This window comes from Lutra lutra, chromosome 4, assembly GCF_902655055.1.
Source record: "Lutra lutra chromosome 4, mLutLut1.2, whole genome shotgun sequence".
NCBI classification, from domain to species: Eukaryota; Metazoa; Chordata; class Mammalia; order Carnivora; family Mustelidae; genus Lutra; species Lutra lutra.
This window is the reverse complement of record NC_062281.1, coordinates 127009838-127081926: the sequence shown is the minus strand read 5'-3', so window position 1 is coordinate 127081926 and position 72089 is coordinate 127009838. Positions and strand designations below refer to the sequence as shown.

Sequence of the window (72089 nt, the reverse complement as noted above, 5' to 3'; positions counted from 1 at the left end):
TGACGTTCATGCTGAGTATGGGATTATTGGCAGTAACATCCAGGTTTCGCCATAACTGATCATCTTCCCATCAACACTTTCAGTTGTCAGTGAAGCTTTCTCTGAGGTGTGGGCCTGAACCCTGTCAGAGGAGTGTAATTGCTAGCACCTACCGCCAACAAACCAAAGTCTCTAGCAGACCATTTATCAGTTCCGACCGTTCCTGCAGCCGACAAGTAAAGAAAGACGTTTCTAAATGAGTGATGCAGTTATACATGTCTTTCCACACGTTGTACTTTGAGAAGTCTATTTTGGTAGGGTTCCTGTGGCATTTGATGGCCTTAAAACCACAAACACCTGAAGTACCCTTCTTTGAAATAATTTCGGCGCTCTTTTCCTGGCAGGCTATGGAAATAACAATTACAAAATATTCCTAAGGGATTGATCCTTCTAGGCATATAAAAATGACTATTTCTCCATAAAATCACCTTTTCCGCATACTCCATCCAGCCTTGACAAACAGTGCTCCAGGCTACTGTAATCATTAGGATCTCAAGGCCTTATTTTTCTCGACTTGCTTACCCACCCCTAGAGTTCCCCTATAATACTTCAGCTTAGTTCCTTTCTCTCATTTAGAATCCTTCTTGAGCTGTTAGAATCAAGTACACATTCCAGAATGTGGCCTCAGGAGTGTGTGATCTGACTTATGCCTATTTCTCTCCATGGCCAGCTAAACTCTGCCATGCTGACCTCATTCCAGGATCTCAGGCTACCCACAGCATCTCCTGCCACCAGGCTCTCACACACGCTATCTCCACTGCCTAGACAGAACTTCCTTAAACCATCCTTGGCCATCTTTGAACTTATTCTTGAGATAAGAAAATCACTTCTTACAGAATTTTCCTGACTCCTAAGTAAGTCAGACTCCTTCCTTGAATTCTCCCCAGGTAACTCTATTTCTGCTCTGATAGCATTCAATACACTTAACCTTCTTCCACTAGAAAGAAATTCCTTGAGGATAAGAAATGTGCATGTTGTGTTCAATGCTGTTCTCTTAGCATTTAACTCACTGCCTGGCACATGATAGGTCCTGTAGCAGTGTACTCAGGTTTCCACAGCAAAATATCATAGGGTGGGTGGCTTAAGCAATAGAAATGTATTTTCTCATAGTTCTAGAGGCTAGAAGTCCAAGATTCAGTTGCTGTCAGTGTTGGTTTCTGGTGAGGCTTTTCTTCCTTGCTTCTCTCTGTGTCCTCTTAGTCTTTTCTTTATGTATGCATGGGGAGAGAGAGTTCTCTGGTGTCTCTTCCTCCTCCTACAAGGACACCAGTTCTGTTGAATAAGAGCCTCACTCTTAGGACCTCATTTAACCTGAATTACCTTCCCAGAGTCTCTATCTCCAAATACTATCATGTTAGAAGTTGGAGATTCAGCATATGAATTTGGGAAGGACACAGTTCTGTCTGTAACAGGTCCCCAATACATATTTGTTGAGTGAATGGTTAAACAAATGAATGATTTCTTATTCCAAGTTCATTTCTTCCTCAAGAGATCGTTGGCTCATGAAGACATGAGCCATGACTTTCTTTTCCCCCTGCATCCATCATGGTCCCTGGCACACAGCATATATTCAGTACATGAATTGAGTTTAGGTTCAACCTTCAAGACAAAGGTGACCTTTGAAAATAGAGGTGTGTGTGAATGTATATATGTTGGTATGTATGTTTTCATCACAAATGAAAGTTACTTAATGACTTTCTATGATCATATAGAAAGCTAGTTCTAAACTTCTAGCCAGAAAGTGAGCAAGTAAGTGAACTCCAGCTCAAAAATCAATTAAGGAACAGAAGCAAATGAGCAGCTTGAAAATGCAGTACTGCTTAATTCCTTACCTCCTTATAATGACAGTGCTTTCTCTGTGAAGTAATTTTCTTTTGATAAAAGGAAACCAGGTTCCCTGACCCCAGAAAAAAATGAATTAGTGATTTCTCTGCCTAAGAGTTGACAAACAACCCTTACATCTTGTTCTGTGATATCCAGCAGTGAAACAAATAGACTCTGAAAATAATCTTTTTTTTAGAGACATTGGAAAACCATACAATTCCTGTAGAGTCACCTCTGGGTAATTCTTCATTTTATTTTCCTTTATGGGGACATCAGTGCCCTGTTGTCCACACATACCTCATAACCACAGCCTCAGACACAGGACTGGGTCGGCTAGCAATGCCAGTCTCAGCAGCAAAGTGAGCACCTCATCTCCAGAGCCCCCCCTCACCATGGCATCTTTTCTGTTCCCCGCAATTGTCATCAATAGTCACAGTATTTAACAGGCCTGGGAGAATTCTTCTCAAATTTGCTATCTCTGACTCTAACTCTGCAAGCAGTTAGACATCATGAGAAGATATTTCCTTTTGTCTGATCTGAATATACCTCTTTCTATACTCGGAGAGTGAATGAAGGATAAACCCATGTGACTATTAAATTGCCCAAATCCAAAATTTCAGTTCTGCTCTCCCCCTGTCCCATGTTTCTTCAATGGGTTCTTTTGATAAGATTAGGTCTTGGGGACCTGGGTGGCACAGTTTATTAAGCACCTGACTCTTGATTTTGGCTCAGGTCATGATCTCAGACTGTGAGATCAAGCCCTGTGCTGGGTGTGAAGCCTGCCTAGGACTCTCCTTCTCCCTCTGCCTCTCTCTCTCAATCTCTCTCTAAAAAAAAAAAAAAAAAAAAAAAAAAAAAGAAAAGAAAAAATAGTTTTGCAGATGACATTAAATAAACTTCCAGTGTGTTTGGTAACAATGTCAGATTTATTGGATTCTTTCTCTTGAGTACCTAGGTAGATTTGCCCTTGCTGTGAGCTTGTTATTTATTTTTCTCAAGAAAATGTGCATCAAAGAATTGTGATTAACATATAATTGTTGAATATCTGACTGAATGAATGGAAAAATGGATCATAATATAAATCATGATAACAATACAAATAACTTTTTAAGCAAAAAAAGTTATATAATGTGACCGTTTTTATATAACAGCTCTAAGATTGAGTATTTATGAAAGCCACATAATCTATGTGACTTGTTAACAAGAATAGTAAGGGCCTAGTTTAACTTTGTGTGTGGGGGGGATCTATGCACATTTACAGAAGGAGCTTCATTGCACATCCGCAAACCCCTGACATCATAACCTTATCAGAAAACCTAGGGCACAAAAACAGGAGTCTATTACATTGTATTTCACATCTGTCAACCTTATCTCTAATTTCCACTGTAGCCACAGTAGATGAATAAAATTAAACCAAATTTCATCCATTCACTAGGCCCTTGGGTAAAGCTATAAAGTTCAGTCCATTCTCACCAACTTTTTCCTCCTGCATTTAGTAATAGACTATCTCTAAAGGAGAAGGCTGGTGGAGAACTTTTTCATGCCGAAGTCCATTATCAAATGATGAAATAATCAGCTCGGGAAGTGTATTGGTTTCCTATCAGTGCTGTAACCAATTGCCACATAGTTAGTAGTCTAAAACTACACAAATTCATTATAATCTTATAGTTTGAGATCTCAGAAATCTCAAATGGGTTTCGCAAGGCTAATATCAAGGTGTTGGTAGGCCTGGTACCCTCTGGAGGCTCTTGGAGAGAAGCCATTCCTTGCCTTTTCCAGTTTCCATAGGCCACCTGCATTCTTTGGTTTGTAGCTCCTTCCTCCACATTCAGAGCCAGCAACACAGCATCTTAAAATCTTCCCCGGACTCTCGATACCTACTCTCCTTCCTACTCCTCTGCTACTTAGAAGGACCCTTATGGTTAGATTGGGCCTTCCCAGATATTCTAGGATAATCTCTTATCTCAAGATCCTTAACCACATCCCATTCACGATGTAAGATAACAGTATTCACGGGTTCCAGGAATTAGATGTGAAGGTCTTGGGGAGTGAGAGGGTATTAGTCAGCCTACAATTGGATGTAAATGGTTGATAATGTGTTTTCAGTGTGTTCTTTTAAATGTTTCTAATGTCATTATTTGTCATGGACCCACTCCACCTACCAGGCCCCATGGTGCTAAGGCTTATGCAAGGGGGAGAAGGACTCCAGAGTCAGCTCAGGAGAGTATGTGAAGAGGGAGGACTGGCCAGGGAGGAAAGCATGGAAGAAGACATAAACTTACATCATTACTCCTAAATCCCTCTCCAGGAAGATTTTTGCTACTTAGGCATTACCCATAAGACACCTGCAACATCCCTTTCCACTTTGCACATGGAAAAAGAAATGATAAAAGAGCTTAAAAAGCTCGGCTGAGGTCACAGCACTTCCATGGCTAAGAAGGAAAATTCCTCCAGCCCATCCGTGCTCCCATTTGTAACATCATCAATGCACATTTGCTCCTGTGATGGCTTGGTGCTTAAGTTGTTGGAATTTATCCAGACCCTGTAATGATGGATTCAGAACACAGTCCCACATTAAGAAAAAATACAAGTTTCACTTTAATTAAAATGAGCTTAGAGTAACTATTATAATTTTCTCCCTAGTATTTATGAGTCACTTAATAAAAACTTGCTAGACTCTCAGTAGTACTATGCCTTGCTCCAGGCCCCTCACTCTACCATTTCATCATTTCATGGCCGGGAAAGATCTTGAAACAGATCATTATAGTCAAAATATCTGGGAAGTTTAAAAAAAAAAAAAAACCCTTTTGCATGTCTGTATTGTTGCCAGAATATATACAAAATATGTGAGTTTTCTGAGACTTCGATGAAAACAGCTCTTCTCACTTTATTTTTTTTACTTCCTTAAGCTCTTTTTCCCTCTTGCTCTCATTCCTAGCAGAGCACACGAAGTTCTCCTTACTATTAGAAGCTAAGAGAACTGCTGGATCTGTATTTCCCCTTCCTGTGGCATCCACAGACTCATTTCCATAAACCTGGGCCCGCCCCTGCACCTGCTGCTGCTTCTCCAATCTCGGAGTCGAAGTTTTGTAGTGAAGCAAACATCTCAGTGTGAAGTACCCCCTGAGGTGGAGCTAGGATTCAGAAGAATGAAGGTGTCATTCTGTACATTTTGAGAGGAAATAATGTCAATGCTACATCAATTAGGCACTTGTTTCCATCATGCAGAGAATCAAGAGGTAGAGCAAATCAGCTAACTTTCAAGAGTGTGGTGTTCTTCTGAAAACCCGTTCAGACATTTACTTTCTTTGCTTTTCAGTTTGTTATAATGTTTGTCCAACTGGAAGGCGAGCTCTAAAAACACAGCTGAGTTGAAACAAGTAAAATGGCTTTTGTGGTCCCTCTCCTGGTTCTCTGTGGGGAGCTGGGACAGCTACAAGGTGATCAAATGTACCGGATGCCAGAGAAAGGACATGCTTAAGACTGAAAGGATTCTGTTGACAAAAGAGAAAAACATGTCAACCAACTTCTCTTTTAAAAAGATGAGATAATTGATGTCTACCCCACACCCCTTTGGGACCAGAAAGAAATAGGACAGGAAATGTCATAGAAGGAGGGGAACAAAAGACTACTTGAGTTTGTTAGAGGTCAGGGTCTGAGCATTATTCTTCTTGGAAATTATTCTTCTAGCATTATTATTCTAGTCAAGTGACTACAGTGTTGCCAATTATGAGTAAATGTTAGTTTAATGGGACTGACTTAAATTGTGTGGAATTACAGAGGTTGGAACAAGAGGCGGTTCTACATGTAATGGCACTGTCGTGATATAATTTGTTTGAGTATAAACTTGTATGTCTGGTCCATATTGAACTCCGGTGTTCATCTCCACCATTGTTGAACTCCACGAGAGCAATTACCTTTAAAAACAAATCATCGATTTCATTAAAGTTTATAAAAATATCAAATTACACAAGAAACAAAATTTGAAAGTGTATTGCAAAACCATGAAGTAAATATGAATGTCCATGATTAATATTTTCTAAATTCAAGTAGAGATAAAACACAAATGAGCCAGACTGTGACCATCTGCAGAACAGGAAGTGCGTCACAGCCCCTGTCACACCTCCAGCATGCAACACAGTTTCTGGCACAAAGTAGGCACTTACAACTATTTGATGAGAGATATAAGTGAACAAGAACTGGAGAGGAAGAAGGTGATGGCAGGATAAAGAAGAAGGAAGGAGGAAAGGGAAGTACTGGTGGAAAAATTAAGCAAAGGTGGTTTGGAAGTAATAAAATGTGTGCCAGGGGTGGGCGATGAACAGGCATGCCCAGAGCAAATGGGCAGATTGAAGAGAAATGAAAGATGAAATTTTTTAAATTGTGGGAATAGGAACAAGGATGATGGGGGGGGTGTTAGTTGATAAAGATCTATAGGGCCCAAGGGAAGTGTTGTCCATCATCTAATGGACTAGTTGTCTAGGGAGATGAACAGGAAAAAATGAATCTTTTGTGGACCCCATGATCAATCAGAGGCAATTATTCAAGTTACTTATTGGCCAGGAGGAGGTGGCTTCAAGCTCTAAGGAGGGCAGTTGATGCTGATTTAAGGACATCCAAGTGGGCTTTCATGAAGAAGGTTGCTCCTGAGCAGAAGATTGATGCACATTAGTCCCAGGTAGAGGTTGATACCAGAAGTGTGGATAATGTGGAGTCAGGGGAGATATAGTGAGTTTGGTTTTAAAACAATAAGGTTTTGGTCAGGGAGCCTGGGTGGCTCAGTGGGTTAAAGCCTCTGCCCTTGGCTCAGGTCATAATCCCAGGGTCCTGGGATCAAGCCCCGCATCGGGCTCTCTGCTCAGCAGGGAGCCTGCTTCCCCCTCTCTCTCTGCCTACTTGTGATCTCTGTCTGTCAAATAAATAAATAAAATCTTTAAAAACAAACAATAAAGTTTTGGATCAGGGAAATTGTTCAACTCCACTTGCACTTCATTCACCAAAACTTGTACAGTTTGGCCCACGTTAAACTCTTCCTCAAGGCGCCTACATCACACAAAAGCGCATGTGATTGGATGCTCTTTGCTCTCTATCACTGCGTGCTTCCATTTGTTTCAGCCTTATCTGCCACGAGCAGGGAGTAATTTTTTTTGAGAGCCCTTCCTTTACGCCTCTAAACCATGGCTGCCACAAACTCCTTTTATGACGGCAGGAAGCGCCTCATCATCCATACAGTGAACCTCTCCCTGCCACAGCAATGTCCCCAGACTCTCCATTCTCATTCTTAACCTGCTGCCAGTTGGAGCCATCCCTGTCTGGTCCCACCTCTTAGCTCTGTCTTACCTCTCCATCTTTTTTCTTCCCCCTTGAGGTTCACACTGCATGTGGACCTGTTGGTCCCTGACCTTTGGCTTCTGCCCCAAGACTTTGGTTTAGGTCCCCCGACCTGTCATTCCTGCTTAGGGCTATCCTGGGTAGTTATCCACTCCTACGTACCGTCTCACACGACCCACCTCCTAGCCCTGACCTGCCCACTACCTAATCTGAGAGAAAGAGTAAATCGGTCAGTACCTAATATAGCACCAGGCCCTAGAGTAGATCCTTAATAAATATTTTAACTCATAAATGAATGAATTTTTAAAATGTCTGGCAGTTTTTTCTTCTGGCAGCTATGTGAAGTTTCTACAGATTTCTAAGTTTCTATAGCATAGCTACAAGCAGTCTTGGGCATAGACAACACCGCCCCCCCCTTACTGAGACCCACCTCCCAGATTCAAAGAACAATTCCTTTGACCTCTGTAGAGGCAGCTTACTTTGAGGGGCCCATGCACCAAGGGTAGGACTATAGACATGTGAACTGCATCTTAAGCATAGTGCATGGTGAAAACTCTGTGTAACTTCCCTGTAAGTTAGACAAGTACTTATAATGAAAGGTTTGTGAGTTCAGAAAGCCCCCGGGTATTCGAAAAGACAGTTCACGCTTCCTATCTGGGAAGAAAATGACAGTTCTCCGCACTGGGATTAAGCTTCAGATATTCAAGAGGAAAAAAAGAAACTTCTGAGTAACGCATTGGACCCGCTGCAGGAAATTTGGTGCCTCATGAGCATCACCCCTGCGGGATCATACACGTAATGTATTGACAGTGCACAGGGGTGGTGGGCATCAAGAACGATGCCTTTCTTACTCCCAGAACTGCCCAAGAGGCTCTACCTCCACCCACTAGTGGACAGATGACAGGACGCCCAATCCACTCACGTTCCACAAGCAAGCGTATTTCCTAAAGATTTCTCAAACTGGTCTCTTTCTTTCCATCTCTACTACCTCCCCTCAAATCTCAGCCATTCTCACACCTTGTTCGGGTAGCTGCAGCACTTCCAGACTTGTTTTCCTGCCCTGAAACTCACTTCCCTCAAATGTGTTCTCCTCACATCCCAGAAAGTGACTGGAAACTCAAATCTGTTTCCTCCTCTGCTAAAAGTCTTTCAACAGCTCCCCGTTGCCTGAGAACAAAGACCAAGCCACTTAGCATGTCCGAAAGTTTTCTGTGAGCTGACTTCTGCCCACCTCCAGAGCCATGTCTCCCCACGCCAACCCAACCCCCTCCTCCTGCCTTCTTCTGTTCACTCCAGCGATGTTGAATTATTTGTAATTCCGACTACACAATATTTGAAGTCACCAAACTTGTACTTACTGCTATTTTCCCTGCATGCTTTATTTTTCCATTCCTTCTTCACTTGGAGAAACCCATTTTTTTCCTTCAAGATTTAGCTTGGATAGCAGATCCTCCAGGAAAAGCCCCCCGAACCTCAGCAAGCATGGTTGGAAACCCCATCTCTCTGTGTCTCCCCACCACTCTGTGCCCTTGACTATCGGAATGCTCCCCTGTTTCCATGCTTATTTTCGCCAGTTCACAGGTAGTTTCTTGGTCACTTTCTGCTTTCAGTCCCTGACTCATGGCAGAACACTTAAGGCAGAGCAGAGCCTCATGCGTGTAGGCAGGCTGATAAGATCCTCTAGAAGTCCTATCATTCTAACCTATTAGGCATGAGAGTGGTCCCATATAAACATTTCTTGAATAAATGAATGCGACTATGCTTACCAAACATTTGCAGGCAATGAATAAAAAGACATGAAGCATAACCAAATGCTGGCGATCAAGGAAGGCAGGGTTAATGACTAAAACAAACAGAAAATAAAGACAACTTAGATGCTAAAACAAAAATAACCAGGAGGAAAAATTGGGACAATACTTTGAAAGTGAGTATTTGATGCTTTAAAGGGCTAAAGAACTGTAATTTAAAACTTTTGGAAAAATAGTATCATCTTCGGATTTCTGAGAGATAACTTCAACATCTTCTACGAACCTTCAGAATACTGATTTATTGTATTATTGACTGGTAAAGGGAAGATTGACCTGGAGGAATGATTTAATGATAGAGAGTCTCCAAGGAGTCACAAAAGTATCACTTGCCTATAAAAATGGGGGTTTGAAAGGGAAAAAAGAAGATGTAGATATAAATTATGTAATTTTTGGTGCTTTTGATATTATGTCTCACAAAAGGCTAATGTAAGTAAAAATAGAACAGAGAAGCTTTTTTATTAAATAACAAAACTCGATTAATATTTAAGGGAGAGTGTATTTATGAGGGTGGGCACCTAAAAGGGAGAGAAATGACTAGAAGAAATACTTAAGGTTCAGCATTAACAGTGATTTAGTTCCATTTGTTTAGTAAGGTCAGTGGTAAGAAATGCAATAAGGCATATGAGACCAGCCTCTCCCTCCCCATACTTAAGCCACTCCTAAGTTGTAAACTGTCACTTCCAAGATCTGCATTTAATTATTCTAATAGATCCACTTACTTAGAATCACCCTTTTCCTAGAATGAATAGCATTGCAATGCAATGCAAGGCAATGAATAGATATATAATTTACAGTTTAGAAAGATAGGACATACATAAGAGAGTGCCGGGAACACCTAGAACGGACTGAATACAAGATCTGCCAAGTAGGTGGCCCTCAAAGTCTCTGTATTGGTGTCTATGCTGCACCACTCCTGATAGTCCCTGTGAAGGACAGGCAGAAATGATAGCCAGGTGGAGCAAAAAAGGCCCTTTCCAGTATATATCCTTACTTCAAATCAGTACTTTGTTTGATGGAGAAATATTCCAGGTCCTGACCAGCTTATCAGCACAGAGCCGTCATAGGAAGTCAGAAATTGTCCCATGAGGCTTGGAAGAAATGTATCATGCAACCTTCCAAGTAAAGCAACATGACTGAAAAGATGAACTTATGCATTCACTTCGTGTGAATGTATCAATCTCCTATTGGGTGCAATGTGCCAAGTGTTCTGAGATCACAGATGAAGAGAGCACAACTATTTAGGAGGAAGTCCAGAAGGGCTTCACAGGGGAAATGATCTTTAGAATGAGCCTTGAAGGATGAATGATGGGCAGACAAGCAAAGCGAGGCATCCCAGGTAGGTAGACTGATCAACACCGTAGAAATCCAAAGAAGCAAGAAAAAGCAAGATCAATTTGGGACACACAAAAAAGTCCAATATGGCTATACAGAGAAAACAGTATAACTTGAAGGGAAGAACATGTGATATGAATCAGATACTACCTATATGACATCGAGCAATTCATCTCCTTGAAAAAATACTTTTTAAGAAAAATGGTAATATGATATCTACTTTCAAGGGTTGCTAGAAGGATTAAAGGGGGAAAAACTACAGTATATGGAAGTGAATAGTGCAGAGAATGCTCTCAATAATTTATTTTTGTTATTATTAATGCAAATAGCTGACATGATTTCAAAGAAAAATGAAACTGTAGTGTTGCCAAAAATAGACCTGATCTAGTCTTGTCCTACATTATTAATTGCGTAACCAGTGTTGTGGTGCCTAACCCAGAAGTCCCATTTAGGACTGAGGCACTCATTCCCACAGCTATTAGGTGCATTGCCTATTGATGGCTAATTCCTGCATCCAAATCCAAGAATTGCCCTCTGCCAAAGGGAGCCCCCCTGTCCAAGGTTAAGTTCTCTCCCCAGTGCATCCAATTATTGATTAATGGAAAAGTACAAAATCCTGCCATCTTGCCTCAATTTGGAAAAACTCTTGAAGGACCATTCCAGATCCAGGGATCCCCATGGGTTGGGCTAAGCTATTGCAACTGTACCTCAGTTCAACTTCTCCTCCCACCCACCCATTCCTACTCTCCTCAATTTCTGATTCATGCTGTTCCTAAGTGTAAACCTGCTGTATACAAATCTCTGTCTGAGGGTCTGTTTCTAAGAAACTCAAACTAAGGCAGTCACACTCTGTTAATTCGCTGCAACGCTAAGAAACTCAATGTAGTTCAGCTCTATGAGACAGATTCATTCATAAAAACCCCTTAAAACTTATTGATGAGGGCCTAAGGCACAACTACCTTGCCCTGGGCTGAATTCCACTGTCAAGAAGCATTGTCAGTGGCCTCTGTGTACTCTCAGTAGTATTTCTACTAAAGAGCTGACATAGAGGGCATAGACTCCAAGCCTTAGAGATTCACACAAGAAACAACATTTGACCATTCCCTGCCTTCCAAATCTATTAGATGCTGACAAACAAAGGCAGAAGAAAACAGATGTCACGGTACGCTAAAGTATGCATTCTCTACACCTTCAGCATCGTGAGGAAACTTCTTATCCTGAGTCGTTTCTGGGCTAGTGTAAATGCTTACCCCAAAGTAACTTAACACAGTAGTAAAACTAAATAAAAGCACAAATGTCAATTACACAGAGGATTTCTTTCTTAGGGATTGGATGCCACATTTGGAACTTTTGGTCCTCTAGACAAAATGTACTAAAAATGAGAAGTGAGAAAGCCTAGAGAAGCATCTATTCCTTTCTAAGTGAGAGGCAAGGTAAAAGCATGACAGCTGTCAGGAATCCTGGCTGGCCTCTTTAGACCCCCTGTTTTCAAATCTATCATATGCTGAAGACTTCTCTTTGCTCAAAAGGGATGAAAGTGCTTCTGATGGCAACTGCTGCACCCCATTCCACCGGCCAAACCAAACCGAAAACGGCTGCTTGAATGCTCACACTCCCAAAACAGATTTGTACTGATAAAGTAACCAAAGCTGTACTTGGTTATGTTTCTTGATTCTGTAAACAGACAGAGACAAATGCCCAGGAATGAGAATAACTCTCTTACATACTTTACCATTTTTTACACTTTGTTGAGAAGTCAGCAGAGAACTTCACACTTCATTGAAAATCCATTAAAACAATTACTAGGTCATTAGCACGGACTTTTAAGCACTAGCTTTCAAACTCCACTTATAAAGAAAGCTCTTTGATAGACCCTCAACTCCCTTAGCAAGCACAATCCTAGGGAGCTTTAGTAGACAACCAAAACAAAGCCATATTAAGAAAAGGAAGAGTGGGAGGAAGGAAGGGAGGGAGGGAGAAAGAGAGGGAGAGAGGGAGGAAGAAAGGATAAAAAGTTGCACTTACTGAAAAAAAAAAGAAAGTATCATGCACAAATCACTTATATAACAATATATGTTACATATTATAGCCATTATCTATCACTCCTCAATTATGCCTGGGTAAATTATAATAGATGGTCAGTAAATGTTAGATGATTCAGGAATGATCTTCCTAAGGCAATCACCAATACCTCTTGAGTACCTACCAAGGCTTTAAATATTATTTGGTCAATAACTCCCACATTTTATCTTCAGACCACACCTCACCCTTTAACTTCAAACTTACATTTTCTCCTGCCTATTTGGATCTCACTTAGATGTCTAACAAATTCTCAAATAGAACTTACACAAAACAGAACTCTTAATCTTTTTCTAAAGCTGTTCTTTCCATAGGCTCCTCCATCTCAGACATATGGTATGTACTCATTCTTCTGTTTGCTTTTAATCCATACAATTAATTTGAGATTCATTTGTGCCTTTGCATTTATCACTAGTTCATTTTTTTAGCTGAGTAGTATTCCATTGTATGTATATGTATATGTATATGTGTGTGTATATATATATATGGATTTGTCTGTCCCTTCATTATTAATGGACGTTTGAGTTGTTTCTTGTTTTTGTAACTGAACCAAAGGACACCCTGTCCACATGATGCCAGAAAGCCAATAAAAACTGACATTGAGCTTTTGCCGTGAAGATAGGTGATTTGTTGGTGTGCCACCCAGGAGAAAGGGAGGCTAATGCTCAAAAGTTCAAAACTCTTTGATGGCTTGCAAGTGAAGGTTTTTAAGGGCAAAATTTGGGGCAAGGCCTCCTGAAAAGAATAACGCCATTGATCAGAAACCCTTGAGGTCATGCTTAGCAAATGTTGGTGCCACTTCGTCTGTTCCGCTAGAGGTTTTGTCCATCTCAGGAGACTTGGATTCTGAAAAAAATATATTTGTTCTTTATGTTAGAGAATTCATTAGGTACAGCTGGTGATTATATCGCTAGGGTGGTGCTTATTAACTTCTTTTCCTATAGTTTCCTTTGAATGGTAAGCTAGCGTTCTTATCCCTTGAGTCAATTCCTTGGCTGTGCCTGGGATTGATATGACCTCTAGTGTTCATTCTTCCATCTGAACTGACAAGATGGACGCCAGCTTCATTTTGAACTACAACAAATATAACTGATATAAATTTAAAGAAGCTACAGGGTAGCTATATGTTTAAATTTCTAAGAGACTGCCAAACAATTTTTCAAAGTGATTGTGCCTTTTTACACTCCCACCAGGGATGTATGAGGGTTCTAGTCACTCTACATTCTTAACAATAATTGGTATAATTATTCTAGTTGATTTTGGTCATTCTAGTAAGTGTGTACTGGTATCTCATTGTGAATTTAATTTGAAGTTCCTTGATGAATAATGACGTTGAATATCTTTTCAAATGCTAATTTGCCACTCATACTTTTTTTTTGGTGGAGTCTCTATTCAAATATCTTGCCTATTTTTAAAATGCAGTTGTTTGATTATTTTTTATTACTGAGGTTTGAGATTTCTTTATATATTCTGGATATAAGTCTTTCATCCAGATACTTGCAAACATTTCCCTCTAGTGTGTGGCTTGCCTTTCCATTTTCTTAATAATTTCTTTTGAAGAGCAGAGGTTTTTAACATTGGCGAAGTCCAGTTTACTAATTTGTTCTTTTATGAATCATGCCTTTGATCCCATATCTAAGAATATTTTCCTAATCTAAGGTCAGAAATAGTCTCTTAAGTTTTAGGATACACATTTAGGTTCATGACCCATTTACCCATTTTGAGTTAATATCTGTATAGTACAAGGTATTCGCAATATGGATGAAAGTTTTTCTTTCTTTCTGTTTGTCTGTCTGTCTGTCTTTCTCTCTTTCTTTTTTCTATGGCATATGGCTAATCAATTGTCTGCACAGCTTTGGTTGAAAAGACTTTTTATCCATTGAATTGCTTTTGTGCTTTTGTCAAAAATTGGTCATCTATGTATTTGTGAGTCTATATTTGCATTTTCTATTATGATCCATTTCATTATACTTATGCTGATACCATAGTACTTTGATTGATATAGCTTTATTATAAATCTTGATATTAGGTAGTGTTAGTCTTCCAACTTTGCTTTTGTTTCCAATGTTGCTCATGTTTTTGCATTTCCTTATGAATTTTAATTTTTTTTTTTAAGATTTTATTTATTTATTTATTTGACAGAGAGAGATCACAAGTAGACGGAGAGGCAGGCAGAGAGAGAGAGAGAGGGAAGCAGGCTTCTTGCTGAGCAGAGAGCCCGACGTGGGACTCGATCCCAGGACCCTGGGATCATGACCTGAGCCGAAGGCAGCAGCTTAACCCACTGAGCCACCCAGGCGCCCCTCCTTATGAATTTTAAAATAAGCATGTCAATTTCTACAAAAGAGCCTACTGAGATTTTTATTTAAATCACTTTGAATTTAAAAATAAATCAGTAAGTAAGTAAGTAAATAAATCACATTGAATTTATAGATCAAATTTTGGACAACTAACATTAACAACAGTGAGTCTTCAAACTTGTGAACAAGGCATGTATCTCTATCTCATTTAAGTCTTTTAAAATTTCTCTCAGCAATGGTTTGCAGTTTTCAGAGTATAGGTTTTGTATATTTTTGTCAGATTTATCACTAAGGGTTGCCAACTTTTGATGCTATTATGAATGATACATTTTTTAATTTTAATTTCTGATTGCTTATTGCTACAATATAGAAGCAAAAATAGTTTTGTATATTGATGTTATATCTTGTAAACTTGTTAAACTTTATTTTCAATTCAAATAGGTTTTTTGAAGATTTCATTTGATATTCTACACAAATGATTATGTTGTCTTCAAAGTAAGTCAGTTTTGCTTCTTCTCTTTCAATATGACTATTTCTCTTTCTCACCTTAAATCACCGGCCAATTCTGGCACGATATTAAGTGGGCATAGTGATTGCAGCCATTCTTATCTTATTCCTGATCTTAAGGGAAAACATTCAGTCTTCAACCATTAAGTATGATGTAACCCATAGGTTCTTGATAAATGTCTTTTAATCAGTTTAGGGAAGTTCCCTTTTGTTCCTAGTTTCCTGAGAACTTTTATCAGGAATTGATTGTCAAATGCTTTTCTGTATCTACTTAAATTGTATCTTTTTCTCTTTCTCAGTTTGTTAATGTGGTGAGCTGCATTAATTGAGTTTCTATTGTTAAATCAATGTTGCATGCTTCAGATAAATCTACTTAGTCATGATGTATTATTCTTTATTATTGGAATCAGTTTGCTTAAATCTTGTTCAGAATTTTAGCACCTATGTTTATAAAAGATATTGGTTTTTATTTTTCTTTTTTATGATGTCTTTATTTGGTTTGGTATCGAGATAATGCTGGCCTCAGAATTAATTTAGAAGTAATGTCTCCAATTTTCTGAAAATTTTGGGTAGTACTGGTATAAATTATTTCTTAAATAATGTGTAGAATTCACTACTAAAGCTTATCTCTTTGGACTTTTACTTGTGGAAAGGTTTTTAGCTATAAATTCAATTTTTAAATTGATATAGAGCTATTTAGATCATTTCATTCTTCCTCAGTTAGCTTTGATAGTTTATGCTTTTTAAGAATGTTGTCACTTTCCTCTCAATTGTGGTATTTACTGGCATAAAATTGGTCATTATGTTTCTTTATAATAATTTTAATATCTATAGAACCTTTAATGATGTCCCCTATCTCATTTGTGATATTATAATTTAAGAATACATTTTTTTTCTTTGTTTGTTTGGGAAAAGGTTTATCAGTTTTATTGTTTTTTTCTCTAAGAGTAACTTTTGGTTTCAGTGAATATTTTTGTTTTTTAATTTTTTGTTTGTTTTTTTTCTCTGACAATTACTTTTTTTTTAAGATTTTATTTACTTACTTGACAGATAGATAGCACAAGTAAGCAGAGCAGCAGGCAGAGGGAGAGGGAGAAGCAGGGTCTCTGCTGAGCAAGGACCTCCTTGCGGGGCTCAATCCCAGGAGTCTGGGATCATGACCTGAGCCAAAGGCAATCACTTAACTGACTGAGCCACCCACGTGCCCCTGATAATTATTTTCTTTCTTCTGCTTGCTTTTAGTGTATTTATTTATTTACTTATTTTCTTTTTCTAGTTCTTAAGGTGGGAATTGAAATAATGGGTTTGAGACCACTTTTATTTTCTAATGTATTCCATGTTATCAATTTCTCTCTCCAAATACTCTTCTAGTGGCATTCCACAAATTCTGACATGCTGTGCTTTTATTTTCACCTAGTTTAAATAGTTTCTAATTTCTATTTTGATTTCTTCTCTTTTTGACCATGAAAAGTTGTTATTCAATTGTTATAAAGTTTCAGTTATGCAAAATGAATAAGTTCTAGAGATCTGTTATACAGGGTTATGCCTACAGTTAACAATACTGTATTCTGTACTTAAAATTTTGTTAAGAGGGTAGATTTCATGTTAGCATTCTTGCATGATATAATTAATCAATTTAAAAGAAATATATTCATAAGATCTAAAAACTAAAAAGTACCAATAAGATTAAACATAAACATTAAACACAACACAAATTACAACACAAAATTATGCATAGAAAAACAACTGAAAGTAAAAATGTCATAACATTCCTAATTCCTTTTGTTTTTCTTTTTGAATTTTCTTTGAAATTTATAAACTATAAAATGAAAATCATGTAGTATATCATATATTATATTTGAAGATAATTATAATTTAGCTCTGCTTTTCATTAAAATACTGATTTTCTTTAGGAAAAGTCAATGATCTTTTAAAATATTTAAATAATGAACAGATGCCATTTATTTATTCATATAGTTACCATTTTTGGTGGTTTTTATTGCTTTGTGTCAATCCATATTTCCACCTGTTGTCAATTTTCCTTCTGCTCGAAGGAGTTCCTCAACATTTCTTATAGTGTGAGTCTGCTGACAAAGCATTCCTTCAGGTTTTTATTTGTTTATTTGTTTTTTACCATCTTAAGTTTATAGTTCAGTACTGATAAATGTATTTCCATTGTTGTGCAACAGATCTCCATCTTTTTCATCTTGCAAATCTGAAACTCTATACTGGTTGAATAACATCTCCCGATTTCCTCAGCCCCTGTTCTATCTGCATCTATGAGTTTGACTACTTTAGGTACCCCATATTAGTGAAATGCTAATATATATATATTATTTTTGTGACAGGCTTATTTTACTTAACATAATGTCCCCAAGGTTAGTCCATGTGGTAAGATATGGCAAGATTTTTTTTACTTTTTAATGCTGAATAATATTCCATTGTATTTATATACCATATTTTAAAAATTATTTTATCCATTGATGAGCATTCAGTTGTTTCTCCCTCTTGGCTATTGTAGATACTACTACAAAGACCATGGGTGTGTAATATCTCTTAGATTTCCTGATTTTGATTCCTTAGATATATGCCCAGAAATGGGGTTGTTAGATCCTTTGGTAGCTTTATTTTTAATTTTTTGAGAAACTTTCATATTGTTTACCACAGTGGTTGCACCATTCTGCATTCCACCAATGGAATGAAAGGGTTACAATTTCTCCACATTCTCCCAACACTTGTTATTTTTACATTTTTATAATGACCATCCTAATGGATGTGATGTTGTATCTCATTGTGGTTTTTGATTTGCATTTCTCTAACGATTAGAGATGTTAAGTGTCTTTTCACTTGCTTGTTAATCATTTGTACAACTTTTTTGGAAAAATACCTAGTCAAGTCCTTTGCCCACTTTTAAATAAAGTTACTTGACTTTTGTTGTTGTCATTGAGTTGTAAAAGTTCTTTATAAATTCTGGATATTAACTCCTTTTTAGACATATGGTTTGCAAATATTTTCTCCCATTCAATAGGTTGCCTTTCTACTCTACTGATTATTTTTTTTGCTGCACAAATAGTTTTAAGTTTGATGTGTTCCATTTGTCTATTTTTGCCTTTGGTATATATAGTTTAGATACCATATCCAGGAAATTATTGCCAAATCCAGTATCATGAAGTATTTCTTCTATGCTTTCTTTTAGGCGTTTTGTAGTTTTAGGCCTTTTGTATTGCTTGTTAGTACATTTTGAGTTAATCTTTACATATGGCTAAAAGTAAGGGTTATATGCTGACATCTTCCCCCAAAATTCATATATTGAAGTCAGGACCCACAATTTGACTATATATGAAGATAGGGCCTTTAGGACAGTAATTGAAGTTAAATGAAGTCATAAGGGTGAGGCCCTAATCCAGTAAGACTGGCATCCATATTAAAAAAAGAAGAGACATCAGGATGCACAAGCACAGAAAAAGGGCTGTGGAAGAACACAGTGAAAAGGCCACCATCACAAATGAATGAGAAAGCCCTCAGGATAAATCAAATCTGCCCACACCTTAATCTTGGACTTCTAGCCACCAGAACTATGAGAAAAATATTTCTATCATTTGAGCCACCCAGTCTGTGATATTTTATTATGATAGCACTAATACAATAGGGTTGAACTTCATTCTTTTGTACTGGATACCCAGCTTTCCCAATACCATTTGATAAAGAGACTTTTCAATTGTTATATATATGAAAAAAAATTTATTTTACTTTCTTTTTTAAAAAGATATTTTCACTGGATGTATTAACTTAAATTCATAGACTTTTTTTTTCTTTCAGTGTTCTTTAAATGTTGCTCCACTGCCTTCTTGCTGCATTGTTCCAATGAGAAATCAGCTGTCATATTTATCTTTGTCCCTCTGTTTTTAACATGCCTCCTCCGCACAACTGCTAGAAAGGTCTGTTTTATCTTTTGTCTTGAGCAATTTGATCATGATGTCTCTTTGTGTAGTTTTCTTCATGTTTCCTTTACTTGGGATTTAAGAAGCTTCTTTGATCTTTGGGTTTACAATTTTCCTTAAATGTGGAAAATTTCAACATGATTTCTTCCAACATTTTTTTCTGTCTCCCTTTTTCCTCATGTCTTTTGAGGACTTCAGTTACATATACACTATGTCACTTGAAGTTTTCCCATAGCTCACTGATGTCCTTTGCATTTTTTAAAAAAAACTCTTTCTCTCTGTGTATTTCATTTTGGATAGTTTCTGCTGCTATGTCTTCAATTTCATTCATCTTTCCATTTGCAATATTGAATCCATGCATTTTCAATAGAGGGGCTGTCTCCCCAAGAAGGAAAAATTTACCTCTTGGGAAGCAAAACCATCTTTTACACTATGTGTGTGGTTATACATTTCATCAGAAATGGAGATTATTAGGAAAAAAAATCAAAAAAAGTTTCCTGGAGAGTGTTAATAAGAAAGGTTGAGAAAGTTAGTATAATCTGCTATTAATATCATACAGTGTATTTTTCATCTCTAGATAAGACATTGTAGGTTTTTTTTCTCTTGACATTAGATTTAGGTCAATTTCGTATCTTCCATGTTTCTATTTAACTTTCTGAACAAATGGGATGCAAGTGTAATAGGTGCTCTAGTGTCCTTGTCTGTAATTCTAACCCCTGTGTCAGTTTTGGGTGAGTTTTGATTGATTGAGTTTTGTCCTCATTAAAAGGTCATACTTCTCCACTTCTTTCATGTTTGGTAATCTTTGATTAATGTCCAAAATATAATTTTACTTTGTTTTTGATTTCTATAAATATTCTTAAGCCTTATTCTATAATACAGTTAATTTACTTGAAAGAGTTTAATACCTTTACGTCTTGCTTTTAAGATTTGTTAAGTGAAACCAGAGTAGCATTTAATTGAGGGCTAATTATTCCCAAATACTCAGGCAAGACTTTTGGGCTCTACCCAATACCCCATGAATTATGACATTTTTCAGGCTGGCTGCTCTTAGCCTTCTGTAAACACTGGATACTACTGCCTCTGGTCCCTTTGGAACATTCTTTCCCCAGCCTCAGGTAGTTTCTTCACATGCATGCATGCATGTTCTAATCAATTTTCTGATGAGTAATCAAGAGGAACGCTCTGCAGTTCTCCAGCTAACTCTCTCTCTTCTTCCTTATCTCTCTATTGTTCTCTCTTCTGCATTACTCTATCCCACAAACCCCAGCCATCTTGGTCCCCCCAGACTCCCAGGTCCTTCTCAGCTAAATAAGTTTTCTGGGATCATCCTGGGTTCTCCCTCCACGCCCCACAGACTAAAAAGTAAGGCAATAAACTTGAGCAACAATTGGGATCACCTCACATCTTCCTTCTTTCACAGATCACTGTCCTTTATTGCCTGATATATCCAGTGTCTTGAAAATTGTTGTTTCATATATTTCATAGTCTTCCCTTTGATTGTTTTATATAGGAATATAAACCTGGTCTTTTATTCCACCTTGTTCAGAAATGGAAGTTCAGAAGCCAGAATATTAACATATTTTTTTTCTTTTGCTTCCACAACCAATCCATCAGAGATTATTATTGGATTTACCATTAAAACATATTCAGAATCTAACCATTGTTCACCATCTCTATGGCTACCGAATCATGACACGGACAAGCCACCATGATCTTTCACAGATTATTTCAGTAGTCTTTTCATTGATCTCCCTTGTTCCCCTTGTAATCTTTTTTTTTTAAAGATTTTATTTATTTAATTGACAGAGAGAGAGAGGGAAAGAGAGCACAAGCAGAGGGGGAAGCAGACAGAACTGGCAGAGGGAGAAGCAAGCTCCCTGCCGAGCAAGGAGCCTGATGCAGGACTCCATCCCAGGGTCCTGGTATCTTGACCTGAGCCTAAGGCAGCCACTTATCCAACTGAGTCACCCAGGAATCCCTAGAAATGGCAATCTTATGAAAAATTGAGGAGGAGATGCAAACAGTTACGGGAAGGGTTGCAATTTTAAATCAAATAGTAACAAAATTCCACATAAAGAAAGTGACATTTGAGTAAAGTTGAAAAGAATTAGAGAGAAAGAGCACCTTGCAGTGTGTTTCTGAGAGGAAATAGCTAAGGCTAAGACTTTCCTGTCACAGTTGATGAATAACAAGGAGACCAGAGTAGCTGGATGGAACCTGGTAAGAGATGGAAGAGAACACAGATAAGTAGGAAGGATCATGTAGGACCTTGAAAGCCAGCATAAGACTGTGGCTTTTACTCTGAGTGGTGTAGGAAGTTCTTGGAAGATTTTGAGCAAAAAGGTAATCTTCTGAATTTTGATAAAACAGATCAGAGAGAGTTGAGAAGAGACTAAAGGAAATCAGAGTTGGAATTGGGGAGTCCAGCCAGGAAGTGATTGTAAGAGGTTACAGTGGTTCAGACCAGAATGGTAGAAGCAGGTTGGTGAGAAGCAGTTTAATTCTAGATCAATTCTAACAGTTGAACTAACAATATTTGCTGATGGATTTGATAGTGATTCACATGTTCAATGTAGAGTTTCACCTTGAGAGTCATTAAAAGCCATCCTTGATATGAACCTCATGGCTGTGCTTAACATGAAGAACTACCAGTGAATTCTTTTTTTTTTTTAAAGATTTTATTTATTTATTTATTTGATAGACAGAGATTACAAGTAATCAGAGAGACAGGCAGAGAGAGAGGAGGAAGCAGGTTCCCTGCTGAGCAGAGAGCCCGATGTGGGGCTCGATCCCAGGACCCTGAGACCGTGACCTAAGCCAAAAGCAGAGGTTTTAACCCACTGAGCCACCCAGGTGCCCCCTACCAGTGAATCCTAAGCTTAGAAACACATCTTTCCAGAAAAATGAAAAATTCAAATCACTCTTTCAAAATGTGGTCATATATTCTTTTCTAATAGGTGAGGAGGTAGGGAGCCTAAGGTTTGATAATATTAGTCCTTATAGGCTTCCTTTAAAAGGCTTCAAATTTATCTCAATAGTAAGGTATCATTTTACCTAAAGCATAATATATAATTGAGATGCTGAATATAATGTTTTTAGTTTGGAGGTAGGTAGGGGTGATTAAGGAAAAAAAGATATCAAGATGTGGTTTATGCACTACTCACTAATTCCTTCATTCTTTTAACATCACCATACAAATCTTGACTTTTAAAGAATTCTTATTTATTCTGGTGGAAGTGTCCCTTGGTTCCCCATACCAGCCTTGCCGTAAAATCAACTCCATGTCTGGGAGGTCCACATTCCACACAGCAGCCCTCCCTCAATCCTAGAAATGAAGGAGCAGTGAAACTCTTTTACTCAAGCTGCAGTTCATTCTGAATTTCTTTCAACTGCTCGGTTTTGGAAACTAAATATGCCTCAGGTAGGAGTGGGGACTGAGATTCCTGCCTATTTCCTTCCTCAACATGCACCTTATCTTTGTCTCAGTTTTGAGAAAATCAAATATCATTAGGTTTCCAAAAATATTTATCTTGGAGCTTTGGGAGAATTCCTAGTTGGTGAGAAAGTGCTATTTCAAAGAAGGCAGGAAATAAATCTCTTGATGATACAGACCTCCCGAGCAATTGCCTTACTCCAGTTGCTAGAGGCAGACTCGAACCTTCCGTGGCCTCCCTGTTTAGTTGGGGCCCTTCAGGAAAAGATCTTACTTGGCAGTGTTCCAAGAGGAAGCTGATTAAAGTCTAGGGGAGCTGCAATGCCCTAATTTCAATTACCAATCAAATCCACACTCAGTGGCCATGACAGAAGACCTGGAGAAGTGCCAAATTAATATTTATTCCCATGAAATATATAAAGATGTCCTCACTCTGAAAAGAACATCTGAAACCTGGTGATCGATAAGTAAATAGGAGAGTCAGCTTTTAGCTTAACTTCCCTACCCCTATCCTTTGCTTGTGGCCACCCAGAGAACAAGGAATTCTGAGGTCATTGGGACTGGAAAGATCCAAATTGCAGGCTCCAACTCCTAGTCTGAAAACATCTAAAGGTATTTCTTAGACTTAGAAATGTGTTGGGTATTTCTTTCTTTTCTTCTCCTTTGTCTGATATTGCAGGGAGTTTCCCTAAATTTGCTGTCACGAGAAAGTCAGTGGCCTTCTTATCTACTAGATTTTGGAAGCCAAACCAAAGGCCAAATGTATCTCTAACTCTACTTGCTACAACATAAACCTGAGTGATATGAATTGTAAGTATTGGAGCTCCAAGTGTTTAGTTATGGTTAATTTATAACTAAACACACTAGTATTTAGTGGAACAAAAAAGGTCATTAGTGTCTTACTAGGAAGCAATTAAATTAACAGCTCACAGCCATTCATCAAATCACAAAACAGATGCTAAACTTTTCTGTAGGAAATTAGATTCTATAATGCAGGAAAAGAACTAAATTCAAACCCAGAAAAACACACTCATCTCTGTCAGCTTCTCTCAAAACAAAAATCCACCTCTTTCATCTGTGGCCAGAGTCCCAGAGCTCTTTACTTTTCAGAGACCCAGAAAAAAAAAAAAAAAAAAAAAAAAAAAACACCTGAAGAATTCAACCAGAACAACTCCCCAGGCTTCTTGTGAAGTCATCCTCCTCTTTCCCTACCACCCACCAACAGCATTCCTTCATCAATTGTGTGCTATTTTTTGGCAGTCAATAAGTTATAATATTATTATCATATAGTAAAAAAATATGTTCAAATTACGTGAAATGTAATATAGATTAAGTAGTAGACACCTCCCCAAAAATAACCTTTAAATTTAAATTATATTTGTTTGAGATTTTATACGAATTGAGTATATGCTGTGTACTTGGAAGGAAGTGAGAATACACACTAAGATTGATAAAACCTGGGCCTGCCCTTGAGAAATATGATCTAGGTCATGATGTAGAAGCACATCAATGACCGTGGACTTCGGAGCCAGAAAAACCAGATTCTGGTCTTGACATTGTCAATTAAAGGTACATTGACTTTGGGAAATCAGCTAACTTGCCTAGTACATTCATATGTTAAATGGAAATGATACTTAACTCCTGGAATTATTGTAAAGATCAAATGGGGAGATGATGAATCAGCAAGAATTAAAGGGCACATTCAGATTAAGATAATTTGAGAAACATTGAACAAAGGGATTCTATAAAAGTGGGAACAAAAAATTAGGAGACCGCAAGAGACAATGCCGTACCCGTGGCTAGTAGGTGACAGGCAAAGAAGTGAGGGCAGTTGCCAGAACCCCAAAGTACTGAGGGCAACACGGAGAGGGAAGTCTGACAGAAGTTAAAAGGCTCTTGGTGGGCTTCCAGTGAGCTCACGGTGGGAACTCACTTGCTCCAATCCCCTCCCCGGCTCCCCATCAGCTGGACCCAAGGTTGTTTATTGAAGTGGCACATGGGGCTCTTTCTCCAAGTGCACAAAGGGCTGGAGAAAGCTGGTACAAGAACTAGAAGGTGCAACAGATAATACTCAGTCCAAATGATTTGTAAAATGTAGGGTACCTATGGGGACCCTAGGTGGTTCATTTATTAAGCATCTGCCCTCAGCTTAGGTCATGATCCCAGGGTCCAGGGATCTAGCCCTGCCTTGGGCTCTCTGCTCAAGGGGAAGCCTGCTTCTCCTTCCCCCACTCCCCCTGCTATGTTCCCTCTCTCCCTTTGTCTTTGTCAAATAAATAAATAAAATCTTTAAAAAAATAAAAATAAAATAAAATCTAAGGTACCTAATATGTAAGTTATCCTAATACTATTGAGTGCTGGCTGTATTTGTACTATGCTAAATACCATGCATGCCTTTATCATTTAATCCTATAAGAAAAATATGGTTATTATCTTCAGACTGTATATGGTGAGAGATCCAAGGCAAAGCAATGTTAAATAACTTAAACGGGCTAAATAAAGTAGGAATCCACACCCACATCTGACTGGAGTTTACATCTCCTACTCAGTAGATGAGTACTGATTAACTAATGTCGTTAAGATTTTTCACAGCATTTAATCTGTATTCTTAACTTCACTGCAGCCCCTGGCTTCTCTTGCAATCTATCCCAAGTTCATCACCTTCCAAATCCGGGCAGCCCCTCACTCTCCTGAAAAAGTACTTAAAGAGGAAATTAGCTCAGACCATTCATACTGTGAATGCCCTTTTAAAAAGCAATATGAGAAGATAAGACTTATGTTATTGTTACAGGTCTACTATTATATTAAGACTGCTGCATTCCCCACTCTGCTATTAACTCCCTATGACTATGGACAAGTCATCCAGACCTTCATCTTGTTTCCTCACTAGTAAATGGGCAAATCTGGGGAAAGAGGGCAAGTTGGGAGAGTGATCTTTAAGGTCCCCACTCTAAGATTCTGTCTATTTATTATGTTTACAAGGTGTGAAACACTCCTAATGTATCTATATGCATTTAATGATTTCTTGTAGTTGGCTTCCCGTATCAGTGTGGTCAGAATAGTGTTCAATGTTGTTAAGATTATGGCTGATTTTTTTTTCTACTGCATCCTTTCACCAAGTCAAGCCTATCCCAATGTCAATGATACATGTAATCAGAAATAAAGCAGAGACTTTCTACCCCCCAAAACAAAAAGGCAGTATGAAAAATGTAACCCCAAAACAAAAAGACAGTATGAAAAATGAGAATAGTTAACTTTTATTGAGCATCTACTATGTGCCGGACATTGTACTAAGGGCTACACAGGTTTTGTGTAATTTAATAAAGCAATAATTAAGTTAAGAGTTAGAATATGGCTCCCAGTAGTTCTCACTAACCAAGCTATGTTTGAAGACAATTCCCCAGAGATCTCTAACATTTCTTCACGTCTTATGAGCAGTAGTATGACCTCTCTTTATCTTTTCAAGTATGTTTTACAACATTGAATGATAGAGATAGTGACTCTTCTGGAACAAAGGTCAGCTTTGCTTACTGCTGATTTTGAAATATGCAAATCCTTAAGCTCAGGGCTCCTTAACTATGACACAAACCCACTGTGTGTTCATATACATACATTGCGTAACCTCCACATTGCTCCCATGAGGCTGGTGAATAGACGGAGAGAACAAGAAGAAATGGTGCAAATATAATGTCCATGAAGTTTGCTGGGCCGTGAGAATAAAGTCCTTTGTTTTTGACCCAGAAGTGTCATGTCTTTACCAGCGTCCATGACAGTATGGAAGGCTAACTTGCTACCTTGCCAGTAGCATAAAACCTCAGACTTCCCACTTCTTGACAGCTATGTGACCTTGAACTATTCATTTTTTCTCCTGGAGCTTCATTTTCATTATCTGTGAAAAGACCTCTCATGTCTTATGCTCCCTGGTTCTTTGCGTATGAATTTATGAAAACATTTCAAATGGATTTTTCTGAATTCCAAAGTGTGCATAAGCACTCGATTAAAAACAAACAACAAATGGACAGAGTGTGTAACTGAAGTGTAGGATAGGGGTTCAACAAGAACCAGGAGCAGCAGATAGGTACTGGGCACCGACTCTGAGCCTAGCACTATTCTATGTGGGTGTGTAGGTTGGGGTAGAGACAGAAAATAAATAAGCTGACAACAAATGAACATATAATAAACTGAAGTAGTAATAAAATCAAGAAGAAAAAATAAACAGGGACAACAGTGGAGCGGCGGGAGTTGCTACTTTTGCCAGGATTGCCAACTCCTCAGGGGATTCTTTGGAGAGAGGGGTTTGGGTGGAGGTCTGACGGAAGCAGGGTCTGGGCCATGTGGCTGTCAGACAGGAGATCATCCCAGCCAAGGAGGAGAGTGAGTGCTAACATCTGACATGGCAACAAGCTTCGTGTTGATGTATTACTATCATCGTGAGGGTTCGTGTTTCTCTTGAAACTCCCAAACAGACCTCCCACTGCACACATACATCCTAAACCTCCCAATATTTTAGGTGTTTTTCCTCTCTGTGCCTGCAGTAATTTTCAGAGAAAAGGTAGCTGTAAAACTCCTTGTACTTCTCTGACTTGTGCACCATGTTTAATTTCTGGCAGTTCCATTTATGGCAGATTCTTAATTAGTAGCCTTCATCTTCCTTCTTCTCTTTAAGACTCATCCAAAGGGTAGTTCTCTACAAAGTGATAGAAACTGAAAATTTGAAGAATCAGGTCTTGCTCTGAGTTTACTGTTTATAGCTTGGCAACTTACTTTTGTCTTGACTTAAAGAAGCCTAAGTAAGAATGTGTTTTTTACTGTTCAGGCATTTTGGCAGACTTAAAGATACAGTTTTGATAAGCTTGGAATCTATTTAAAGCTCCCGGATCTAAATATATTTACTCTGGAGAAAATAACAGTGGCTGTTAATGTATAGCAGAAAAATCTTTAGCATACCTAAAGTCCAACAAAACCATTCAGAAATAAATATCCCACCTATATATAAAATAGTTTTGATTGATCTGGGACAAATGATTAAACTATGTGTCAGTTAATGACGTTCAGAAACATTTGGGCTATAAAGAGCAAAGGGAAGAAAGTCCTGGTAGAACACAAACAGTAGAAAGATCTCTGGAGACATCCGGCTCACCTCCCATCTGGTTGAATCTGCCCTTCCTTATGCAATGTGAGGGTTCTTCATAACATAATAAATTGGATTTTGTGAGTATTTAAGCCGAGATAACAAACATCCTGATATATGCAGCGAGTGCCTCCCTTGTGCAAAGTATATCAGACACTAAGCTAAGAAAACTCAGCATTTTAGTCCTGAGAAATGCCTGTGTGTTTAAGAAGCACATCATTCTGTTGGACGACTGGTTCAAAATAACCTAACCATTATCCTCTCTCAACGTTGTTTCCTATGAAATTGTGCTTCTCTAAGACTCCTCAGATTCAGCTTTCTGCAAGAAGCCAGGGTACAAACTCTGTCAAGCATTAATCACAATCTTAGTAATTTTGAAGAGAAGAAACAAAGCATTTACAAAGCAGAAATATTCTCCAGAACGGAGAAGCTCTGCTGAGAATTTAGTCACTGGAATATCACCCAGAAATATGGTTATTGCTCCCAGTCCAATAGTTCTGGAACAATTGCTGACAGCGTCCAAGGCATTCTTTTTTGTCAGGCCCTGAAATTCTCAGAAGCTCATTCTATATTTCCCAGTATAAGAAGCCAATCCACTTAATGATATTGAAAGTCCAGCACTAAAATTCCCCATTAGAGGCTATGGTTCCCATCTATGTTTCTGTGGATTTACAGGCAAAGTTGAAAAGCAACTGGAGCCAGAAGACTCAAATCCTGGCTCTCCTACTTGGGGAAGTTGTTGTTTTCTTCTCTTTGCCTTTATTCTCCTCATCTAGAAAGTGGGGACAATAACTGAAACTACATCAAAGGTTGTTTTGAGAATGAGATGAGTTAGCATATATAAACACTTAGATCAATATCTTCTATATGGTGAGCTTTCTATGGTTGCTGTTGCTCTCCCTGATAGGCTGAAAAATATTACCCAAAGACAGCAGATCTTAGTTCCTAAAAACATGAATATTACTTAATATGTAAATGATAGGATTAAGCCACGGATTTTGAGATAGAGAGAAGTCTCCTAACTTATCCAAACAGGCCTTAAATGCAGCCACATGTGTCCATGAGGAGAGAAGAGAGAGGCAGAGGGAGACTTCACACAGACAGAAAAGGAAGAGGCCATATGACCCTGGAGGCAGAGATGGGGACCAAGCAGCCACAACTCAAAGAATACCAGCAGCCACCAAAAGCTGGAAAAGACAAAGAATGGATTCTTCCCTCGGGCTCCCAGGGGGACCCAATTCTGGGACATCTTGATTTCAGCCCAGAACTAATTTCAGACTTCTGGCCTGAAGAAGCGTGACAGAATATATTTCTATTGTTTTAAGCCACTTTGTGGTAATCTGTCAAAGCGACCATAGAAAACTAATAGACTACCATACACTTAGTGGATTGAATTATTGGCCCAACTATTCACCTCTCCCTGTATCCGTGATCTCCACCACGTAACTTTGCAACTTTTCCCTCTAGAGACAGAATCTACACTCCCACCCCACTGGTGTGACTTTTTTTTTTTTTCAATAAAATGTCAGTAGAGGTGACAGTCTGTAGGCATCCCATGTTTCTACTTTCTTGCATTGCTCTTCTGCTCTGACTGTGAGATGGACAGTCAGACCGTGAGATGTCTCAGATGGCCCGGTAGCCACAGAGCAGATGTGAAGTGAACCCAGGTCCTACAGCCAAACTCAGGCAAGTTCAGACACACACCAGCAAAAATCAATGATTTTGCAATTGTTGGATATGCTGCAACAAGTGACAGCTGCAACTATTATTGTGATGTTGATGTGATATATTAAAGGCACATCATTAATGGGTTTTTGCTAGTATCTGCTATTTCCCCAGCTTGGTGAGTTATAGTGGATTACATCATTCACTCAGAAATTTTATGCATAATCTAAGCCATCCATCACACCAAGACAAAATGAGATGAATAAGAGCAAAACTACTGCTACCACTTGCAAAGAAGAACAAATGGCTCAGCGACTGCTAGCTGGCCCTAGACCCAACTGTGCAGGAGGCTCTGTGTGTGTTCTTGGTATTCCATTCACCTCATTCCACTTCCGTTAAAAAATGATTTTCCTGTTCCTTTCTAAGATAAAAGCACGATAAAATTTCATGAGAAAAAATGATCACTTTCAGTTTGTTGGCCTAGAAGATATTAGCATAACGGTGGTGATGGCTAACTTCATGTGTCAACTTAGCTTGGCCACAGCACCCATGTATTTAATCAAACACTCATCTCAGTGTTGCTGTGACAGTATTTTGTAAATGTCTTTAACATCTACAATCAGTTGACTTTAAGGAGATTAGCCTCAATAAAACGTGTGGGCCTCATTCAGTCAGTTGAAGATCAGAAAAAAAACTGAGGTTTTCCCAGAGGAGAAGAAATTCTGCCTTAAGCTTGTAATATCAACTCCTTCCAGCTTTCCAGCATGCCAGCTTGATGTACATATTTTGTACTTGCCAGTCCCCGAAATCACATGTGCCAATTCCTTAAAATAATACTCATATATTTTAAGAGATTTATTAATTTAAGTATACACACATGCTTATATATGTGTGTGTGTGTGTGTATATATATATATATATATATGCATATATATATGCATATATATATATAAAAACATAAGTATACATAACTTTTTTATTCTGTTTCTTTGGAGAACCCTCACATGACAGTGGTACAATTTGCAAAAATGGAAAGGGAGCTACCCTGAGGAAGAAAAAGATTTTAGTTTGAGCCAATGCAAAAAAGAGTCATACCCCCTTCACTACTCTACTCCAACCCCTGGCAGTCCTATTCTCCCTAGGTCCCTTCTCTTCTTCTTTCCTACCATCAGTGTTTAACTCTTCTGGCTTTGTCTCTTGGATCTTGTTTTCTGTTAGACAACCGCTACCTCACCACTGAATTCTCACTCATTGAAACATAGTGAGAGATGGGCGAAAATGCTTTTAACCAGGGTGTTCTCTTGCTGTGGTCAGGATGTGTTTGGGGGATGGTAGAAACTTTGAGAATCTGATGAAGCCAGGGGATGATATCCCAGAAGAATGCATACACTGACAAGTTCACAGCCTGTTACTTCTGGAGAGGAAATGCTTCACTCAAGTCTACTAAAACAATGTTTGTTCTGCATTATCTGTATAATATACTATCTAGTTGCTAGAAAGTTCCATCATCTCCACTTTGTAAGCAGTGCATTGACTCTTAGAATTACAATGGATCTGGGGGGATCCCCTGTCCAGCTTCCTATCTCCCTCTTGGACCCCTTCCATAACAGTATCAATCAGTGCTTCTCCAGCATCTGCTTGATGACTTCAGTAATAGGAAGTTCATTCTCTCTCAACACAGACCGTTCTGCTCTCAGGTCAATTCTGACTTAAATTTCCAAGATGATTTGCTCCAACTCCCACTTCTTTTTTTTTTTTTTAAAGGTTTAATTTATTTATTTGACAGAGATCACAAGTAGGCAGAGAGGCAGGCAGAGAGAGAGGGAGAGGGAAGCAGGCTCCCTGCTGAGCTGAGAGCCCAATGTGGGACTCGATCCCAGGACCCTGAGGTCATGACCTGAGCCGAAGGCAGTGGCTTAACCCACTGAGCCACCCAGGCGCCCCCCAACTCCCACTTCTTTTCCAGTCCCACCCTCTGGTATTGAGCAGAACATCCTGAATCACTCATTTCACACAACTACTGCTGCTGTATTTATGCCGCCAAGCCCTCCTACCCACTCCACTTAAGTCTTTCTTTCTTCACACTTAAGACCGCCAACGTGCTTAAGTTATATTCCACTTATTTCAAACACATAGTTCTTCTCAATGACGTTATGTTCTTCTTGAAGAATGGTCCATATTTTGTACTTCTGTGTACTTCATAACAAGTGGCTAGCCTGGGTAACAGAATAAACTTTTATGATTTACATGCTACTTGATTAAGCTACTATAACAAGCCAGAAAAGGTTTGCTGAGAGCAGATATGCTCATTAAGGAGAGGTAGTGGAGGCAAGCAAGAGGTTAGTGTCACTTTAAATCTCACGCACGTATGTTGGTGTTTCCTCAGTCTACACAAAGTCAAGCCATGGGACAGATGTACAGCTATCTGAGCATACTAAAAGTCACCCTAAAACTTCACTTACTATTCAAATGAATCAAATGGAAATCATATTCCTCTGGAAAGCAAGCGGCCATCTTCCTTCTCTCTTCAAGCTTGCAGAGCTTTATTTGTATTCGAACTGATTTATGAAAGGTCAATAAGGCAAAAATATCTTGAAAACTATCCTTCTGTAATCTTCAACCAAGGCAGAGCCAAACACTCCCATAATTATGTAAAATATGAGGCCATTCTTGTATAGAGCACACAATAATCCTCCAATCTCTTAAAGATGGTATTTCTAACAGATTATTTCAGAATATGGAAGAAGATCTCTTTTAAAGAAACACAGAAATACTGGTGAATATACTCCTGCTAGGAATTCCTCTAAATTTCCACTAAAATATTTCTGAACTCATTGTTTATTAGAATGTTGCAATAGGAGAAAGGCTAAATAAATTCTGATACGTGGAATTATGCAGCCATTAAAATTGATACTTCTGGGTTCCGGTTTGAAATGGTACCATGCTCTTTTAGTCTTATCTAAAATACCCTAAAAGATTCAGAAAAAGAGGGAGTCTAAAACCCAAAACACTTTCGATCAGGACTTGACAGTGCTATATTGCCAAAATCTGGAATGAATTTCCTAACTGGGCAGTAAATATAACTAAATTGGAAAGAATAATCATGGACTACTTACGGCCTGCTGCTGGTCCGCTTGCCTACCTGAAAGTAAGTAAAAAGATTCTTCATCTCCATTTCTATAACATACGCACAGACACACACACACACACATTTTAGCTGAATAAGTAATTGAATGAAGCACATTTGCTGGAAATGATGACATATTCAGTTTTAAATAAGTTGAGCTTAACACGCTGAATTGAGATATCCAGTAGCCAAATGCATGTATTGAAATCCTTTCAGGCTAGAGATCGACTTGAGATTTTTCCACATATGAGAGGTAATTGAAATAATAGGAAAGAATGAATTTGCCCAGAGAGAGCAGAAAGGGACGAGAACCCAGAGCAAAACCACAAAGCAGATGAAGAAAGGCTCACAAAAGAGATTGAGAAAAGGGTGGCCAGAGAGGCAGAAGAATAGTCAAGTTGCTAGAAGCCAGAGGGAGAAGATGTTTAAAAGGGAGAAAACTATCCATAGGACTGCTCTGAGAAGTCAAGGAAGATGCGAACTACAAATATCCATTGGGTTTATTGATGAGAAAGGGGTCCTCACTAGCATCAGGCAGACTTTTTCAGTGGGTTTATGGGCACTAAAGCCCATATACCAATAGTGGTTAAGAAGTGAGTGGGAGGTGTGGAAGTATAAACACAGAGTAAGGACAACTCTTTCCAGAAGCTGCAATGAACAACGCAATGAATAATCTTTATACATCAATCTCTTTCACAGCTTAAAATGTCATTAGAATACATTCTTAGAATTTCTAGGTCAAAGGATAAACCTATTCTAAAAACTTTTGATAGAGAATGCCCAATTGTCCTCCCTGCCGTTCACCTTTAAAGCAGTTTCCAAGTTTATCCTTCAATCATTGATTTAAGTCAATCCCTTCCACCTACATCAAAACCTCACCCTGTACAATATCCAGAAAGGACGACTTTCAGGCACTCCCAGAGTATAAATCATTGAAAAGAAATTGAGGCACTTCATTTGGTCCTTCAGTAAATGTTTACTGAGAGCCTAATAGGTTGCAAACACTGAGAGGGTATTTAGGTAAACCCAAAGAACTAGTGCTTCTAGAGGATGAGAAAAATACCTCATCCATAATCACATGTATAACCGTAACATTAGAATTGTACTAAGTGTTACTAAGAAAAATACTATGACCAAGGAGCACTGTCTTGTCTAGGGGTCAGGAGAGAGTCTGGGAAAACGAAGGATGTGTAGAAGTTGGCCAGGGTGCTGGAGTATCTGTAGTAAACTCAACCTAACCACCCACTCTTCTGATGCAATCTCACTGCATAGCAGAAGAATGGGGAAATACATTTCCCAGAATCCTCCTCTTTTGGTGGTCCCAGATTAGAGTTAGACAATGAGTGGGAGGCAGAGAAGAAGAGAAGGTGGTATTCTCCAGTGGCAGTTGCAAAGATTCCTAGCCAGACAGCAGAGAGGCGATTTGCAGTGGTTTGGGGGTGAGTTCCTGAAAATCATTTGCTTCAGTGCTATATAGGCAGCTGTAAGGATTAGTGGCAACTTCCTAGAGGAAAGGGAAACAGGCCAAACTCAGTGAGACTGAGCCCCAGCCTTCCCCGGGGACCCGTAAACCCCTCATACCTTATAGGGGAAGAAATGTGTTTCAGGAAAAAGAGTAACGAACTTATCAGTAGGGCCTGAGGTGGAAAGACACTTGGCAGCTTTCAGAAGAGCCACTGTGGCTGGAGCCAATGAGTGAGGTTGACCAGTTGGGAGAGGAAACAGAGCCATGGAGTCGGATGATTCAGGAAACCATGGAAAGAATGCTTAGCACCCTATCTAGTAGGTGTGGTAGTAACTTGAACAAATACAACTTTAAAAGATTTAAGATAGCTATTCTTTAACCAGCAAATCCCATCAAGCAGAAAATCCCATTACCCACACATTGAATTCGTAGTGGATACTATCCTCTTGAGTTTCCATAGTTGTCTTTTCAACATTTAATAATTTTAATATTTTTAGTCACATTAAAGGATCCTAAAGGCACTTAATAACTCCTTAAAGATATTTTGCTTCCCTCCTTCAGTTCATGCTGAGCCTTCCTCTCCCTGATCAATCCATTAACAAATATTTATTGAGCAGCTTTTTTGCACACAGTGTAAGTTAGACACTGTGGGATTATGGCTCATAGAAGATGAGAGGAAAAATCATTAAACAGTTGAAAACCAATGTAACAGAGTATTCAGTTCATGGCTCTAGTCTAAAGTATGCCTCTTTCAATAATTCATATGCCTGTTTAATCTGTATGAATAAAAGTGAGCAAGTGTAAGGTGATTGTCACATGCTAAGTCCTCAAACTGGAGTGTTCTGCTCCCCCTTTGTGCATGGAACTCCTAAACATTCTTCAAGATGCAGCTCAACTGTTACTCCCGGGATCTTTCCTGACTTGCCCGGACTACCACACGCATATCCTTCCCCTGTAGTCACAAAGCCATTTGTACTTACCCCTCCTACAGTGCTCAGCACACGTTCTTGCAACTTCCTGTTTACCCTATACATTTCTATCCAATAGCAGGAGAATAATATTCTTCATTGTGACATCCATGCCTATAATGTTGCTCAGCTGACATTTAGTAAGTGTTTGCATTAATGAATTAATTGAGTGAACAAATTCCAGATTCATTGGCAAAAATATATTCCCCTTCGAAGATAATGTGTCTTTGGGGGCCCTGTGGACTTTCCTTTCCAGAAAGGCTCGTCTGATTTCTTTTCTCTTGAGGATTTTGGCATTTTCTGCTTCCATCAGATCTTTTTGAATTATTTTGTTGTCTTTGTGGGAGCTCAGTCCTTTTGCTTATTGACTGCCATCTTGTATTTCTGGCCCATGATTGACAGAGCAACTGGAATCTACGAGCAGAAAGTCAATAATGCAAGGCCTTCAGACAGTCCACTGATGCTCTTGAAGAAACTGGTTTCCTGGTCTCAGTGGCAGTCACTGATCAGAAAATGTAAAACTAGCGAGCCATGAATAGAAACAATGTAAAGTCAGCCACACTGTTTCTTTGCATGAGAGGGTTTTTATATTGGTTTCCTGTGTTTAAATTCTGTGATGTTTCTCAGACCCTGGAGGGGGATGGAAAACGGGTGGCTGGAAGAGAAGGGGAGAGGGAAGGGGACACTGAGTGAAAATTGTGAAGTGTGCAGATTTGTATTCATTTGTTTTCTCATTGCCACACTAACCTTCACCAGTCCTTAAGCTTTAGGGATCCTAAATGTAAATTTCTTCTTTAACACAACATTTTCCTTGTTCAAGTATAAGTGATACTCGAGTAGACATGAAAGATTCGAGACTTATTACTTGCAAGTTAGCATTTTACTGCTAATGTAGTCTGCCACCCTTTACCTCCTAGTTTTATGGTTGTCTAATTATAGCCTGCAGGCCTGTGGTGGTCCTTTGCTACTTCAACTGGAATGTAACTTCCAGTGAATTCTCCCCATTAGGACCTCCCACTGAGTTATTGATTATTAAGGTAATGCACTTTTAGTGTCCTATCTTTAACATGGAAATGTAAAAATGAATGGCTTGCAATTGGAGGATTAAAAAATGAAGGAGAAGAAAGCAACTTCCCTATGGAGAGTCCTGTGTGCTCTTTAGGTTACTGTTAATTTAAAACACTGTCAGACAAAGCACAGTTTACCTGTCAAGTGAATTATATAAATGGTATTTTATTATTATATATTTGAATCTCTGAAGAAAGACAACTTGACATAGAACAGGCTGGCTATTTATGTGTATGAAAGAAGGAAGAAGAGAGGAAATGAGGGATGGAGGAAAAGAGGAAGGAAAGACCGGGAGGAAGAGAGGTAGGACGGGAGGAGAGAGGGAAGGAAGGGTGCTTGTCAAATTCAACAGACTTTGTTTTTAAGGAGAGAAAGTACAAAGAGGGCCCCTTTCTAGGCAAAACAAAACCAAAACCAAAAAACAACGTAACCCAGATGGCATCCTTCATATTAAGCATCCTGATTATGGACATCTTATCTAAGCAGTAGGGATCCAAAGAGAAAGGGAGCTGAAGCCTCTTCATTATTTAGATGGAAAAATAGGACTCTGGGTTGTAACAGAACAATCCTTTATGACGATCCTCCATGGGAGCCCACACACGAGATAAATACTGGCAAATGGCATGCAGGAAATGGAATTTGTTAGATAAATTGTCTGTAGGTGAGGCTTCGGTGAGAGAGGTTCCTCTCTCCCGGGCACGGGGAAGACACACACATTTGTAGAGCTGCTCTTCGGGGCTGATGCCCTCCACTGAAGCTACCGGAGCAGCAATGGCAGTGAGAGAGAACTGGTAGGTGAGTAATAAGGAGAAGAGGATGAATTGGGTGGGCGTCCCCAGAATCTGAGCTCGAGCGCCCAGACCGGCACCTTATTTTAGGTGAAATCAGGACTCAGAAGCTGATAAATTCACTTGACTCTTGGAGGGGAAATGGAATCATCGATCACTTTTTTAACTGCAAAATCTATTGAAAATAGACCCCACAGTTGGTCTCCGGGGTGCTCATGATGAGTTTCTGAGAATTCAGGAATCCTGCTGTCTTCGCATACCTGAACAAGATAAAATGCTGTTTGCTTGTGAGTTACATAATGTATTACCTGAAAGCATGCTGAAAATACAAAACTCTATCCAAATGTTAGGTAGGATCATTTCATTGCTAGATATTCTTTCTTGATGAAACCAGTGCCAATTTGCAAATTTAAGTGAAAAAGCTAAATCTAACCCTCAGAGGCCACTGCTGTTCAGGAAATGATTTGGGTGGAGGCATTTGAATCCTAAATGGTCCAAAGAGGGCCAATTATCATTCAATGAGTATCATAAGCATTAGTATTATTCACCAGACAGGTTCATCTGTAGATCTTAAAAAACTTTGCCGAATAAGTACCACTAACATGGCCTCTCTGGACGGGATCTCAGGAGATCTCAAGATATAAAGAGTTTAAGAGACTCAGCTTCGGATGTAAAATAAGTTGGGGTTCAGGCATATGCCTCAAACTAATCCACTGACCTACCCACTAGACTCTGCTTTGCCTCAGAAGCCCAGTCCCGAGAGACCCTTGAACGCAAATAAGGTGCTAACAGCCATTAATTAACTTAAGGGTGGATCCTAGTTTAATGGGAAGGCGCTGACTTTTTTATTAGCAGAAGGAATGTTTTTAATTGGATTTGATAATAACACCCTCTGAGCCATATAAACACCGGAACAGTTCTTAGACTATAAATCTAAAATGCCAGACTTGAGTTGCCAAGGAGAAAGGACAATAATACTACTCTCTTCCCTAAAGGGAAGGCCTGGGCTAAAATAAAAGGGAATCCTGGAGAGGCTAGCATCAGAGGAGGAATTGGGTAGGGACCTGGAGGTAGCGGGTAATTTGCTTAGAGGCCAAGCGGAATCACAGCCAGCACCCTCCCCTCCCCCAACACTAAGGGCTAGACCCACACTTCTGATGAGTTGCAAATGTTTTTTATAAAGTTTTCTTCCTTTTTCTTTTAGGATAAGTTTCCTGTCTCATAAAAATAAAAAAAAAAAGTTTAAAAAAAATCCCCACAAACTTTTAGCTCTCTTTTAAGCAAACTGCTGTCTGTATGCTGTAATTAAGTTTCATTTTTTCGCATTGACTCCACCGGATGGAGGGTGCCATAAATCATATGAACAAATGTTCAGCTAAAATCCTCTCTGTGAGCACCATAATTTAAGTGAATTCATTCTCAGTTCATCTCTTGGAGACATGATCTCATAGCATCTGTTCTGGACAAAGATAGCCATCTTTATTACCTGGGAAAACAGCAGTGAGTTTATCCCAGATTACTTTGGAAAGGCCCTTTCCTCCTTCCTTCCTTCATTCTTTCATTCAGAGTGTGTGTGTGTGTGTTAAGAGAATTAAAAACAACAATAGAGTGGGTCAGTTATGATTTTCCTGAGAAACCACCCTTCTGTTCATGTGTCTGGACATTCACCTAATCAGTGACACACAAGCAAATTGCTCTGCCCCTTCTCTGGGCTGCATTTACCACTAGCAGTGTCTGAAGTATTGGCTGTGATGGGGGTGGGGAGGGGGTAGTGTCTTGCTTGTGATCTCCTTGTTGCTAGGCAGACTTTCCTGAGGGCAGGAGCGAGGTATGTGTCCTTGCATGAAAGGAGAATTCCATGGTTTTGTTGCGCCCTATTTTAATTAGTTTGCATTACGAGCCATATCTTAAGATGAAACATATACTGCACATCATTGCAGCTTCAGTTGTCAAAAACAGCAAGAGCTATTTAGCCTTAGTTTCAACACCACCGGAGTGTGGCCACACAGTAACACGGTGCCTTCTACCCATCACTTGCCAAGGTCCACTTGGTATTGTTGGACGGCAAACTGTTACTGACATTCATGTTCTTCATCAATGAGAACTGAAACACCTTAATACACTCTGCGTGACCACTCTGTATTACCTACCTCTTCATTCTTGTGGGTGTTGAGTTTTCAGCTCATAATCTAGCCTGATACAGGTCTCTTTTTGATTTGAGGATAGGACTGTGACAGCAGTATTTTACCAAGTACAAAAATGGTATGTAGATCAATTTTCATCTGAGAGAACTAGTTAGGAGATCAAAATATTGAATCAGGATCATCAAAGACTTGAGAAGCTAGAATGCTGGGCTTACTAAAAAGGTGGATTTTAACGGGGCTGAACGTGAAAGTCTTCATTTATGCTCAGTAGACCAGCTGCATAAATACAGAAGGAAGGAGGGTTGGTTTCATAATAGTCATGCATGTATTTTAAAAGATACAGGCTTTTGAGTTGACAGCAAGATCAACATGAGTTAATAGTATAGGATATGGCTGCAAAAGTCTTTTAACAGTTTGAGATGACAAGTCTAGAAGTGCGGGATCCAGATCAAGGGAATGAGGTGTCTGGGTGTCATACTGTCGATGCTTTAGGAAAGACATTGAACAACTGGATTTCATCTGAGAAATAAGCTGAATGGAAGGGAATTTGAAACTATTTCCTGTAAGGAACAGCTGAAGAAACATGAAATGTTACCCTGATGAGGAAAATGCTTGAAGAATCTAGGATTGTTTTCTTCAAATGTTTCGAAGGCGCCCCTTTGGAAGAAGAACCACCTTGTTCTCTACTGACCAAAAAAGAGAATCAAAACTCAGTCTACCAGATCCTTGCAGATACCCATACCCACTTTTTTATTTGTGTGTAACATCATTATGGAAATCCATGATCATTTGTTTCATTTTTTTTAAAGATTTTATTTATTTATTTGACAGAGAGAAATCACAAGTAAGCAGAGAGGCAGGCAGAGAGAGAGGAGGAAGCAGGCTCCCTGCTGAGCAGAAAGCCCGATGTGGGGCTCGAACCCAGGACCTGGGATCATGACCTGAGCCGAAGGCAGCAGCTTAACCCACTGAGCCACCCAGGCGCCCCCATTTGTTTCATTTAAAGGTGGTCTTTTGATTGATCAATTTGAGAAATACCGTACCAACATCATCTTGCTTTCTGCTGGCCGGGAGGGCATAAAGAGTAGGCCATAAATGATCCTGAGTGCTACATTGGGTAGAGAAGTTGTAAGAGACAGTGAAAGAAGAAAGAAAGGGTCTGAAGACAGAGTGCATCGAATAAAATTCTTTCAGGGTGAATTTCATTTTGTGGGTAACACAGACAACTGAGGAGAGAGAGGAGGCTTATCACAATAGCGTTGAAGCAGGAAGGACTTTGGGAGACCATATGGATGGAACATCAGCTTAGGACACCCAGGGACTGATGCGAGAGCCATTTCTAGGTTGTCTCAACCAAGAATTCAGTCTCGGTGTTTCTCAATCTATAGTGAATCTGCTACTAGATAGACACATGGCAAGGGATCGGAAAAGCAGTCCCCAAAATGGGATAGCTAGGTCTCCACGGCCCCCAAATCTATTCAATTTAGTTAAATATCTTGGGCATGGATTGAAATACCTGTTTTCAACTTCTTTGGGTGTCCTGTAGCCATCGAATGAGCCAATGGTGATGGAACTGATGCTATTTACAAAACTCTGGCTCCCCCTTGACCTTGGGCATGTGTGTAAAACATATTTACTTAGCACACTTCCTCCCTCAGTTACTGTGAGGACATTCACATGTCTACCACTAGTTCCTCAGCACAAATATGAGACGATAGAGATAATAGGTAGGTCAAGTTATGGCAGCCCTTTTGTTCTTTTATGCTTTCCAGACTTGATGAATAAGGAAGACCCTCTCATCCATCCATGTTTTTTAATAACCAGTGCTCTGTTTCTTATGCTGTGCTTCACCCTAAAGCTGCTCTGGGTAGTGGTGGTGGTGAAAATTTAAGACATTTATAACAGATACTTACACAACATAGGTTATTATGACTACAATTGCTACTATTTTTATGATTCCTGATCCTATGGTAATCCAGGGGGTAGTTAATAACTCCCTTGGTGAAAACTGTTTACCCATAAACACTTCCATGAAGGCTGAGTAGCAATTAAGGTAATGGTGCTGGTGTAGGTAAAGGTAAATGACCTCGTTAAGGCCCCAGCCTAAATGGTACCCTGGTGACCTGGGAATGCTAGTAAGCAGCAGTTTACTCACGTTGAGTATTTTATTCACCATATCTCAAGCCCTCCATCATTATTGTTGTTTGCTTACCATCCTTCATTGTGTGCCACGGGAATGCTGGGTTTGGGTTGAGGTAGTGTGTGCGTGTGTATGTGCCCCGAGAATTTGAACTGCTGGCTAGAGGCCTGTACATCTTGAACTGCAAGTTCACTTACTTGGGTGACAGTCATCTCCTTCGTTCTTAGGAATCAGTGGCATTAATCTTGGCTTAACCACATCCAAATCCTGTAATCATTCATCCACTGATTCATTTCAGCCAATGTCATAAATCCATCTAAAGCCTTTACCTATGGAGAGAAAGAGCAAATCCCGAAAAGAATTATTCATTTGACTAGCCTGCTGGTGCTATCATAAAGCGCCGCTTAATTATTACTAACACTACAGCATTTAATGGATCTCCATTGTGGGACTTCTAATCCTTTGCTCTCTGTGTGTGGTGGGCTCTTTGCTGAGGACGTGGCATCCTCTAAGACGCCCAAGGTTCTTATCATTCAGTGCCAACAAAGTGACCACTGCTGCACGGGGCCATGCCTGTAGAGCCTTCTTTTCAGCTTGCCAACTGCTGACCAGACCCACGTCCTAGCCAGGATTCACTTACTGGAGTGCACAGACTTCTTGATCCCTTAAAGGACTGAGTGGGCCATCCCCATAATCCTACATCAGTCAAGAAGGAGGGAAAATGAGAACAATGAAGAGCTACCATGATGTTCACATAGATATCCCTACAAATGTCCAAGGGGCAGATGTATTAAACAATAGAATCTTAAACAATAGGACATGGCTCAGCAGGTATTAGTAATTAAACAAACTAGAGTCTATGTGATGATACAAGCCACATAATCATGTAACTCTCTGAGTTGAAAACATGAGCACATTTTTCATGCCAGCCCCAGGATCAAGAGGATAGGTTATAGTTTTCACCACTCCACATAGGGGAGAACTTAGCCTGGTAGGGGAGGGTGGGTGGGAAGGGGCTCTGGATTCACCCTCATCTGGTCAAAGGGAGGACCGAAATTCTGTCCATAGGTTCTAGCAGGTGTAACAACAATGGCATGGACCACAGCATACTGTGCAGGCATGTATGCATGCACAGGTGCATTTCATCAGTCATCCCAGAAGAAAGTCCAGTGGGTTGTGTCTGTTGTAGGGCTAGCTGAGTATAGCCATGGCTTTTATTAAAGTCATGGTAAGGGTCTGCTTACCAAGGGTCATGGCCTGCGCATACATGCGTGAGCAGCCCACCCATTCTCTATCTTTCGCTAAGACCAATGCCTCTCTTACAATTCAAACACAGCATTTGCTCTAACGTCATACTCAACACTGTGACAAATTTTCTCATCTTCCTTATGACCTAGGACTTAAAGGCTTCAGCTAATTTAGGAAACAATCTGGTCACCAAAAAGAATTTTCTCAGGAACGCCACCAGGACAACTTGGCAATGCCATAATTCTTCAAACAGCCAACCCACTTAAATGAGAAAAGCACACATCTTCCATATAAGATTCAGATTTTGTGGAATATCACTCTTTAAGCATCAAAATAGAAACGGCTAACCAAAACCATGTCAAAATCATAAGACGGAGGAGAGAAGCAGGACAGATTCCAGAAGCCCTTGTGTCTATTCCAGATGGCACACTTTGAGTCTGAAAATTCATTAACAGATCGGCAGTGTTGTTTTTTGCATTTTGTTTCATTTTTAATACCCCGCACAGGTGGCTTGATTTGTCTGTCCACAAAGGGATTACAACCACTGAGTCAGAAAAGAACTCAGCCTTGAATGCATCGCCCATGCCACCTGCCTGGCAGCCTCCAGAATGAGAAAGCAGCAGGTCAGAGGTTCAGGGAAATTTGAGATTTGCAAGGGGCCACGGCAAGAGGGAAACGGTTCCTGTACCTTCCTATGGCCCTGAACGCTGCCAGCTGGCTTGGGCACTCCCAGCATGGAGGAAGCCCAACCAGTCTTTCCTATTTTCCGTGACACAGTTGTTGGCTTAATCCTCCTTCTGGAGTGCGTAATCCTCAGTTAACCACTAGTTGAGGACCTCGCTCCCACCTGGAATGGGGAAGCAACCAAAGCACACAACTTGATACAGTTCAAGGCAGCCAGGGACTGATCTAAGAAAGCTAGCTTTATAGCAGAAAAAAGTCCACGTCTACGCAAAGATGGCCAAATAAGCTAACGTTTCTATTATCTGCCTATATACTTACGTGTGTGTGGAAACCTTAGAAAGCAGGAAGCCATTTTTACTACGGGAGTCAAGAAGGAAAAAAAGCTTAGCAGCGCAGGCTGGCCAGTGTAAACTGCTCTATTGATGAAAGTGTCAGCAAGGGCCTTTCCTGAATGGCTCACTTCACCGGACCTGGGACACTCAGGTACCAGCTGATGCCCCAACATCAAACGTGGGAGCCAAAACATGGCAGGAAGCAGATGGTGTCATATTTCCTGGGTCTCGCTGTCCAGTTGAGTTCAGCGCCTGCCAAGTGCAAAATGAAATGTCTCTCCTTTCACAGAGCCCCGCACACACGGCAAGCTGGGGTGGTGGCTGTGGTGGCAACGGCAAGTTCAGGGGAAAGCAGGAGCCTCGGAGGCACAGGTGCCTTCTGATCGAAGATGGGGAGGGCGCGGGGCGGAACTGGCAGCAGGAGGTCACTCTCTCTTTTCATCCATTTATCAGACAGAGCAGAGTGGTTTGCAAGTCAGATGCTGAGAGAGGCAATGGAAATTCAGTCACAGCAGAAAAAGGTAAAGAGCGGGGCGAACTCTTGAGTGGCCAGATGGACAGTCAGGTCACAGGTCATCAAATCAGTCACACAGTGCCACATAAAGCAGCAGGCTGGCACTAACAGGGAAGACCCACCTGGCAGGCTGGCAGACAGGCATGCAGAACAGGCACTGCTACCTGAGATGAGGCCGGGTGTGGAGGTGGGAGAGAGGAGAAGAAAGGGGGCTCCTCTCCAAACCCTACTGGCCTCGCTGCATTAGCAGTGCCTTGCAAGAGAAAATATATAGTCCTCCTGAGTTATATCATGAATATTTACTGAGCAGCAGCTTCTATAGAAAGACAGAGGCTCCATACACACACACACACACACACACACACACACACACACACACACACACACTCAGCTTCTATTTTATATATATAATGTGTGTCTTGCTCATTAGCCCTGCTATGCACAGATAATTAGTTAGCTGTCCCCAGCCTTGAGCAAGGGTCCTATTCTGAGACCTATATGTGTTGATGGGTATAGAGAAAGAAAACGTACAGTGCTGCAGGCAGAAAAGTGGATTGGAAGCCTTCAGGGGTCATCAGGATGATAATGGGAATTCGCCTCACTGAGAGGGGTGGGGTAAAGCACATGGCAGAGAGGAAAACACCTGAACTTCAGAGTCTGTGGAATCAGCTTTACAGCTTTACCAGGTTCCATAGCCTTGGGTAACAGACTCCACCTTTCTGAGACTGGGTGTTCCTATTTATAACATAGGGAGGGTCTGTACCATGAGGAGTTGTATTTCCTGGACTTCTGCTGCAAACTACTCAGAGAATGACAATTCTTTCTTTCTTTTTTCCTTTCTTTTACGATTGGAGCAACATCTTTATTTTTGTTATTTTTTAAAAAATGTTTTCCATTTCTTTTTATTATTATTAACATATAATGTATGATTTGTTTCAGGGGTACAGATCTGTGATTCATTAGTGTTACACAATTCACAGCACTCACCATAGCCTCCCCAATGTCCATCACCCTTCCACCCCCCACACTCCAGCAACCCTCAGTTTGTTTCCTGAGAGTAAGAGTCTCTTATGGCTTGTCTCTGTCTCTGGTTTTGTCCTGCTTCATTTTTTTCCTCTCTTCCCCCATGATCCTTTGCCTTGTTTCTCAAATTCCACATATCAGCAAGATCATATGATAATTGTCTTTCTTTGATTGACTTATTTCGTTTAGCATTAATACCCTCTAGCTCCATCCACGTCATTGCAAATGGCAATATTTCATTTTTGATGGCTGCATAATGTTCCTGTGTGTGTGTGTGTGTGTGTGTGTGTGTGCATGCGTACGCACGCATGCACACTTGTATACCACATCTTCTTTATTCATTTATCTGCTGATGGGCATCTAGGCTCTTTCTGTTGTTTGGCTATTGTAGACATCACTGGTATAAACATTGGGGTGCATGTGCTCCTTCAGATCATTACATTTATATCTACATTACATCTATATCTACTGGTATAAATACCCAGTAGTGCAATTCCTGGGTCTTAGGGTAGTTCTATTTTCAACTTTTTGAGGAACCTCCATGCTGTTTTCCAGAGTGGTTGCACCAGCTTGCATTCCCACCAACAGCGTAGGAGGGTTCCCCTCTCTCCGCATCTTCGCCAACATCTGTTTTTTCCTGACTTGTTAATTTTAGCCGTTCTGACTGGTGTGAAGTGGTATCTCATTGTGGTTTTGATTTGTATTTCTCTGATGCTGAGTGATGTTGAGCACTTTTTCATGTGTCTGTTAGCCATTTGGGAGAATGACAGTTATTTCTTAAAATTTAACTGAAGGTGAGTCCTAACCTGGAACCAGAACTGGCTAGCTCGGGATACCTTCTGTGGCAGATGCTACAAGGTCACTTAAGTCACTTAAGCAGAAGGAGAGCATGAACTGGCTCATTTACTACTGAATCTAGGGGTATAATTGACTTTAAGTAAAGGCTCCTACTGATATCACCAGGGCTGTCCCCATTCTTTCATTTCTTTGTTCTCTTTCTTATTAGGTGCCAACATCTTTCTGTCCCTAAACTGTTGATTTCTTTCATAAGACTAAGAAACCTAGGCTTACGTTGTCCTTACTACCTGATACCTCAGCCATTTCTGACCAGTGCATCTTCACCCTCAGACCACCTTGCTGCGTGAGACCCAGGAGCAGCTCTGGGAAGGTCCTGGCCCTGCAGGTTGGTGGTTTTGTTCCATCCAACCCTCCCTGACTATTTAGCTCCATTGTGGATAGGAGGGATCTGCTGATTCGAAAACCTTGCCCCAAAACCTGGGGCATGTAGGCCAAGCCCTAACACCTTGCTCCCTCCTATCAGCCCCACCCTGCACCGTGATTCAGAAGAGCTGGCATGGCTCTTTAGACATGGCTCTGCAGCTTTCCACTGCAAAACGCTGCATCCCTGGTCTACCGGCTTTGTGCCTTTCTTTTTCTCCTGAATGATCTCCTTTCCCTCTCTGTCCGCAAAATTTCTAGATGCTGATAATCTAGAATCTAGGCTCCCTGTTCCCTTTCTCTGCCCCATACTTCCTTTGACAAATGCTCACAACAGGGTCTTCTTTTTTCCCACGGTATGGTCATTATGTCAGTGGGCACCCACAGTCCCATGTACCAATTGTCTACTGCCTCAAAAACTTCAGCATCCTTGGGGCGCCTGGGTGGCTCAGTGGGTTAAGCCGCTGCCTTCGGCTCAGGTCGTGATCTCAGGGTCCTGGGATCGAGCCCCACATCGGGCTCTCTGCTCGGCAGGGAGCCTGCTTCCCTCTCTCTCTCTGTCTCTGCCTGCCTCTCTGTCTACTTGTGACCTCTCTCTGTCAAATAAATAAATAAAATCTTTAAAAAACAAAAAAAACAAAACCAAAAAAAAAAACTTCAGCATCCAAGACATCTGGTGCCTGTCCTCTATGGTGGGAGCTTGAGACTACCATGTTACTTGTATGCAAAAGACCATCCATTCATAACTTTAAAAAAAAATAGAGGAAACTTTACTCTACTCTTTAGAAGGCCTCTTCCTCCATGAAGCCCCCAGGGTAATGAAGCACATACCAAAGCAATCTTTAGGCCTATAGAGAAAAAGGAGGCCTGCTGATAAGGACTAGTAACTTGAGTTACTAGAGTTGAGCTCCATTAGAGTTGAGCTCTATTTCCCTCTATTTCAACTCTAATAGAGTTGAGCTTTATTTCCCCCTCTTCTGTTTTGCTAGCCAGACCAGAGGCGTAAGAGGAATTAATGTTTAACAAGTTGAATAACTAATTGTCTGCTAATGAGTCCCCCCTTAGGCTCTTACTGAAGTGGGTGTCATCTGTAAATGCAGTGTTTTGTGCAGGCTTGAAGGCCTCTAATGACACATCATAAATATTCTTAGAGAAATTAAAAGATGCAGTAGCCCTGATCTCTTTTTGGCTTCTTGAAGACTCTTCAGGGTCCTGTTCCCATGGCTTGCAGGGTCTTCCTGGGTAATAACAAGACCCAGACTTCGGACTATCCTTAGAATCTACATCCTGTTTAGAAAGTGAGTACCCACTTCAGCTTTGGCCCCAGATGTACACTACCTGACAGCACAAGCAGGGGGACGCACAGGAGGTGAGAGAAAGAGTTCTCCTGGGTTATCACCGAGAACACCTAAGTCTTGGTTTCTCTTCTGCCATCAGCAATTGAGAAAACTTGAGGGAAATTGCATACCTTCCCTGATCCACAGATTTCTCATCAATATGATTAGGAAATTGGAGCAAATGATGGTCTCAACAAGCTAATTTTGTAGTTGGGCAAATGGACAAGCATACGAACATTAAAATGCAATAGAAATTTAAATCGCATGTTGTATCAGCCCAAGAGGTAACTCATGACAAAAATGACAATGAGCTACTAGGACAGAGGACCATGTCTTTGTTAGGTCTATTCCCAAGACACATAAACTGGCACATAACATGTGCTTATAAAGTATGAATTGGATGGGTGGACAGACAGACAGATGGACAGATGGACTGGTGGTTGGATGGATGGATGGATGGATGGATAGATGGATGGATGGATGAACATATGGACTGATGGAGGGATGGATAAAGTGTGGATAGATGCACGATTAGATGCGGGAATGGAGAATTTGAGAAATGGGTGGAGGGACGGATGGATGTGGATAGATAAGAAGATGAAGGCTGGGTGGACAGATGTGAACAAATATACAAATATTTAGATAATTGAACACAATTAAGTAATATGCTGGGCAGAGAGAAACTGAGGATAAGAACTTCATTGTCTCAAGGATCATGTGTAACCTATGCGGGTCTTTGAGGCACTTCTGAAGTTTCTGCTAAAGTCGGGAGAAGTGAATTACATGTGTAAACAGTAAAAATTTTGCTCATAGTGAATTGAGTGTTATGACAAACCCTACAATGAAAGGCTTCATATAAATATTTCCGTTATATGAAGTCTAGGTACAGGTTCCTGTTTATGCTTCTGCCTCATGGTCACAGTCCTCTCTCAACTTTCCAAAAGCCTGAGATGAGTACATTCAAAGTCATCCTGTCAGATACAATGTGACTTTGGAATTCACTTAAATAGCCTCTCTCTATACAATTCGTTTTTACATGAAGACCAATTGATCAGGTAGGCCCTAAAAAGCACACTGGGCCTTGACTCAAGGTACCACACTCATTCATTTGTTCAGTCATTTATTAAATGTTTCAACAAATAAGAACCAAGCCCCTCCTATTGCCGGGCACTGCGTTAGAGAATGCTGGGGGAAGGGAAAATACAGTGGTGGGCAGGGCATTCTCATCCTGCACCCATGGCTTTTCCTCTGCTGTTAATTCACAGCACACTTTCATCTCCCCATCTCTTCCATCCTGGCTTTTCACAGAGAGACCTAACGTAGAGAGAAATGTGATTAGCCACCTCCAATTCTCTTTCCTTACTTCTGAGAGGCATTTCCCTCACCTGTGCTTTTTAAAGACACTAACATGCACACACAGCTCAGCTTTTTCCGGACCTGTTCCAGTCCCCTTACCTCTCCTCCCCTCCCATAGTTTGGAGAGTCTATGTACCTTAATTATGTAGCCCCCCTGACAGACACTAGCTCAGCACCATGCTGAGCGAGTTAATGTTCCCGGGCATTGCTACCCTCCCACTTCTTGCCCAACGACTTTTCTTCCAGGTGAACTGAATGGATTGGCTCTTAATGTGCAGTTTCCCTGAAATCTCACACCACTGTGGGTCCCTATCATGTCACACTCTAGTGGCGGTAGTAGCTAGCTTGAAACATAAGCTTTATGGATCCCGAGCCTAATGATGAGCCAGGCTATACAATCCTTTGGAACTTACCAGAGACTTGGCTGTAACAAAAATAGAGCAGAAGTTAAGAATATCTTAATATCCAAAAGCTCAGAGGATTTCTTCTAAAGCTGTGTTGTTTACCCACTTAATGCCATTGGTGATTCAAAATCAATGTAATACAAGCATTCACTAGAAACATACCAAATGCCCAACAGGATATGAGTTGGGACTGTGACACCTTCACTAATAAGGGATGACAGCAAACAAGCAATACAACAGTCGAAGATTTTGAGAGACTCTCATCCCTAATGTGTATGGCAGTCCCTGCTTGCAGAGGGTGCTGCGTTATTATTAGCATGGGAGAACCAAAGGACGATAAAGATCATTCCAAGCCATTCTTCCAGACGAATAACCTAGAATAATACTGCTCAGCTGAGAGTTAAATGGGGAGTTTGCAAGGTCTTCTAGGGACATTCCACCCAGGAGTTTAATCTGCTGATAATTGCTAGAGAGATTAGCTTTAGGAAGAGGGGAAAGTACTCATCTTCTATGTGGGGACCAAAATATCTACTCATTTGATTGTTACCCTCTGTGTCCCTTTCCCTCTCCTTAAATTAGCAAAATATGCATTCAAAACCAAGCATGTTGGGACTCAGTGGGCCTTTAAGATGTCAGATTCACTCAGGCTGAACCCTTTTCCTGCAGAAATCCTATAGCTGGTTCCTCTCTTCAACTCTTGTTTGCTCATATCATGGAGGCCTTCCCAAAATGCTCTCTGTTAAGAGTCGCCTCTGTCACTCTTGGTCTGTTGTGTTTGTCTTTGTAGCATGTAGCCTACTTTCAGCTGCTTGTTTGTTATCTGTCTCCCCAATTAAGAGGTAAATTTCAGGAAGGCAGATGCTTTTTCTGTATTGTTCAGCACTAATTCCGGGGACCAGGCAGTGGCTGGCACACACTGGATGTTTGATAAATATTAGTTGAACGAATCAGTAGGTTTTATTTTTATTATGAATTAACCCATCAGCTCCCTTTCCTCTGGAGAAGAACACCAAAGTAGGAGCCAGGAGAAGAAAAATATAAGACTGATTCTGCTATTAACTGGGTACATGTTTCTTACAAAGAGGATGAAATTTTCTTAGCCTCAGTTTTCTCCTCTGTAAAATAAAAGCCAATGACGGGGGAGAAATCTGTCTTTTCCACTCATCAGATTTCCAAGAGGAGGGGTTTTTATTTGTTTTTTCTCTAATGCTCCTGGTCCCCTGCACCACCCCCTTGGTGGCAGAGTGGCATGGATAATGGGTGAGGTACGCAGAGACGCCAGGCATGGCCAGCTCACCCATTCCCCCTACTGTGTTTAGGAATTGACTGACCCTGGAAAGGCACATGTTCTCATCTACTCATTACCATGCAGTAACCTTTGAAATTAAATACCTGCTCCTCTTGGGGGAGAGGGAGGGTTACAGTGGTCCAGTGTTACCTGTCCTGAAGGCTGAGCTCTGGGCTATGTTGCGTAGTAAATCTATTGTACCTCATGCCTAGATTGCATTCTCCAGCTCACCCTCTATCAGAAATAGAATGATATTTTGATCTTCATTTAGCTATTCTTTTGTTTATTTCAATCGGTTCAGAACTCTGGTGGGAGAAAGAATGGTATTACATACTAACCTGCTTATAAAACAAAATAAAAGGATATAGCTAAAGTCTCTTCCATGGCACTGACTATAAATATATACATTATATTTTTCTGTGAAATATATAGATTAATAAGTATGGATATGTGTTTCTCAATATGGACATATACATGAATACCCTCTTTCTTCCAAGAAGTATAAGGTGTATAGTATAAAATATGTATTTATAAGTTGAAAATATATATATTTTCTAGAAGTATATATACACATATGTACATGGATGTTCACATATGTATATATGGTATATACATATATATAATATGTATATCATACACACATACTCCAGAGAGAGGAGAGAAGGCATTGTAAATCATGTGTGTATGTGTGCATTTCTCTCCCTACAGAAATAGGGAAAAATGGTTTCAAAATTTGGGAGTAAGTTTTTAGAATGGTAGGAATTGACCTTAAAAAGAAAGAACTGGTTAGCATGGTGGTCATACAAAATAACTGAGTCATACCAATGTGTTGTAAGAGACAGGTCAGTTAAAATTTCAAGAGAACTCAGTATGTAAACTCTACTCCTACCCCCTACCCCCACCCCACACTGTCCCTAGATGACTCCATTAACGTCAGCCCTATGATTCTGAAGCATAATGAAAAGAAGAGAAAACTCAGGTGGGTCATTAGAGGAACCGTAATGATAGGTATGCTTCGGACAATCTTGGAGAAGGGTTGGAGGTGAGGAAGTGATGCAGAGAAGGCCCAGAGGCTATATCAGTGCATCAGACAAAGACAGCCATTGTCCCTGCATTTGATGTCACATCCATCTTGACCCACTTGCAAAAGGTCCAAAGAAAATAAAATTAAATGCATATTTCTTTCATTCTGAGTTGTACAAGTTTTCACACTTGAACATTTCTGCAATTGGGGTATGTCTTACAATTGATGGTGCATCCTAATTTAACCCTTGACATTTTTTCTTTCTCAGTGCTATATTCTATAATGGTGCATCTCACAACTGCTGGAGTCTTAGATTGGGTGAAACACAGTAGTTCATGCTCAGTTTTCTATAATCCATTATAGGGAAATGAGCCAGAAATGTGGTTTGGAGTAAGATGTGCTTTGCTCAGCAAAGGTAAGTTGAAACACATGCTCTGTATGCCACTTGTCAAGTGTAAGCAAGAACAGCCTTTCCCCAGTGCAGTTTGGAAACATGCATCGAGAGCCCATAATCCTTCTTTGCAAGAGTCCCATTTTATAGAACTTTTTTTTTTTTCAAAATAAGAAACCCATAAAAGTTTGTGCACAGAGATATATTTTAGACTTCACTTATATTAAATGAAAACACCACAAAATATTCAAAAAATAAGGGATTTTATTGTTAAAATAAGAACATGCCCACAGTGGAATATTATGCAGTCATCAAAAGTGACAGTTTTAGGGGCACCTGGCTGGTTTAGTTGGGAGAGCATGCTGTCTTCATCCAGGGTTGTAAGTTCCAGCTCTATGTTGGGTGTAAAGACACTGAAGGAGGAAAAAAAAAAAGTGCATGGCCAATACTTATTGATGTGCAAAATGCTATTAAGATCATGTTAAGTAGAAAATAGTATACAAACTTCATATTAATGCTTTCTAATTTGGGGACTATTCTACATGCATAGCGAAAATGGCTTATAAAATGCAGCAAAGTGCTAGCAACTCTTACCTCTCTTGCTAGGGAATATTCAGCTGATTTCACTTCTATATACCTTCTTTCATTTCCAGAAACCTTTACAACAAGCATGGATTACTTTTATGGCTAGAAGCAAGTCTTCTCCCTTCCAAAGACAGTTTGTTTTTTCCCCAAGTTCCTTTTTCTCCTAATAAGTCAAAAATGACCTGCTTTTGGCCACAAACTAGATATTCCTGAAAGTTATAACCATTCTCTCAAAACAGGGAACCAAGGGCCATAAAAAATGCCCTTGATGCTAGATGACAAATCATGTTGGTCAAAGCAGGCTGCTCAGGTTTCCTGGGCATACAAATCCAGAAATAAATTGCTGACTACTCACTTTCCATGGGTCTATACCCTGAGGAGGCCCTATCCCTCCCTGGGAAATGACCTCTGGATTTCTCATAAAGGAAGATGATGACTAGAGCCAGGAGTGGGGCTTACAAAACTCTCCTTTATTACCTCTCTATTTGCCCTTGGCCTACCCCTAGGCCCAGAGGAAATTTCATGGTCCCCACTCTCTAAAGAGCAGATGGGGAGAAGAGGGCAGAGTGCACAGAAGGGAAAATGTGGAGCCTGCTAAAGAATTTTGCCCAAGGGAGATTAATAAAGTTTCATACTACATCTCAGAAGATGAAAGTTCTTGTCAGTGGGGAGGAAGATCAAGAGATTCAAAGTCAAAACCAAGAGCAGGTGATAGCAAACTGAAAAGACTTCATGCACCACAATTAGGTAATAGAGCATTTCTTCCATTTACCTATGGAAATTTAGTATATAGAAAATAGGAGGACTTTTCTCAGTATAGCTATGAAAAGTGAAACAAGATAAGCCAAAGCGACGTTGTAATGGTGGAAAGGCCACCGCTAACCTGCTTTCATTCACAGGCTGTGATTCTGAAATGTTGCTTTAGAAAATTAAGCAGAATGAGTTTTTCATTCCTCTTTAATTAAAAGTTTCAGCCATTTTCCAAGTCTGACTCTTTCATAAATGATCTACAAATACATCTTTTATCCCTTCTCCGTCCTGTAATTGCCAGTGACTGAGCTGGACTTAGAAGATGGAAGTCAGGATACCTAGGGGTTGGGCCACACATTTGCATTTCTTAAAAGCCCCTGAGGTGATTCTAGGGTGTTACCAGTTTGTGAAGCCTGACCTGGGTGATCCCTGACTAAGAAGTAAGCAGGGAGAAGAATCAAACACTTAGCATAGAAAAAGGTAAACATAATTTTACTATTCATGTACAGGTTTCCTTTGGATCAAAGAAAGAAATAAAAATTAAAATTTGAATGCCAAGTTACACACTACTTTTACACTCATCTTTCCATTTAAAGCTCAGTAAAATGCTGTGGGAAAAAAAGCAGAGGAAGCTTTCTCTTTTTTTCCTCTTTCATTCTCTCTCTCTATTTTTCCCATAAATTGTATTTTTCATTTCAAGATCTGTAACTGAGGCTCCGAGCTGTTTAATGACTTGCCTAAGGTCGCAGGGCTAGAAAGTGTTGGAGAGCTCCTAGGCTCTGAGGTCCATGCTTTTCACTCATGTGTGAACCATGGAAAATGCCCTTTTCATGGCCCATTCACTACCCCTGGTGAAGCCCAGTGCCTCCTTAATTACTGGCTCTCTTCTCATGACTCTTTCTGTAACTGAGCTAATGGGTTTTTTGTTTTGTTTTATTTTGTTATGTTTTAGCATTTACTATTATGTTTCAATACAAATGAGCAATGATATGTTGAGAAAGTGAAAATCAATGCCACTGATTAAGAAAATGTCCTCTAATTTGCCTTCCAGACACTCAGCTTTAAAAGATGGATGGAGGAAAAAATCTGTATCTGGCTTGATTGCTTATGAAGAAAATCCCTCTAAGTATAAACACTTCTTTGAAACTGTCAAGATAATAATAATGTTAATATTGACTACACTTTTATTCTGCTAAGCATGTGAATTCACTTAATCCTCACAGCAACACTACATGAGATAAATACTCTTCTTTATTTTAATTTTTTATTTTTTCAGCATAACAATATTCATTATTTTTGCACCACACCCAGTGCTCCATGCAATCCGTGCCCTCTACAATACCCACCACCTGGTGCCCCCAACCTCCCACCCCCCACCCCTTCAAAATTCTCAGATCGTTTTTCAGAGTCCATAGTCTCTCATGGTTCACCTCCCCTTCCAATTTCCCTCAACTCCCTTCTCCTCTCCATCTCCCCTTGTCCTCCATGCTAGAGATAAATACTCTTCTTAAACCCATCTACATGTAAAGAAATCATGGCATAAAGAGGTTAGGTAACTTACTCTAAGTCATAATTAGTTACTAATATTTGTCATAGATCCAAGGAGAGAGCTAATAAGCTATGCTACCCTCCATTGCTCTCTTGAAAGTATCTTACAAACCAGTGCTTATCAAACCTCCCTAAACTTCTAGCAAAAGGAAAAGTTCATTTCGATCGAAGTTTAAGTGTGTGATATTTTTATTTTTCATAACTTTGAAAACTGGTGAAAGTCATGCCTACCTTGTTTGCTTGTTGTACTGCTTAAGAGCCTTCTCTGATCTCACTCAAGACTTGTGGTGGTTGCATCCGTGAAGGCCCTGTTACTGCACTTTGGCTCCACTTCCCGTCTACCATCTACCTGTTCCCACATTGCACTGCAATCATTGGTGCATTTCTCCCCAACTACTCTGTAGATTTCTTGAGAGAGGGATTGTGCCTTTTCTTTCTTTCCTTTTTTTTCCCCCACTCTAATGCCTCTCTTTGTGCCCTACAAAGATAAGGAAGATGTAAATTCCAAGTCAAAAGATGGACATAGAACCTAGATAACCATGCACTATGTTTAAGGTTTTTAAACAAATTCTATAATCAAATCCCTGTAATGACAAGACAGTCTAATGTAGTAAAATATGCCCATATAGTCATTAAGTAAATTTGGGTTGGAGAACTTGATGACTAACTAGGAGCAACTGACAAGAAAAAAATTAAGTCTTATACAAAACTACTAATAATTTCAGAATTTTGGTAATTCTCTAAAGAGGAAACAAAGAAAATCATGGACTCTTCAATTAGTCTACTTTTTAAGTATTTCCCTCTAATGTAGTTCAAGTTTAGTTTTTCTTATTCCTCAGCTTGTGCTTTTAAAAAAATGGGGATGTATTAAAAATTTCAATTGCTTATTCTTTATTTTTTAAAATTTTAATTCCAATACAGTTAACATACTGTGTTATATTAGTTTCCTCTTTTCTGAGCTTTTCAGTCCCTAAGCACGGGAGCCTGACACTCACTTTTGACTATCTGCAGGTGATTCCTCTCTCCCTATCACTCTCTCTCTCTCTTTTTATTTTCTCTCTCTCTGTCTTTGTCTCTGTTTCTCTTTGGTCATTAAATAGGACTTCTGTTTAATGGACCATTTTCTTATAAAACAGGAACTTGAGTTTTACTGTAAGAACTTTTTTAAAGATAGCTGTGTAATTCTGTTTTCTTATGAGAAAGAAAATATGACCAGAAGTCCTTGTATCTTAGAAAATGTTTTCAGCTTCCAAAAAAATTTAGCCAAAGACTAGTCCTGGTCTCTTAGCTAGAAGTCTACATCTCTGAACCAAATGAAAGTAAAAAGAACGTGAACCTCTGTGTATGTTGTAATGAGTTTAGTTGGGGAGCCAGGGCAAGTGTACAATTTGTGGGGCCCAGGACAGAAGGAAAATACAGGGCCCCTCGTTCAAAATTAGAAAGAATTTCAAGTTGGTGACAGTGGAGCATTCAAGCAAACATGGGATACTTCTAAGGCTGATGTCCTGTACAACTGCATAGGTGACATGTCCATGAAGCTGATCTATGAAGAGCTTTCTCTGGTAGGGGCACCTGGCAGTCAAAGCAGGAAAAATGCAGGGGTGGCTAGAGAGGTCTGATGATGAGTTACTGTCTCAAAGTCTAGACAAGTCACCAGCTGCTGGTGGTAACTGAGTTTAAGTGTTATTAGAAATAGAAGAGTGTAGACATGATAGATGAAGAAAAGAAAGAAAGGAGATTAACAATGTGACTGTATGCCTTGCCAGCCAACATTCATCTGGGAATCATACTTGGAGACCACAGTGCAATTCTTATTCAATAACATCTCTGGAGACCACAGTGTCAATTCTTATTCAATAACATCTCTTTCTTTTAATCAAAACTGATAATAGCCACAGTTTCTCAACTACATTCAACAGTAAGAAATTCCCTAAAGAGTAGGTATGCTATAAAAAAATTGGTGTGAAAGAGCCTTAGAGATTTGAAAGCCGAAGAAAATACTATGGATACCTAAAGGTTTTTTTGACTTTTAATTTTAAGCATGGTTCTTTCTACTTTAGCCTATTAATTGGTTGAGCAAAAGAAACAATATGCCTTATAATGCCTGCCTCATCTCCCTTAGAGAGACCTTGTGACGATCACTTGCAGTAATACTTGCCTTGGGGACTTATAAACTATAACGACTATGACAACTAAAGGCAGTGTCATTCAGTAGAGAAAGTTCTGGAGGCAGAATGCAAAGACTTGCATATACCAGCAACTCCATAACTTACCACCAGTGACCTTGAAGCAACTCTAATCCCCCCTGAGCCTCAGTTTCCTCTCCTGTACAATAGAGATAACAGCTTTCTGTTTAAGTCAAAGTAGGATAATGTGTAAAGATAATCTTGTACAATGTTTTTATTAAACTGTAAAGTGTTGTACACATTTAAGCCATTTCCATAGTAAGAACTTGGCACCATCAAGGTCACCTCTGAAGCTAAAGAATTGAAGCTCAGAGACATAAAACTCCAATCTCTCAGAGATTAACAACAGAAGATGAAATTGTATTCCAACCTTATGTAAGGAAAGATCTATGCCCATGATTACAGAGGTAAATGGCAACATAAATAAAGCATTTCCTTGAGCGTTTTTGTTTATCCCCCTGTGTTTGAGCCATATGGTCATCTACATTTTATCAGCAGTAGTACACACAGAAAGGTAAGGAAACTGTAGGTGGGAAAGCCAGTGGTTTTTCTCATGGTGTCTCACATAGACTAGACCTTGTCAAGCAGAATAAGCAAATTTTTTCTGCCTCCTTCCAAATAAATTGAGCTTCAATCCCCAGAAGTGTTTTTATACACAGTGTTTACCCTCAAGGAAATTTTAAGTCCTCTGTCCAACTTCCTACCTTTCCAGCCCCAACTCCCCCTTCACTGCATCACTCATCAGCCCTCCCTTGGCACCCACCTTCAGCCATTAGCAAGAAGTAGCAATGAAATAGGCTGAGAACAAAATGAAACACTGTCAGGGGCTGGAGACTTAATGGGAAAAGCAAAGAAACTGCAAATCAATAGGAGTCAGATGATAAGATGTGTATGGAATAGATTCCTGTTTTCCATGAAAGGCCTACAATAGAGGTAGGCTAGGATTTTCTGTTGTAGAACTAACCTAAAGTGGAGTCACTTATATCAGGAGTAAAACAGAAGTGGTCAATACAGGACCCTAAAGGAAACTTAATCTAACCTTATAGGAATTTATGACTCTTCTCAGAAATCAGCAGAGGACATCAGCCAGTCCCTAAATGCCAAATCTATTCATACCATCTCTGGACATCCTTGCTCACCTATTCAGCTACCCTGATCCAAATAAGAAAGAAGACCACTAGGCAACCAATTAACTGAAAAAGTGAAATAACTTCTTCCTTTATCGCATAAAAATCCCTTAGTCTGAAAACAACCTACTCATTGCTTCTGTAGATTTGAGTTTCCTGGCTTGCAGATCAAAAGCCTTGCATTGAACTCATCTTTCTGCTTTGTTTTATTCAGTATGCAAAGCTTGGTTTTTGACACTGTTTATCTATGCTTTTAGCCTTAGGTAAAAGAGCAGAGAATTAGTGTCAGCCACCCAATTCCTGGGGTAAGAAACCAGGCCAGAATTTGATGACAAATCTTCGCTATAAATCCATGTGTAGCTTTTTTCCAAGGCAGCATCTGAAAGTGTGTATCTCTTAATGACATGGTTGAATTTGTGGATTAGAATCTTTGCTCTCGCCTTTTGGAAAAATAAGAATAAAGTCACTAACAGAATGCTGCTACCAGCCAAAAATACCATTTCAAGTGTAAGTTCTAGACCTTTTAAGTAACAAAATGATACCTCCTAGCAGATCTCTGTCTTGCCTTGAGAATTCCAGGTGCACTGGCTGTGCTGGTCTCATCACAGAGAAGGTGAAGTTGAAGTTCCAGAGTCACTGAAGGGGAAGCTCTGAAATTCCTCGAAAAATAAGGAGTCTGTCACTTGACAGCTGCCAGAAAAAATGCACTCTTACATTTGAAAAACTACTATCAGAAGGAGCTATCTGGCTTGGCCACCATTAAATCTCTGCTTAGCACTACTTCCTCTGCAAAGCCCACAGAGTCAATGGCTGTTAACCTCTCACTCCTGTACCTTATCCATGGACTATCTCTGCATGTTCACGCCATATGATAATTGTTTGTTTACATGAGTGGATCTCTATTATAGGTTCTACAAGGGTGAGACCTGGGTCTTTTTGTTCATCATTGTCTCTCCAGTGCCATGCCTGATGCACAGTAGATCTAAAACATGTTAACAGAAAGGAAGCTGTAGTATGTAGCCAGTCTCATTAAGGGAAATATAGATACCAAATTAAAGGTCCTGTACTGTCCCTGTGTCAATGCCAGAACCTTCAAATGTTGTGCTCAGTCTTGGATACCATATTTTATATCATTGGGAAACTAGAATTTATTCACAGTTGGCGATCAAGATGGGCGGTGGGAAGGGGAAATGCTTGGCAGAATCTGGAAACCATGTCCAATGAGGAACAAATGAAAGAACCGGGAATGATTAACTTGACTAAAAGAAGGCAAAGGAAAGATGTGGTTCCTCTCCCCAGATATTTGAAAAGCTGTCAAGTGGAAGAGGTAGTTAGATTTGTTCTGTGTTACCCTAGAGGGCAAATTAAGGTTAGTGATTAAAAAGTACAGAGAAGCAGATTTGGGCTCACCAAAAGCAAGAACATTCAAACAAACAAAACAAAACAAAGGAAGAAAGAAAAGGCTCATCGACAATGGCAGAGAAAGAGTAAACTTTCTATCTCTGAAATGACAAAAGGAAAAGGGCATTTGGGGCTACTAGGATCCCTTCTAACATAGGGGTTCTAATTCACTACATGGTAAGCAAGTACCCCCAGAAATCATGGATATGGAACCACACTAGGAAATAAGTGATGTTAGCTTCTTTTATTTATTTATTTATTTATTTATTTGACAGACAGATCACTAGTAGGCAGAGAGGCAGGCAGAGAGAGAGAGAGGAGGAAGCAGGCTCCCTGCTGAGCAGAGAGCCCGATGTGGGGCTCAATCCCAGGACCCTGAGATCATGACCAGAGCTGAAGGCAGAGGCTTTAACCCACTGAGCCACCCAGGAGCCCCTGATGTTAGCTTCTTTTCTAGGCACGAGTTATAATAGGTGGAAGAGCTTAGGAGACAGCACGGAGGTCCCAAAGATGGAGGCAAAAAGGAGAGGCATATGCCTCCAGAGGCAAGAGATGTCTGAAAACGAGTTCTCACGGCACCACTTTGACTATTGCTTCTCCTAGTCATAGAAAGCATCAATCTGGAGTGAGAGTCCAAAACAAAACAAGAATATTTGGAATTTGGTGGAAAGGCACATCTTTTTGAACATTAATACTCAAAAGAGCTGCAATCACACATCTGCTTTCTTGTTTGGTTTACAATTGGGGGAATGGGAACAGAGGACCCCATGAAATTGAATGACACTTCACATTGATAAGCATTTCTGAAACAAGATGGTAGCAATTTAAGGAACACATTATACTCTCAAGCTGCATAAAGAACGAGCAAAGAACATACTCTTTAATGCTTAATTTTAATAATGATCTTACTTGTTACAGATACAGCATTTCACAATGAAAGCCTGTGTTTCAGTCCAGTAATATGATAAGACACAGCTTGTAAAAATGAGATTGAGTTTAACTATGTTCTTCTGTTTTATTTTCCATTTATCATGTGAATTGCTTCTAAATAAGATTGTCTTACTTCATTAATTTGCATAATTACTGAAATATAGCATGGGATCCCAAATAACAAACTCCTGATAATATCATTTCAGATTTACTGTGACATTATTTTGAAAATGACAAAAACTGATACACAATTAAGTGCAGAGTAAAAGTGTGTAAGCTAATTATGTTGCTTTTGAGTCTTCAAGACATAACGAAGTTATTTGGGGCAGAACAATAATTTTTTGTGCCCAGATGCTAAACAGCTTGAAAACCAAAGAACAACTGGTGAGTACTATACCATTTTAGAGTAATAAATAAGTCTGGTTTTGACAGAGTAGGAGCCAGGTACAGTTTCGTTTTTGTTTTTGTTTTCGTTTTTAAGTGAATCAAGACCGTCGAAGAAAGATGAGAAAAGTCTTTAATGAAAACTTAAAAATACCTGTTCAGATGTATTTTGATTTTTGAAATAGCACCCGAACAAATCACCTCGACAGTCTCTGGTCCCAGTAAGGAAATCCTGATGCCTTGTTTGAGTTCAAACTTTCAGCAAGTGCAAACACTCCACTCAGCTCAATCTTCCAAAACATGGGCGAGATAGAAAAGTGGATATGGATAAAAAGCTGCAAACTATTAGTTAGCTCTCAGACACTCAAAGAGCCAAATAGTAACTGCTCCTCTCTGAAATGGAGGCTGCTGGAAGACAACAAGGCTCACTGACAAAATAAATCCCATGACCTGTCTCGGCCTAGCTGATAAACAGGGGCCCTGTCTGATTAAGTGTCTTTGCTAACGTCACAGAGACAACCACAGCACAATAGTGGAGACAAAAACAGCACCTCTTTCTCCTGCCTCCCACATCCTCTTATTCGTCATTTTAAACTGAAAGCTCAGGAAGAGCAGGCCTGTCTAAAACATTGCCTGTTTCCCTGAGACGACATCCCTGAAGCTGCAAAGCGGGCTGTTACCATTCTGCTGCCCTTTCCTTTGGGTCATGATTTGAGTAAATCTGTGACTTTCGCAAGACAAGAACATGACGGTTGAAGGATGGCACAAACAGATGTTTGTATTTTATGTAGACTCCTGGTAGAATTGTTGTTTTTCTAGTAATTCACTGAAGGACATCAATTCTCTGAAGAAGAAACATCTCACGGTTCTGTGGTAGCAACTGGATTAGGTGAGCCCCCAAGGGCTGGGACGGCCTGAGTTGCTTTGTGGTTTCTCTGCTGGGTCACCTGGTGGAGGAGCAAAGCCTGCCTTCCCAAGCCTTTCGTCTCCACAGAACGCCAGCAGCTTGTAAGCCTGGGCCAGATGCCCTCATCCCATAGCGTGAAGGAACAGGCTCGCCTGGTTCTGCCAAACCTCTAGGCCATACTCCACGTGTTAGTTCATATTAAAAAATAAATCTGGAGCTGTTTAACATTCTCAAGCTGGTTGTGTGTATGAGTGTGCGCACATGTGTGTTTGTGTGTGTGTGTGCAAGATGCGAAACTTGAAAGCGGAGTTTCAGCTGGCCCAGAACCTGCTGTACCCATCCAGCTGTTGGCCTTGTGCCTCACGACACACTTAGAGCCCGTATTAATAGCTCCTGTAAAAGAGGCCCTATTAGTGTACCCAGGCAGCAAGGTTCTCAACAGTTGTAGGGAACATCATTTGACCCGACAATGGACAAATAAGATTTCTTCATGTGTGAAACAATAGGACGGTGAGATTTCACTGCGTCCACGGCGGTTTCCAGACCTTGCCTGAAAGCTCCAGGGAAGGCAGCACATTGTCTCCCAGGAGAGTCTATTCCATTTCTGGACAATGGCTCTGATTATTAAAAAGTTCCTTCCTATTGGAATGGGTCTTGCTGTCTCCTCTACCTAGTAACGTTGAGCCTGAAGGCTCATGTACAGAACTTTACATTCACCTTATTGAATTTTAGTTTTACTATTGCAAGACCGCAAAGAGTTCAAGACCCTATTTACCATCTCTCCCAACTTTGATCAGTCACTGGTATCACTAGCTCTCCGTTATCATGATACATATCACTAACAAAAAGGTAGATAAAACTAAAACAAGGAAAACTATCAGTGTGTGGCACGTTAAATGTATCTTTAGGTAAACACTGATCTATTAGTCACCAGGTCTGGGGTAGAGTTTTCCATGAGTCATGAAGTGGCCTAGAGGGTTCAGTCTTACTATACCTATCAGAGGTTGTTCAGGTATGGCTGTCCCATGAAACCTGAAAACTCTTCAGGGCTAGGATCAGCCACCTTGTGTATGCTTGGTGTCTAATACAGTGCCTGGCCCAAAGAATATGTTCCATAAATGATTGTGAACCAACAAATATTTCCTTGGGGACCCTGTATCAGTTACTAGTGATTACTGCTTCTTTATCTACTACAGAATAAAATCTAACACTATGCCAACCCATTCTAAAAGCTTCCTTTACCACCCAGTTATGGTTTGGGACCATCTACATTTTTCTCCTTCAAAAATTACAACTGTATTCACCTCCATTTGCTTGTTTTTATTATACACGGTGTCTTGTGTTGTGTGGATTTTCTAAGGATGCCAAGATGTAATTTACCAAGCCAAATTCATTTAGAACAGCCAATTCTGTTCACTTTAAGAAACATCTCTGAAGCCTATTTTGTGTTAGGCTCTGTACAGACACTAAGGATATAAAAACAAAAATGACATAGTTTCTGGCTCCAGGAAACATATAGTCCAAGGAGGGGAAACAGGGACGTTCAAAACTATGTATTAGGAACATCATGGAGAGGGCAATGGAGACACAGAGGAGGGGCACTTAACCTGATTTATAGTGACAGTCAGATACTCTTAGAGGAGGTAATACCTGGGCCTAAACTTGAGGTATGAACAGAAATTAAGTACATGAAAGTGCTGGAGGTGTGCATTCTGAGAGGAAAACAGAATGAGCAGAAAGCACAGAGGTGTGAAACTATATAAGATAAGCAGAAGCTAGACTATTCCAGAGTGAAATTTTGCTTGAAGCACAGAGCTTCACAAGATGATGCTGGAGACTTAGAGGACTGGTCACAGAAGGCCTTGTTGGCCGTGGTAAATAGAGTATGTTTTCAGAGATCAACAGGGAGATGTTAGAAGCAGAACCATTGTATGTTTCATAATGAGGGATTTATTATGGAAATCATACTAAACACAATTATAGGAGTTGCTGGGCAAGTGAGCATCCAGTAGGAAGTAGGATCAGAAAGGAGTCAGCCACCAAGGACATTAAGCCACCAAAATGGGATTGTAAGGCTTAAGGGATTATCTAAAGAAGCCGGGTCTCTCTTCAGTGAGCCACACACTAGATGATTGGTGGTGGTCCTGAGGCTGCTGTTAGTCAAAGGGTCAGGAGTTGGGAAGAAGAGCTGGAGGTGGGAGGTAGGAGAACAAGTACAGCCTGGAACCTATCAGTCCCTTTACTGACTGCATCTAGCCATGAAGACTTTCAGAGAGTAATGTTTGTTGTTTCACTTTTGCCTTCCATATCCACGTCTTACATAAATTCTTCTTTTGCCTACTATAACCCACTACATACAGAAAAGGAATTCCATGAAACATAGTTTAGTTGAACAGTAAACACTAAGCTAGTACAGTCAAGAAATGAAAAACAGAGGCAAAACATGGTCAAGAACATTCCAGAAGAAGGAAAGACACTGCTGGTGCAACACTACTCATCACCATTTGTCATTCACTGCCACACAATAAGATTCTTGACACCATAAGTGCCATAAAAAACCTCTGAGGAGCCTCGCACCTCGCATATTTGCTCAAAATTCCAAGTGGTAGAGAAGTATGATTAGTCAAGCTATGGCCGTACACCTGTACTGGCTGCCAGAGATGGGAAAAAAGGAACTGTCTGCCCACTTTGGCATCCATAGACTGAGACAGGGCTCTGCATTCCATCTCTTTGGGGATTTTCCCCTTAAAGTAGGAAGGTTGTTTGGATGCTACAAAATAACAACAGAGACAAATATCCATGCCCCATATTCAGATTAAATGTTAGGAAAAAAGCCATTCCCACGGGTACTCTGAGAATGGATTTTGGCTATGTGCTCTCTCTCAATTAGGGTTAGAGGAGGTTGCAATAATATATCAAATTATCTATGTCTGTAACTAATATATATCGACATTTCAGAAGCATGCAACAACATAGTCAATAGCAGCACAGTCAACAAGAAGATGATTACTTTTTCATTTAATAGTCCAAAGGCAGTGTTTGGGATGGGAGTGAAGCTCAGGGACCCAAGTTCTGTCTTCAAAGGGGCTCATAAGGTTATGTGGGCTATTCAAGTCCCAGGAAGCCAAAAGAGGGGGAATAAAGGAGCAGTTATGTGTAGAGGTTTTATGAACCAGTCTAAACAGTGGCACAGCATGTCTGTTTACATTTCAATGGAGAGAGCTCAAATGCATGGCCTCACTTACCAAGGAGGGAATCTGGGAAAATGGACTGGCTGTGTGCCCAAAAGAGAAGAGAATAAATATTGGGGGTCAGAAATTGTTTTTTGCCATAGAGTCTGTCCAAACCATTCCAGATTCAAATCCATCTGAGTAATTTCAGGTAGTCAAAGGTTACCAACTTTTACTACAGATAATAAACATTTCAGGCTTCGAGGTCATTTGATCTCTGTAACAACCATTCAGTTCTATCGTTGTAATACAAAAGCAGCCATAGACTATATTAAAAAAAAAAAGTGTGGGTGTGGCTGTGTTATAATAAAAATTTATTTACAAAAAATAGGCAGCAGGAAGGATGTGGCCTACAGGCCATAGTTTGCTGACCCCTGATATAATCAACTCCACTGTAGGCATCATTCTCTTTGAGAGAGATGGAAGCAAAACTAGAGCTAATGAGTTTTTTTTTTTTATTATTCATTTATTTGACAGAGAGAGATCACAAGCAGGCAGAGAGGCAGGCAGAGAGAGAGGAGGAAGCAGGCTCCCTGCTGATCAGAGAGCCAGATGCGGGGCTCGATCCCAGGACCCTGAGATCATGACCTGAGCCGAAGGCAGCGGCTTAACCCACTGAGCCACCCAGGCGCCCCAGAGCTAATGAGTTTTCATTTGCTTTTTAAACCATTGACATTTTACTTCTGCCCAGATGTCTTCCCCCTGTACCCTATTTCACCTTCTGTGTATCCTCATTTCTCCTCAAAATTCTTTTTGTTCTCCATGCGGGTTAGTTCACCATTCCTCTTCATTACTAACACTTATGCTCCATGGACCATGGTCCTGTTCATTTGAATGGTGAAATGAGCCTTGAATCATGGCAACTCATTCATACGTGACTTTCTTTTGCCTCTTTAAGCAAGGTATCACTTGCCTCCTTCCCTTCAGTTGCAAAGATTTAGCCAGAGTCCTTTTCTTATCACGGCTATAACACCTGTCTTCTGCTGGCATCCATGAAACGGTGGTAGGTTAACTTGGGAGCTTGCAAACAGGGCAGAATCTCAGCACCTCCATTATTTTTGACCGACTATATGATCCCATGAATGGAGAAACATGGTAAATAAACGGGACTAAGAATTAATGTATTGTAGATCAAAGGAGAACTGTACCAGGTTACCTTTAAAAAGAGTGGCTAATCTCAAGCTATAACTCTAACCCTTTCTAAACTTACAAGAATGTAAGAGATGGGGCACCAGGGTGGCTCAGTTAAGCGTCTGCCTTCGGCTCAGGTCATGGCCTGGATCAAGCCCCATGATGGGCTCCCTGCTCAGTGGGGAGCCTGCTTCTCCCTCTCGCTCTGCACCACCACCGCCTCCCCCAATCCCGCTTACATTCTCTCTCTATCTCTCCCTCTTTTTCTCTCTCTCTCAAGTAAATAATTAAAATCTTTTTTTTTTTTTTTTTTTTTTTTAAGAACGTAAGTGGTAAGTGTAATACTCTGGAGATGACTTTGAATTTTCTGTGTCTAAAAATATATGTAAATCATTTCCAAATGTCAGTGCTGTCACTATTATTAGTGCTAACTTACAATATACCTTTCAACCACATCACCACTCCAAGGCCAAGAAGAATTGACATAGAATATATTTGGCCTACTATGGACAGCTTTGAACAGGCGCTGCATCAACAGAGAGAGAATTCTATATGTTCTAAAAGCAATAGAATGTAGAAAAGATGAGGTGAATTGCCCCTGCCCTTCTGCTTTCCTGTTAATACATATCGAACTCTGTCTTTGTGAAGAACCACTGTGTTTGGCACCAGGATAGGAGGTATGGATGGAGAAGAGTCTATCAAGGAGTTCATGATTACAGAAGCAAAAATCACATAATAACATTAGGAAGTGGAATAACCCAAAGTTGTATTAGTTGGACATGAATGAAGCATTTTCAGGAGAGGCTGGGAGAATATGAGAGGAGATTCTGACATGAGATAAAGCTGTGGAAGAGTTGTCTGGGGCTAAAAGGCAAGGGTTCTAGAAGAGCTGAGTTTTGAGGCAGTGTTCTGAACAATGGAAAGACATACATCTTCAGAGGAAAACAGATGGCTTTTGTGGCAGTGTCATTCATGATCAGGAATACAAAGTTGAAAACAAGAGTCAGGAAGTAGCACAGTCAGGGAGAGTGATAACTAAGGGTACCGTAAGGTGACCTGGGCCCAAGTCCCCTTCTGTTAGTCACTAGCCATCTGAGTCAGCCAGTCTTAGCCTGTCTTTATCTGAAAGTAGGGGAGTGAGAGAATCAGATGTTCTTTCTAAAGAAACTCTTTAATTTTGTAATTGGCTTTTAAGGAAGTAAGAAGCACGTTAACTTGACAAACCAGACTGTTAATGTTGAGTTATAATGAAAATTAGATTTGAAAGATGGGCTGAGCAATCGGCAGTAGGTGAAGACACTTGTATCGAATATCAGGATCGATAGAGAGCTGTTGCTGGTCCTTGAACAAAAATGACTAGATTAAAATTATCTGTGGAATGCAATCCAAGAATATTGAGTGAGAGGGCTTTCAAAATAACTAGAGTTAATTCTAGACTGTTTTTTCAAGAGTCATATATATATATTTTTAAAAGGAGACTTATAAACAAAACATTTCCATCAACCTGAATGAGGGTGGTGGTAATTAAAACACCAATTAAATAATTTATCCTGTAAATGTTGAAAGATTGGAAGCTCTGGTGGCCTGCACAGTACAATAGAAGTGTTTGTGACACAATTATTTTTTAAAAAATGAAATAGATTAATCTTACATATTATTTTAAGATGCTTTTTAATCTGGGGTACTTAAAGCTGGTTGTTCTGTATTTCTTTTTTTTTTTTAAGAATGTATTTATTTATTTGACAGACAGAAATCATAAGTAGGCAGAGAGGCAGGCAGAGAGAAGAGGAAGCAGGCTCCCCGCTGAGCAGAGAGCACGATGCAGGGCTTGATCCCAGGACCCTGGGACCATGATCTGAGCCAAAGGCTGAGGCTTAATCCACTAAGCCACCCAGGCGCCCCTGCTCTGTATTTCTTAATGGTAACTGGTTGGCATTGCTCTGATCATGGTTCACAAGCTAGAATTTAGCCCTATTTTTAAAAGTCTATGTGCCTATAGCCATAGGAAGAAATAAATGCATTTTCTTATTCTGTTACACTGTCTTATGTTCAACCTTGCATCTTACCAGAGTCACTTACCTCCATGAGGACATCAGAACCTCTGTCAATGCTCTCATTTTCTGAAGCAATCTGGGCCAGTTTAGGAGTCTGTTTATTGCAGTGTGGTGAGCCTTTGATAGGTTACCCAGTACCTGAATAAAAATAGAAGGAGTGGGGTGTTGCCCTGATGTGGACAGCATCTCCCCCTGAAGAGGCTACAGCTCCCTGGAAATGCAGAGCAGGCCAGGCTGTCCTCACACGGTCAGCTGAGGCTCTCAAGCCAAGCCCAATAGCCTCCCTAAAGATTTTTTGGGAGCAAAGACAATACACAGACTCCTAAAATTCATGTCAATACGCAAACCAGGGTACAGCTTTATGGCTAGGATAAACAAGCATCTACCAAGTGCTTCCAATTGTTTAGTCTGTTTCATAACATTACTTATCTTTATTGAGACATAATTAGCATCTAACATCATATTAGTTTCAGGTGTATACTATAAAGATTCAATATTTGTATATATTGTGAAATGATCACCATAAGTCTAGTTAACATCCATCACCAAACATAGTTACACATATTTTTCTTGTGATGAGAACATTTAAGATCTACTTTCTTAGCAACTTTCAAATATACAGGACAATATTATTAACTATGGTAACCATGCGGAACATCAGGCCCCCAGGACTGATTTATTTTGTAACCGGAAGTTGGTACCTTTGACCACCTTCACCCATTTTGCCCACCTCCAACCTCTGCCCCTCGCAACCATCAATCTGTTCAGTGTATCTGAACTTGATTTTTTGTTTTGTTTTGGCGAAGGGTGTGTTTTTGTTTTTGTTTTTTTCCCTTTCATTTTGTTCTTGTTTAGATTCAACACATAAGTGAGACCATACAGTATTTGTCTTTCTCTATTTCACTTAGCATGATGCCCTCTAGGTCCATCCATGTGGTTGCAAATAGCAAGATTTTCTCTTTTTTTATGGCCGAATAATAGTCCCTGTTACAAAATTACAGTTTCTTTATCCATTCATCCAAAGATGGACATTTATGTTGCTTCCATGTTCACAATAGTATCTTAATTATTACATTAAGCTTAATTTCCTACAGGTGATGAAACTCAAGATATGCTTTCCAAGATTTGGGACAAATATCTGAGCTATAGTGTTAAATCAACAATTCACAAGAGTTGAAAGAGAAGGTTTCCAGAAGGATTTAAGGGGGTGCAGATTGCTCTTGTAGAAAAGATGTTTGTAAGCTTTCTTCCAAAGAAATCTTCTCCAGCCTCTTAAACTTTGTACTCAACTATTTACTTATAAGAAAATATCTGTATTTCTGGCTCCAGGATGCCTGTGTGTTGCCCCCATGAATACAGAACTCAGATTAGTGTCATTTGTTGATTAAAAGCAACTTTAGTGCTGCTTGGATCTGGTGGGATCTTTTGGACCAGAGATTGAAACTGTAGGATTTACCCCTAACAGCAGTTATTTGTGAAATCTCTGATTTCTCTGCAGCCTAAATTGCATTGGTAAATTGGACAGCAAGGAGATGGTGATGTGGTCAAAGAAAGGGAGCAGAATGAAGGACAAGTTTCATCATTAATACCTTCCTTCTAAAAGGAAGGTCAGATTTTTCTTCACCTCCCTGAACCCCTAATCAGCCTCCAAAAATGAGCCATTTGAACAGCCAGGGCTAGTGTTAACATTCTCCTCAAGATAATATCCTAAGTAATTTGAACATTTTCTTTCTGCATGACATACTTACTTTTGCCAATCTAAAAACATGGTGTGAAATAAAAAGTGGATGTGTTTGTGTTGTATTTTTTACTCCATGAGCTTTTCTGGTCAGGTCTTCCCTTCTTTCTGACCTTCTGACCTCTATAGTTTTCTTCAGAGACCAATGAGTTTTGAGAACAATGTCCCCCTAAAAGCATCCCATTAGTAAAACTGAGAATTGCCACCAGAGGAAGAATAGCTTTCTGGAATGGAAAATGGGTTGGTCCCCAGGGAGCGCTACAGATGAGAGCCTGATTGGAAAAGTCTCAAGAGAATGTTGAGACACTGAAGCCAGACAACCATTTTGAGGCAATTTTCCATAAAGGGAATGAGGGATGAGGGGTCAGAACTGGAAGGGATTATAGCATCAGGGGAAACTGGTTAGTTTCCAGGATCAGAGATCTAAGCAGACAGGGATCACAGGGCTACCGAGGGGCTTATTAGTGTTAAGCTACAGCCTTTTGGTACCAAACCCACCTTTTTATACTCTGCTTTATCAAATTTGGGACTGAAATTCTGCAAACCATATTTTTCCATTTCATATTGCTCTTTGTTAAGTTCTGCCATGAGGAGACTTAAGAATGAGTCTGGAGGACTAGAGAAGGACCAAGCTCCACACTCCCTCTCCTCAATTACTGCTTCCATCAGCACCTTCCAGGATTACTTCCTCACCCTCTCAGTAGTTGCTCCGAGCAGCAGTGATTGGTTCTGATATCTCTGTGTTTTCTCCCCTCCACTCCTGAAGACAGCATCTTCCCAACCCCATTGCCAACATCAAAACCCCGAAAGTGGTACAGCATCCTCTGTGGTCTGAGTCCCAGCTTTTCAGGGCACAAGCCCCAAAACCAGCTGAGCAGACCCCTTCTCAGAAGTCTCTGTGAGAGCCCTCCCTCAGGATCCTAAGTTCTAAAGTCTCCTTCCTCCACCTCCTCCCCCTCCCCACCCCTTCACTTTGTTCTCCCAACCCAAGGAGCTATAGCTCCTTTCGGTTGCTTGGTGTTTCCTCAATGTTCCTTTTTACGCTTTTCCATCTTTCAATACTATTTAACAGCTTTCCTAAAGTAAATTATCTCTGTCAGGATAACTCGGTGGTTCATGTTTTCTTGACTAAACACTGACACAGAGCCAGAGTCAAGTGTTCAAGTGAGGATTGACACACGCCAAAGCCTGCCACCTCCCTGCCAGCCGATGCTGTCTTATCCTGTAAAAAGGCCCACATTTTATATGTTTTGAAAATGTTTTAACAAAATATAAGCGAGGACTTACTCTCCATAAAGCTAAAAATTCTCTCTGGTCCATATACTAACAATAGTCCAGCCTCCGTGCTTCTCCATCCTCATCCTTACCACCACTTGACTTTTCTTCACATCCCAATCTGCTGTGGAGATGTCATTTCCTCCTAGTGCTTGCTTTTCTGAGTCAAACTGCTATATCTCTTCCCAATGGTCTTTGCATTTCAGGTCCCCGATTCTGCACCCCATGTTCTATGATTGGTCTGTGAGTAGAGAGGGTGCTCTAACAACTTTTGGAAGTCCATGCCCTGGACTGAAATCCATATTCTTGCAAAGAGCACTGAACTGAGTGTTTGCAGCTTGTCACCAAGTCTTAGAGGTGGGCTCCATCACATATAGAATTAGTACCATTTCTCTGGCCTCAGTTTCCTCAACTGCGAAGTCAGGAAGTCATGGGAGATGATCTCCATGACTCAGCATCAACGTATTTCTGGGCCAAAGCTCTTAGATATATGAGGCTTCCAGAACTTTCCCTGTCTTTTAGCTCTCTTCTTAATCCTGGGCTTTGCAGCTAATGGACTGTTATGCGATTTCCTAAAATAATATAAAATTCTATTGAATGGGTAACAGTCCTTTGATTTACCCTAAAGCTTTTATCACCAGCCCATAGAAACCCTGCAATCTGAACTCTTCCATTCCCACCTTGGCTTCTTCCTGTAAAGTCTTTAAATTGTATCTTTAGCTCACTGAACTCTAATTACTTTCTTCCTTTCCTTAACTTCCTTCATCCTTGGTTTCTCTTTTTCACTCATCCAGCACCCTTCCTTCAAAGAGCTACCTTTTTGGCTTCCTCAACGTCTTACCTATAACCACATACATTACCAAGTTTTCTGAAAGTCCCAGCAAATGTGGTTGCTAATTCGTATCACAGGGCTGGGCCTTCCTTTCGGAAA

At 40.1% G+C, this 72089-nt stretch overlaps 1 long non-coding RNA gene across 1 annotated transcript; it reads left to right on the top strand.

The window, feature by feature from the left end:
* The first annotated feature begins 42498 nt into the window (after positions 1-42498).
* LOC125098929 (uncharacterized) lies at positions 42499-54482 on the top strand. The gene is made up of 4 exons (XR_007126981.1): positions 42499-43729; positions 43811-43878; positions 51885-51936; positions 54299-54482. It is a non-coding gene; the product is annotated as an uncharacterized LOC125098929 (long non-coding RNA).
* Positions 54483-72089: the final 17607 nt, after the last annotated feature.